Source organism: Hetaerina americana, unplaced genomic scaffold, assembly GCF_022747635.1.
Source record: "Hetaerina americana unplaced genomic scaffold, ioHetAmer1.1.p SCAF_4, whole genome shotgun sequence".
Lineage (NCBI taxonomy): Eukaryota > Metazoa > Arthropoda > Insecta > Odonata > Calopterygidae > Hetaerina > Hetaerina americana.
The window spans coordinates 31,483,804-31,555,892 of NW_027286985.1; positions in this window are offsets into that span (position 1 = coordinate 31,483,804).

Sequence of the window (72,089 nt, forward strand, 5' to 3'; positions counted from 1 at the left end):
TTTTTTCCGTTAAAGACATCATCTTGGGCCTATCCTCTATGTTATCTACTAGTGCTAAGCGGGTTAATCAGGGAAGTAGATGTTAGCTGAATTTCACGGTTTCATATATGTAAGTAATGACACTCTTAAACGAGTACTTTCGCCACTGACTTGAATTCATGGTTATATTTTTTTTCTCAATCGATGGCCACTTTCAATGCGTACTTTGAAAATTCAAATAAACTGCGGGAAAAGGTGTGAAATTAACTTTTATCGGACTTATCCGTTGATGCGTATTTCAATGAAACCATTTCAAAGTTTTAAAATCATTTGCCACGACCGGGATTCGAATTGGGATTCCTTTAAATTCGGCCGAGTGCTTTGGCCAGTTAAGCTGCCGAGGCATCTTCTTTCACTCCGAAATTTTTGGGAGCTTTAAAGTAACAAGCTGTTATGACGGAATACCGTACATTAAATGTCACAGGCGTTTGTAGTCGCGCACGTTGCGTCACAGTCTACGAGTTTAAAGCCAAACTTTAAACTTTAGGTTGTTTAACTTTTCACAAATTCAAAGAAACTGCGGTATATGCCATGACGGTAACTTTTAACGGAGCTATCCACAAATGCGCATTACAATGCAACCATTTCGCAGGGTGAAAAGTATTTGGGATTACGGAGATCTGGGTTCGAATCCAGTCAAGTGTGAAAGGTTTTCACTCTCTGAAATAGTTGCAATGTAGTTAGCTGTGAAATGCATCAGTAAAGCAAAGCCATGCTTTTTCAGCAGAGGGACCAATAATTTAATTACTTTCATGTTCATTTTATCTTCGAAAATTGTTGTTTTTTTATATTCATTCATATATCCTATTTGTCTATAACAGAAAGAATTATTTCATTGACTGTGACAAGTCCAGACTTAACTTTCAAAATTTACTACGGTCTGAAGGTTGTTTTTCAGTTATCTACCCTTAGTGAATATCTCCTCTTTTGTCTCATGTCTCTTCTAAAGCCAAATATTTCTTCTCTTTGGTATTTTTCTACCTATCAACTAGTTCTGTTAATTAATCATGCTTTCATTTTTGTTTGATGTGCAGCGTTATCCCTTATCTTTCAAATGCTGTCACATTAGATGGCGTTTTCTCCTTGTTACTGATGGAATCGACTTCTCCCCTTTGAACGACATATTGGAATTATTTCAATTGCACAAATGTTACAGCACAATATGTTCAAGGAAAATTCTAAGAAATACATTGTGTGCAGTCACGCGACCTTAAGTAAATTATGAATAAATTAGGCTTAAGGAATTCATTTCAAATGCTTTATTTAAATAATTTCACTATCTCTAGATTAAAACCCATATCCTTAAATTTTTCGGACGGCAATGTTAATTAAAGTGTGTAACTGGTTGATAACAAGACTGAGTGGTGGAGATCCTGACTTCAATCATAATAATGTAAAATAATTTTCAAGGCATACTCGTCTTTCAATGCATTGTTCTAGAGATCTGTACGTTTATCTACTCTGTTCTAATAACTCTAGTACCCTTGTCTTTCAGAAACCTAACCTAATCCGGTACACGTACTTTCCATGCGATGCATCGCTAAAGAATCTCTCTTTGCGAATTCTCTTCTGCAAATGGTATGGTACACGTATATCGTAGTACGAGTAGTAATTTGGTTTACTTGCCTTCTATTACATCTTCACCACTTTCCATGAACTTATTATTAAATTTCATCTGGTATTCCTTCGGCAAGCGTTTCTTATATTTTCTATTCTTGAATATTTCTACATGCTGGACTTCAGTATACCTGTCATTAGATTTAAACATGTGGAAAATAATGGATTAAAATATTCTACTTCTTATCATTAGAATTAGTACATCCCATTACCATACTCATAGCATTATCTTAGCCAATAAAGTCTATATTTACCACACATCTAAGGAAATTGTAGGAAACTCTTGGGAAATTTAATAACCCTAAGGGAATGGGGAGTTGCCGTAGCCGAGAGGAGGAAGACCTCTGCCCCCACCTTCGAGTTATTGGCGGCCTATCGGTTGGCGGCAGCCACTCGCCAAGACACCGGCACCTTCATAAGTTTGCGTAGTATTTTTAGGCCATCCCACCCCAAGGATAGACCTCCTACGCTCTCCAAATACCGCTGCTTATTACCCGCGACTGCCCATTCGTCGAGTACATTCGTTCGTTTTGAAGCTAACATCTTAATCTATTAATTGACACACGATCCGAAACTGGGTGGACGCACTCGACGACTTTAAGCTCAGAAACGAGGGAAGACGGATAGCGGCAGAGTATTTCGAGTGGAAATTGATACCAAAGATGTGAAGAGAAACTTATTTCCTCGCATGCTGCAAGTCAACTCAGCAGTTGTTCACATTATCACTAGTACGATCAATTTCTTTTCTCATGGTACCGGTTTCTAACCACTTTGAGTTCTACATACAATTGACGAAGTTATGATTCGAAGTACACTTAAAAACATTTGGATGCTAACTTACATAAGTGGGAGCATTGACGTTTTAAGTTCCAAATGTATTTTAATGCGCTGTCCAAGAAGCCTATACATTTCATTGTAGTTCGTTCTTTTCTGTGGAGCATGGGAACATCGTTGTGTAATAAATGGGATTTTTTTTGTTTGACTAAGGCAGATTATTGATTAGATGTAGGGTCTCTACAGTCTTTGGAGATTATTACTTGCAATCGCCATGGTTTGAAGCGCCGCTAAAGCCTTTCTTACCGTAAAATAATTCCATATCCAGATCCTCAGATATTGTATCCCCCTTCGTGCTATTCGATGTGGCAATTAACTCATATTATGCCAATTTTTTCCATTGCTCGAATCCAAGGAGTTTGAAATTGCCATTAACCTAATTCGAGATACATTTTTGTTTTTCAATGTGAGAAAATAAACAAAGAGCATCGTAAAATACAATAATCTGTCTGTGACGCATTAAATGAGGATTTACGATCCATTCAAAGGTTTCCGAGTATGGATTTTCATGAATTTTTGCTTATCTATTCATATTGATAATAATTTTGAATTGACGAAATTATATGTTATTTAACATTAAAAAAATGAGTCTTCATTACTGATTAATAGGCGTAACTCACGACTGCTTCATTCGAAGTTACTTCGGTATAAGCTTGCTATTGATGTTAAAATATATTTCACTTCCCTCAAAATTATAGATTTGATGATCTCCGCGACTGAATGTTTTCAAAAAGGAAGATTAATGGTGTCCAATTCCATTCAAGCATAGGTCATTGTTAACGACGAAGTTTTTTGGGATCGGAGCAAGGTTATTGATTTTTTCATAGTTGCTCCACACCAAACTAAAGAGGGAACACTACTCAGACTAAAGGATATAAATATATTAAATCAAAGTTTAATATTACCATTAAAGCTCCAGTTTGAATAATATATCAATTTTAATGATAATTAGGGCACCTCAGCGCGACATTTTATTTTAATTATTAGACTCCCCGTTAAGCCGCATGAAACACAAAAATTAGTTTGGCACTAAAGATAAAACTATCGAGACACGTTTGAGACTGATTGGCATGCGCGTGATTTGTTTCCTTAAGACACAAAAGGTAGAGTAACAAACTCCCAAGAACTTCATAGAATACGCAAGTAACTGTGGGGGGGGGGGCGCCTTTGGGTTGAGACACTGAGATCTGTGTCATCTCTCCGAGTTATATTAAGATGACTTGTCTATTTTTTATCCGAGGAGGATTCCAGCAATGCGCCATGGATGCGAACAAGGGAAGGCGCAAGGCATTTGTCCTCCCTTCTCCTCGGCCTTTTGTCTTTTCTCGTCGCCGCTCCACGCCCGAGAACATCAGTCGCGACTGTCTCCGCTCGCAATCACGTAGAGATGCAAGGAACAATGGTCATTTGGGGCAGGGACGTTGAGAGTGCGGGCGAGGGGTGGAAATGGGTTATGATTCGAGGCATGAAGAATGAGCAGTGGCCAAATTGAGCGATGGAAGAAGAATAAGAGGGAACCATAAATAAAAATAGCCAAGTTCTCGAGAAAAAGGGCGGGTGGATGGGAGGGGGGAGAGAGAGAGTGAGAGAGAGAGGAAAGTGGTTGGGGGGAGGGGTGGAGTGGGAGTGGACTCGAAAGGGGACGTGGAACCATGGACAAGAAAGTGGGAGGGGGGAGGAAGAGGGAAAGGGGACTTCGAACAGGAGGAGGGAGAGCGAGAGTCAAGAGCTGGAAAGGTCGGGCCGGCTGAGTTGAAAATGGCCGCCCCGCGTGCACGTAAACAGATAAGGATCGAATCACATGCCGAATCAGTTTCGATCGACTGAAAATTATCATCGGTCGCAAAGCGCGGGTTCAACTAGTATTACTTTAATTGCTTTCGCTCTCTATCTCTCTCTCTTTCTGGGTGGTTGGAGGGGTATTGTTCCAGATGAAAAGGAAGGAAAAAAAGAAGACCTCTGGTAACCTCTGGCCCCTTTGACAAACGGCAAACGGTCTGCCTCTTTCTTGCGATACTTTCGCCTTGCTCGTGCCCAAACAGTTTAGTGAAGGTTTGGCGTGGCAGCGCCAATGTCGCCACTTGAGGATTCTGAATCATCGCTGGTTCTATGGTAATGACGTTTTTCCTGCTACGTGAGGGCGGTCGTGAAAGCTTATGAGGGGGCGTGGCCGGCTCTTATTTGGCCTTCGTATGTGAAGCCAAATGGCTTACTAGGCGATAATGTGTGTTTTTCTTCTCATTCGTGTGGAACATTTACGATCGTGTTAACGCTAATTCAAAACACTTCACTGTGCCAAACTCAGTTGTACCTTGAACAAAATGGCCTACAAAAATCAGGTGCAGAGGTTTACTTAGTGAACACATGTATACTTTGAAAAAACACCAATTTTTTTCTTTTTCCCTCCAGGTATTTAATTATTTTTGAAACTGCGATTTTAATTATATACGTTTATGAAGCTGGTAAACTACTATGAGAGATACATGTACCATAATCGAATGGCCATTTGGCTGTGAATGAAAATTGTATATTTTCCCCTATCGTTACTTTAGTTTTCTTTTTTTAAAATTAAATTTTGAATAAATGACTAGTGAAATTTAGCCAGAATGAACAAAACTTCTATCCTAATCCAATTATTTTATTTCAAAGAGAATTATTTTTAAAATACGTAATTTTCATGTCAAAGTCGAAGAACATGAGCAGAAAAGACGCTAGATTTTCATATTCATGTATGAAAAGATATTTATATCAATTATGTCACTAAGGAAAAGTAATTAATCTGATATTGAGGTAAATATGCATTAACATGAAAACATTCACCTCTTAAAAATTGGACCAATTGAAATGCCTATCCTTTCTGCGTACTCACTACGTTGTTTTCTACTAGAAGAATGATTAGACTCCACAGGTCGTTGACTCAGACTGAAGGCTGATTGAAAGTACACCTGTAAAACACGAATTATATTTCCACTCTTCTTGGTGGATTGCCGGAAATTACGCAACTCCGGGGGAGCTTTCATTTGGCTCTGGTCAAAAAGTCAAATACCTCTATTGGCAAGGGAGAGAAAAGGTGCTCACTTACAACGTTCGCCATCTACGAGAGAGTAATAAAAATAAAAATCACAAACCAATGTATACAAAAAGAATCAACGCAAGGATTGAAGAGTGTAATCAAATACTTGTAAAATAGCGTAGAAATTTGGATTTAAATCATTATGAATTAAAATCCTGAATAGTCATTGCTGAAGGCTAGAATACTCAGAAATTTGGAGGAGAATAAGAGTGGTAATCTAGCATATACACGTGTGTGTGTGTGTGTATATATATATATATATATATATATATATATATATATATATATATATGTGTATATATATATATATGTGTATATATATATGTGTATATATATATATATGTGTATATATATATGTATATGTATATATATGTATATATATATATATATATATATATGTGTATATATATATATATATATATATATATATATGAAAAATATCCTTATACTATAGCCTCTTGTATAATATTTAAACTCAGATTCGAGGTTATAGAAATTCCACTTAATTCTGTTCATATGTTTTCAAATACGAATATTAATTCGAATGAAGTCGTGTCAGGAAACATCGGTCGTCACGCACTCGGATGTGACATTTTTTTCCGATTTCCGAGACGCTTTTAACTCCATAACAATCGGTAGACTGTACTCGCCCCCCCTCCCTTCTATCCTTTTCACGAGCCCTTGTCTCGCCGATGATCATTTCGTTCTGGTGCAGTTTTCATTCCTCTCCCTATCTTACCGCTTCACGGAACTCATTCTGTTTTCCCCATAGAAGCCCATTCGGACCCGATGGCCTCGACCATCCACGGCGTCTTCGAGAGGCAAAGGAAAATGCAACAGCCCATGCCGATTCAATCGCGTCGGCGGCAGATCGTAAATGGAGGAACGATTTGGTTCTTAGAGCGAGCAATACCTTTCGAACGACTTGGGTGAGGCAAGTGTACGTGTCCCTTCTCCCTTCCACCCTACCATATAGCTTTCCAAAAGATGTTCTGAGCGCGGTGGTGGCCTTCGGCATTGCGCCTCTCACTCCTCCCCAGCCTTTGCCACCCCGCCACCCCCTCACATGACACCGCAACCCCCGGTGGGCCAGACACTGGGAAAAATCCTCTGAGGTGAGGTTGAGAGAGGCCCTGGCGTGCTCGCGGTGCAAACCTCCCACGCCCTTCCCCATCCCTCATTCTCCTTCCGGCTTTATCTCTCTCTCTCACTCTCTAGTCCCTCTCCCCCGCTCCACTCACAGATCCCTCCCCTTCCTCGCCCCTCGTGCAACATCAACCCCCTCGTGCTCTCTCCCTCTCGCTCGGGACGCGTGTCTGTCGATCGTTAGTTCCGCCACCGCGGGGGTAAATAGGGCGGCGGGGGCGGCGAGGGGTGAGATGGTTGGGATGAGGGGAGGGGAGTGGGGGCGAGATCGGGATTATGGGGGCGTCGGGAAAAAAAAGAAGCAGGTGCACATTTGAATCTATATTTCATCATGCAATCCCCCCGCCGACTGTCGCGGAGCGAGGGAACAAAGCGTGTGGTGCGAAACTGCACAGCTATCTCTCTCTTTTCGCGGACAACACGCCCACCCTCCCTCCCCCTCCCGAATAAACATATAATGCCACAAAAAAGCAGTGCGGTGGCGAATCGATGGGAATCTTTTAGCATCGGGAGTTTCCGTTCTCCGTTCCATTCATCAGGCTTAACTCTATCCAGATTGGCGTGGTGGGATGTTTGCTATACGCCAGTGCGAAAGGTCGCCGGTTCGAGTCGGCAATCTCACTCGCCGCTCGGCTTGGGGAAAATTGCGGCAGCGTGATTACGATGCGTGGTGGCCTCGACTGTTGGCGGACCATGGAACCAATTTTATGTGAAAGCTGTGGGAATTCCGCGTAATCCTTTGTGCGGGAAATTTTTGTGAGGATGCGTGTGGGTGATTGACGGCGTGAGGATCGCCCTCCCTTCAAAAGAACCAGGTCGTTACTCTAGAGTTCAATGAGATATTGTGCATCGAAAGCGCAGTAGGTTTCTCAAATATTGGAGGAACCAAAATATCTAGGATTTCCATCCTGTTCACGGGCGATTTAATATTTCATTAATCTTAAATCAGTAATGAATCAATCAATTAAGTAGCTCTGCTCTCTACACAAATTACTGCTAATATAACGAGTCTTGCATTTATTAATTTTTGTTTTAGAGTTTACTCCAATGCCATTGTATGCAAGCATTATTTTATTGTACTCCAATTTCATGCCAAATGATTTTCAATTGCTCGAGAATATTTGCGTGCTTTGAATGTTTTCGAAAGTATGTTTTTCCATTATGTACATAAGGAAATGTTTAGGTAATATGTATCTTTAAACGGAATGCGAAAGTGTGGCTATGAAGCCATTTTGTGCGGAAAAGTCAGAGATATTTGCAACTGAACTTTAAGTCGTATCCCCAAGGCCAAAAAATTTTCCCGATACATTACTGTTGCGCATTTTTGATCACTCCCATATTTGAGAAGGTATTGTTGTATGGAAATGTTCTTCTTCAGCATTGCCAGTCATCATCATTACTAATATTGGCACGACCCCGCTTTTCGCCCAATTCTTCCTTCGGCCAATTCTCTTCTAGGTAATGCATTCTCATTGGGCCTAGAATAATTTGTTTCATCCATTTAGTATTCCTTTCACTTTTGCCTGGAATGTTTACTTTCAGAAACCGTCTTGTTTTCAAGATTTCCATTAGACTTCCTTCTCCTCCAATAATTTGCAAAACCTCTTCGTTAGTTGTTTAATCTCCTCCTATTTAGTCTTCAACATTTTTTATTCTTCTAAACCACCAAATTTCATATTGTCGCTTGTTTTAGATTATCATAGATTGTTTCAACATGAGTTTTAGTGAATCTTAAACGCAATAAAGTATTTTTCGTATGATGTGCATCGCACCGGAAGAGTACAGTACGAGATGACTTGGGCAGTAGGAGTATCTCGACAACCCAAATATCACTTCTTGACTACGATTCGTTGCCTCCCCAGGGAAGAATCCCCATTTTCAATTCGGGCAATTTACGAGTGCATTCCTTATACCAGATTATAATTGTTGGTTTCCCACATAGTCGCAGAAAACGGTGGAATAGCGGTGCGAGATCCGGTTAATAAGAAGAGAATGGTTTGGGAGTGTGGAATTGGGAGAGCGGTTGCGGTCTGCACGTCTCCGTTTTTGGCTTGTGCAACAAAAACTCCCGCGGAATTTTATTTCCCCCGCTCACCTGGAAACGCCGACCCCTTTCACCCCCAAGAACTGTCATCTTTGATGCCGGAGCTATCATGTTAAGGCGCGCGAGCGGTAGTTGGCATGCAAATCCGTTTGTTTTGTGGAGGAGATGGGGCGTAGAGGAAAGCAGGGAGGGTCGGAAGAGGGTGAGGCGTGCCACGCGGGAGGAGGGAGCGGAAGGTCAGGGAGGAGAGAAGTGGGAAGGCGATGGAGGTAGTGGTGGTGGATCAGCGGTCCTGGGTGTCTGTAGGTGGCGGATGGGAAGGAGGGAAGAATTTCGAATGTTGGCAGTGCTGTGGTCGTTAGGGGGGAGGGAGTGGAGAGATAAAGAGAGGGAAGAGGGTGGGGAGAGAAAGAAAGAGAGGGAGAGAGCGGGTACCGCCTCTCAAAAAGACCTAGAGGCGGAGGAGCTGCGTGCTTCCAACGGCCAAGTTATTCCCCCCGGACGCCGTAAAAAAAAGGGGGAAAAATTTCCGTATGCCCTGGAGACATTTGCCAGTCGCGCCCCTTCTCGGTTGGCATTTGAGAGAAGGAGGGAGGAAATAGAGAGAGTACGGTGGAGGGCGGGAGGGAAGGAGGAGGTAAGGAAATCGCTCTGCCCCCTTATCCCTCTTTTTGTCTCTCTTGCACACCTTGCTGTACGCACTCATACCTAAAGAGCGCTGGGCTAAAGGTTTATACTCACATGCGAGGCTGTTTCCAGTTAAAAAGTTAGTCAATCATGTTAACTGAACTATAAAATTAAAATTTAACAATAACCTATGGATAGAAAATAATTTAACCAGGAGATATCGGAAGCAACTTTATTTTTCCAGTTTCAAAGTAGGGACTCCGCCGACAGAAAACTAGTTATTACATCTTAAATATATCATGTACTTAATCATCTACTTTTTTCTCTGATTATTTCGCTAACTTTATTATTAATATTAGGCAACTATACATACTACGTTTCGGTAAATCCAAGTTTTTGCTTAATGATGTCAATGGAGAATGGAATATTATGTTATGTAAATTGTTTCAGTGGAAACCTCAAAAGTCATTGAGCTAATTATTTTACCACAAAATTACCGCCCTAATCCCTGTCTATGTGGTTCTTAAGGTTATTTAATGAAGTGACGGGGGTGTTTATGCAGTCGTTAAATTTATTTATACCATTTAAGCTATGGTCGTTTCCATTTTATTCATCGTTAGGTCATTATTAGTTTCTGAGATCTTGAACATAATTCTCATTATGTAATAATTAAAAATATCCTGGCAAAATAGCTCTGATCTCTACTTTCTCTTCATCACAACAAGGGAATGAATCGTATCTTTCAGGACAAAATTTAAATTTTGGGTCTCAATGATCGGTCCTCGTGCCGTTTGCGTTGGTTTTCGGCATGAAAAGAAATGTTTGTAAATTCTCTGATCATGATAACTCCAATGATTCTTAGTTTTATAATCAGAGGATCTTTTTATTATCATTTCTACAGTTTTGCCTGACAGCCGTTTTCATGACATCGCAATGGCAGATTTTTATTGAGTAATTATGGCTAACTTTGCAAAGAGGCAGATCTGATTTAAATACTTGCAATGATAATTTGTGCCACGGAATCTTTTTTTCTTGTCATTGTATGCTTTGAAGACTTTATATTCTTTAAAGGAGGGTTAATCAGTCTTAAAATAAATTCCGAGAAACTGCGGGAGATGCCGCGACAGTTACTTCCAACGGATTCATCCGCTAAATTTGCATTACAATGCCACAGTTTCAGAGAGTAAAATTCATTTACCATGACCATGATCCTGATCAAGGTGATTCATTTTTACACTCTGGAATTGTGGAATAGTTTTAAAAGAATTCAATTCTTTGTTTACCAACATCAATAATTTATATCATTAATGAAGTTACTAAGAATTTATCTTGTCACTTATAACAAAAATTATTTAGTAATTTGCATCTTATACAAATTCATTAATTTTCTCTCAATTAATTGAGCATTTCATATTTATTCCTTGTCGTATACTTTCCTGGTCACGTCTGTTCAACTTTTCTCTTCCCTAAGGCACATAATGAGGCTTAAATTAGGGAAGAAATGAAAATATAGCATGGGATAGCAAAGAATGGCAAAATTTGTCTTCCTCAGTGTCTTTCAGGGAAAGAGATGCTTTTAAAAATAGAAGAAAAAGAGAAAAAGAGCGCAGAAGGATTTATATATTCCATATTAGTCGATTTTCTGCATTTTTGTGCCATTTAATTGCAGGATTAAATAATGAGACAAACTATGTGTCATGGGAACTTTTCATAGTGTTTTCAGCTTTTGGTTGTCTTGCATGCTAACTTTCTATGTTGAATATTCGATTTAAACAATGCCCAAGGAAAAATGACCTGGATTATGCAGTACCCGTTATTTTCTCCATAATTTTCTCTAATGGTAGATGCAAATGGATTGACATAAGGATTTTGATACATTTACGTATATGGAAGAGCCTTCTGATAAATTAGTGGAAACTTTCCTTTTGCAGAAGATATCATTGTAACCATCCATCATTAACAGGCGTTAATGGAGGAGTGTTACCATTGAATTATAATGATGTAACGTTGAAAAAAATATTGATAAATCGAAAGTTATTTAATCTTAATGTGATTTCCATTACCAAAGTTTAGCGTTGATCTTAATTAAGGATAGAATTGACTTAATATGATTGTTAAATCGTCGGTTATATCCTTGTTTTTTTAAATGCATTAATCAATAGAAATTTCCTATAACATTAATATTGTAAAGGCTTTCAAGCAAGAGACTGAGGGGGTACTCAGTTCTACAAAGTTCACGTAAAATCAATCAATTCCAAAATCTTTGCCAGCCTATGTTGCTTACTCTGCATTACTGTCCAAGAGTTAGGAAACAACTCTATTTTCCTCGTTATAAAATAGGGCTCACATGGATTGGATCAAGTAAAATCACCATCTGGAACATTAATGGCCGCTAGAATTTAAAGGCACACGAATAAAGGACTAATGGGAGAAACCGATGCAGTGAGAGAGTCATTTTTCTAAAACTGGGTAAGTTTTGTCACCAGAGTATATTTTTAAAATGTTTTTGTTCTTATATTTTTGATATCTTTCCTCCGCATGTCTCCATATAATGATTTCAAGAACTTGTCACGCGATCAGTTGGGATGAGGTGTTCCGAGTTCCGTGACTGCCTGTGACAACGGAGGAAGGAAACCTGAAGAGCTGTGAAAATCTCGTCTCGAGTTCATCTGCACCTTAGCTCTAGAAAGAAAAATTCCACATATTTTTTGCAATAAAATCACAATATTAGTTGACTAATTAATTACCATATTTCCACGTAAAGAGGCTATCGACATATATTTGACAAAATTCATCAAGTTGCTCTAAGCTTGTGTACTGGTGTAGGCATACAACATTTTTGTACTTTTACTATTCATTAAAACCTTACAAATTTTCTCTTTAAGCAGAAACGTATTACATTGCTAAAGGGAAATTCTGCTCAAAACAATAGGATTGCATTGACTTGAAGGCTGTATGTCTAGGAGTTTGTGAAATACTGTGACGAACTGTTACACCGGGAATAGCCAGGGTCGATTGTTCACATTTATCGTTAATCTTTGATTCCCATGCCTAACATTATGGCTGCTAATCTACCTGTGAAGGGATTTCAAAACCATCCACAACTTGAGGTTTAGTATTGCTCTGAAACATCAGGTTTCTTGCCTCCCTAACTTCCCTGAATATCAGGTAAGATAGGCCATCGCCTCTATATCGGCTACGGGCGAAGGGTTGACTGACTGGGCGAAATGATGAGAAAAACGCCTTTCGCCTACACATGGAATTATCGACGATTAATCTTTCCCTAAATTTCCCCTCTTTGTGCAGCCCCACAACCTGAACATTTCTCGTGGCAATCACACACGTCCAACTTTGCAATTTTTAAGGACGGTTTTAGCTCATCACTTTTACCTTCAATGCTTCCTATTTACTCTCTTGAATATGGCTGCCACCTAGGTATTCGCGAAGAATGATATGCTAAGCCATAGGGATCGCGTGAGAAGGCCAAGGGTATAGAAGAAAATATTCACAAAAAAAAGGCTCATTTGCGGCAAGCTTAATGGCTTACAATACCAATAATATTGTTGAAGAACATGTTTTCCCAGCAGTGCACTAAAGGCAAACGGGGGGTGGGCGGTCGTCACGTGCGGCGTCCAGACATAAATGACCGTCGCGTGGGTTGCTTGCCTGTCAGTCGACGACCAAACAATTTCATTACGATGAGGAACCCCAAGACGTTGACCGATATCAAAAAGCTTTCACAGGTAGCTAGGGGTGGGGGAGTGGACTCTAGATATTATCCAGGGGCGCCGATGAATTTGAGGACAAAACGTGCGTGAAATGAGCGTGACGTGAGAGAAGAGTCTCTACCTGTAAGCCCTCTCTTTACTTTTTTCCCTCTGCCTTCCATTCCTCTTTTACTTCTTTAATCCACTCCTTCCCTCCATCTCAATTTCACCGGAGTCGGCGAGGCACTTCCTCTCTCGTCTCTCGCCGCCAAAGGTCCAAAATGGGGACAGGGGACAGATGGCCCCCATCCCGCACACGTCCCTATGCTCCCTCTCCCCCCCCCCCCCAACCCTCCCCGACCTCCTGCCCAGAGCACCGAGGACTCGTACATTTCCATCTCATCGTCTAGATCCACGTCGTTCATCCGCTCTCCCACTCCTCCTCCCCCGCCCCCTTGCTCACGTGAACGCCATTCGCAAGATGGGGTTCGTAGAAGAGAGATAGAGAGAGAAAGAGAATGGAGACGGGAAAACAACTGAGAGCGTGCAATTTAAAGGTGGGACGAGACGCGTTATATCTCCGCTTCTTAATGATTTCCCTCACGAGATCGCAGGAACAATCATCTCTTTTCGGGGAACCCGCAGCGAGTCCATCGAAGGGATGCTTTAATTTTACTCCGCTGGATATTTGATTTGATGAAAACTGGATTGGGTTACCTTCATCGAGCGATTATTTTTGAGCAGAGAAAGTCGAAATGATCAACTTTTTTATTCTCCCATCTTTTTTTATGAGTTAATTATGGAAATTTCAGGACATTCCAATTCTGTGTATTATGAATGATGCGAAAATAGTATTATAAATCGATTTTATGTGTAAAAAAGTATCTGTGAGGGGTTCTTTTGTGGGAATGTGGCCATCGAGCGTGCTATAGATGTATTTACAACGAAAACTTTATGAGAGTTGATATATTTTTATTTACTCCTGTAACCAAAAAATAGGGGAATTGTTTTGTTGAATGTAAAGGAGATTACTATACTAATTTATGAAATGAGATTATAGGTGTATTACTCGTTCGAAGTCACATTTAGGCACCACATGTGACAACAATCTTTTAGCGAATTCTTAGGGGATAAAAGAAAGTAGTTTGAAGCACGAGTTCAGCATTTGTTCTTGGGTGACACACTGTTCTTGTACACTAAATGAAACTATTTTAAATATTCTATTGGCTGTTAGGTATATATGTCGTGTGAACTTGCGTAGTGGGACCATTTGTCTTGTATTTATGAAGAGTGCTGGCATATTTTAAGCTCAGTCACAAATGTCTATCGACTCCAGGTTCTGCGAAAAATCTTTTGCGACCTTAAAACTTGTGCCTCATGCTCCTTAGAGAAGTAATTGACAAGGATATGCTTCGGAAAATTGACATCAATCGAGATCTTGATCTCTCCTCACATCATTTACCTAATTTATTAATTTTCTTATTTATAACGAACAAATTTAGGAGTTAGGTAAGTAAGAAATTAGGCTCACTGACACTTGAAATATATTTCATGACTAGGAATTTACGAATGATACTGCTTCCATTGAAAGGCACAGGTCATATGGTCTGATGATCTGTCAAAATTAGTCTCTTCGATATTATTGGAGAGACCAGCTGATTGCACCAGAGATAAACGAATCGAGGTGAGTGGGTATCCACTCGTGCAAACATGCGGGCCTCACTAAAACAACGGAGAACAGATATCAAGAGACCCTCGTAGTATTATTAATATACCCTAATTACGAGAAAAGAGATAACAATAATTTTCTAGGACACAGGAGTCTACAACTTTGCATCTAAAAAAAAAAGATCATTGGAAATAAATATATTAATCAATCTTTTAATGCACTGTGTAAAAGTCTAGTTTCATCTCCTCGGAACAATAAAAGAATATAGAATAGGATTTGAAAGACAGAGGTGTAAGTTGTTAGCAGGAAAAATTTCTACTTTACTTTTAATTAGTGACTACTTCTTAATAAGTGTGAAAACGTAATATTAAATATTTCCATTTATACCGTTTAGAATTCAACGGTTTCTACGGTTAAGAATTCAACGATCTCTGGGGTTAACTACAGCAAGGCAGTGAATTAACAAGTGGAAGAGAGTAGTGGTGCTATGACATCATGAATAAAATTGAATGGCAAAAAGAATCAGGTTAGTGCGGTGGTTAATCAATTGGTTTCTCACACAGAGGACCCGGGTTCGTATCCCGGCGCGGCAGGATTTTAAGTGGTTTCCCGACCCTTACTTAAAGTCATATTTGGGGAGCCCTTCGAGAGCACCATCCGTCAGATGGGACTTTAAATTGTGTCCGCCTACTAGGCATGTTTGGTTTGAAATACACCTTCTCTCCACCCTTCTCCTATTCCTAAAAATTCGACCTCTAGCAAATTTCCCATTTATCTGTCGGTCACCTCACCTTATCAATTATACTTTACTTCTTGAATGAAAAGTTTCAGTTCCGTTTCTCACAGCTAAAAGTCAATTTATAAATTCTCAAAAAACTTGAAGAAATGTCAACGTAGTTAATAGTAACGTAGTAAAGTTGGTATCAAACTTTCAAAAATCACAGCATATCGTGAATTATCGTCAAATGATGTGCTAAAGCATAATTTTTGTCATTACAATACTCTATATGAGCTATGTAAACCTCCCGTGGTAATTAACCCGGAGGTTGGTTTGACAGATGAGCATACAGTTTTACAGGAAGATCTGATACCGGAAATATCATGTACATAGGTCGAAGGATGCTAAGATACATAACCCTGAATCAAATCCGTGCCCTTCGGTAGCAGCCGAGCGCTCTACCCACTGAATTACAACGCCCCAAGCTGTGCAGCAAAAGAGTATGTAAATTGAGTTGTATTTTTGACGAACTGGCTTCTTTTGCACGCAATTATTTGTTTTGTATCGACAGATTTAAGCTAAATACGGAATTTTAACAGTCGATGGTCCAAGAGCAAATTATTATATGGTCAAAAAACCAAATATATGAGTAATTTTTAGAAGCCTTATTGGGCGTAGTTAGTAAAGAATGAAATTGTATTTGGCATGAAGGTTTTGTTTGCTAAAGAAGGGAAGTTGGTCAGAATCACCATGGATTTTGCCCAAGGTTGATGTGTTATCGCCCTAGCAATCAATACTAATGGTTTCATCGAAACGAATTTTCACCCTAATCAAGTTTTTCACGAATAAGGAAAATTGTTTGGAGCGTCAAACTCTTGCATTTAAATCTTAAATGCATTTACTATGCAGTGCAATAGATTTTGCTGCACCTAAGGTTGAAGGAGTGTGTCCACGACTTGAAATACTGAGATGGGAAATCTTCTATTTTGTTTAAAGGAAAAATTTTGTACTTATTTTCAAATTCAAGTCTCAGAATTTTATGAAAATGCAATCCAAAAATCTTTAGTATTGAATAGTTTTAGATTAAGCCATAATCAGAATTTTAATTTTAACACGCGCCGACGTGTTATATACTGTACGCCGTCCATTTTGTGATCCTACATTGGGTTATCCACTCGAAGTTCGTACGTTAGGGTGTAGTACTGTTAGAGCACGATTTTAGCCAGGTGAGTTGGCGTCTTGGTTGATGCCTAAGTACTAAACTCCCACCTTACCATCGAATTGTTTTGGAGGTGCATGTTTTGCTAAATTAGAAGTAGTTTGGCGCCCTCTTAGTCCGTTGCCCCGGGCTGTCGCCCGCTCTACTTGCCGCGTCGTCGTTGATAGCGTATAACTAGCGTGCACCAGGGAAGTTTGTAGTGATGATGGGTGGAACAGAGTTTGGAACTCAGACTTTAATGATGCGGAAATCGCGCAGAAGAAACAAATAGCCAGATTAATATTTTGGTGAAAGTGACATAATGCGAATTTTGCGGGGGAAGCGGCCTAATCTAGATCTACGACTCTGAACAAGTGTCTTAGAAATAGTTTTTAGCATTACTTAGTGGGAATACTTTACATCTATTTTGCAGGATAAAAGAGAAAACCCTGGTTGCACGAATCCCAATAAGAACAAGGCTTTGTCTTTACCATTATCGGCAATTAACCATTGTGAGAATATATACCAGCGTTTTCCCTCCTTCTCTGCTGGAATAATTGAAGTGCTCTTTCAAAATAATATCATATCATCAATTGCATCTCTTGTGATGGCGTGTAAAATATGTTACCTCATTTAGTCAAGGTATTTTATCTACTTAAAGGTAGATTTTGGACGGTGTTAAACAATTATTTACTTGTAAGTATCGTAAGAACTTCCTTTGCAATTCTCCAATATTATTTGTTTTTTATTTCTTCTTCGTAACTTTTGCATGCATTCATGGTGTCTAAAATATGCTGTCTACTCCCTTCTTTTCTCTCCTTTGCTTTCCCAACATTCTCCCTTCTGTCACGGCCTTCAATACATCATTGTCTTTAAATATTCCCTCCATCCACCTTCTCTGCCTTCTTCGGATTTCCCCCCGTAACTTCCTCTCTTGGTCCATCTTATTTAAAACCTTAGAATTTGTCTTTTTCTCTATTCACTGCGACTACCACACTATTTAAATTAAAAATAAATAATGTCTTCTTATTGTGAAATGATTGAATGCATATTACACCTCATAAGGTTCTGTTTCTCAGAGTAGCAAGTATCTATACCCATTCCCATCACAACAATCGCCTGGAAACGAACAGCGTTCCATTGACAATTAATTTTGCCACACATATTTCTGGGATAAATTTTGGAGAGTTTGATTTCAAAATATATTTTTTACATTTATGGATCCGTTTTAGTGGACTAGCAAATTGACTTGTGGCTCTGAGAAACAAACTCCCGGGCAATACATAATATGTTCTACTCTATTCCAAGATATACTATTACTTATTACGACCATTACTTGATAGCATCGATTTAATCTGCATCGTTAATTTACGCATGCTTGCATCGACTCTTAACAAAAAAATCAACTAGTTTAAAAACAAGGGGGAGAATGATGACTACTCGATATTAACTACATAATCGAGGAGAGTTAAGGCAATTGTAAAGGATGTGATCCTCAAGCATTTTGAGCTGTCAGCAAGAAATAAGTTAATAAGACGGCGATAAACGGTTTTCCGTCTAGGGATGGGCGAGACGGCTCTAAAAACGAAACGTTAAAATGTAAGTTGTCGATTTTCACTCGCTCTGATTACATTACCTAACTTATACCGGTATTATTTTTGCATCCAGAGAGGAAAGAAAAGGAAAAAAAAATAATTTTAGCCCCGGCACTCGTAGCAGGTGAATATTTTTCTCCCCTCGAAAGTTTGGTAAGGCCTGGGAGCTGTTACGGGTTTGTGCCCGGGGCACTGAAATGCCTCGGGGCGCCGCCCCGGCGAATATGGGCGTCAAGAACAATGTGTGGGAAGTGGCGGCGTGGGAGGGAACCTTCCCTCTCGAAGCTCACTTGTTCTGTCTGACCTGGCTCACTGCGAACTCGCATTCTTGGATAAGTGTCGGACTTTACCACGTCCATAAGAAATGCATACGCCGCCCGTGCCTTAGAGCTTTGTCGGGAAATGTTTGCAGGAGTCAAGGTGATGCATAGATAATGGCGCCCGTGGCTAATTGCTACCTCTGATGTTCGTCTTTTGGAAATTTTATACGCCCTTTAAATGAGCCGAAAAAAACCGCCGACGCAAGTGGTTGTCCTGTAAGTCTTTCTTTCTGATTCATAAATACTCGCGAAGGGAACATGCTATGCTAAAATATTCTGTGAAGTCTCTACTTATCGATACCCAAAGATATACTTTAACTATCGGGTTTAATAATCCAATCAAATTATTACAAATGCACACCGAGTCATAATGAAAAAAGGAACGTTACTGTTGATTTGAATAAAATATGCTACCAGCACGGCCTTTTATGAGATTTATAATACCTCTTGATTCCTATTTTCCTTCGTTAAACAGACATTATTTTCCCTCTGATGTCAATTGAAGATTCATTGGTCTTTCGAATGCTAATGATAACTGAAATTTAACCCAAAATGAAGTGAATAAGTTAAATTCAAAGCCGACTATTCTCTGTTTTTAATGCATGATTGTAATGCATTATTAGCAGGCATTCGTAGGCTCCAGGTTGCCTTCGATGATTCCCTTGAGTTTTGACCCCAGACAGAAACTTGCATTTTTTAGTCTAGAAGTTAGAGCATACTTTTCTATGAAGCCTTACTTATAAAGCAATATTTTATGGAATTTTGTGATAAAAGATGTCGCTAAAATACCTGTGACTTTCTGCCTTAATGCTTAAAAGTGTATCAACACATTAATCCCTTGGAAAAATTCACTGAACGAGGTGCGATAATTAAATCAAACAAATACTGTAAGGGAATGCAATGCATTTTATTCATGGCAAAATTCATCTTCTGTGCGCGCGATTTTTGGAGCAAATCGTTTTCCTTCTGTTCCCGGCTCTAGAGTACTCCGGGCAGAGCTCTGCGTACGCGCCTGCCTGAAGGAGCCGGTCTGTAACGATCGGCGAATCGTCACTATGTCCAGGTTTTCCGCAATGCTGTCCCGAAGACTTCAGCTTTCTTTTCTCTCCTCCTCTATCTTCGTGCTTAGAAGACAACTCCGGATTAGTATCTCTTCTTCGGCGATCCATACGACGAGGAGCATCAAATCCTTCATAATCCTTTGGATTCCTGCCGTCATATATGTGATGATAGTTATTGCGCCACCACTTATTCTTTCGATCATAACCTGTCACATCGGTGGCAATAGGTATTAAAATTAGTCGTAGTGCTAAATGCAGTCCATATCTGCTTATAAGATCAATTAACGTTCGCGGAAATAGTTTTTGTATATTTAAAATGGTGGCAATAAGAAATTTCAGTGGCAATTCAAAGAGAAGAGAGGCGACTGGTGGAAGTTCGTCCTTCCTGAGAATGTATTTAGTTTGTGATGCACAATTTATAGGGCTGAGTAGGACGTTGCAATTTCCGTTAATAATTCAATTCAAATCTTGTAATTCGCTCTTCTTATGTAGCACAATAAATGATAACATAACCTAAGCAGATTAAAAGTCAATATTTTTTACTGCACTTACGTATTTTTGAAATAAATTGATAATATTATTTGTGATTGAGATATTTCACAATTTAATTCCTTAGATTCCCTTCTTTCTAATTATGCTTTAATTTGAAATCTTACTACGTAACTCAAATTAGCTGTGAATTGTTTAGGGTTAATATAACGGGTAAGGTTGGTTTATGATGGATTTAGGGGCAAAGAATTCATTGATAGACTCCTAATCTCCACCTTAAAGGCTTTAAATATCTTCCATTTGCATTGCCCTGGTTTCTTCATTCCGCCCAGCCTACCTTGTATTCTTTTCCTGTCTCTCCTTCGTTTAACTATGAACATTACTACAAAAGTATGAAGGTGTTACTACGGTATTTGAGAATAAAACTTTTCAATTTTTTGAGCATTATTTTTATAAATACTATGTTAAGTACAATCTGTTTAACGCTTTACTTTATCTTAATTAGGAATAGACTATGTTTTAAAGGTTATCTTTTGCAAAATTATTTCACGCTGAGAGCCGTTCGGCCGAGTCTTTTACTGGAAATAAAGGTGCACGAGGTGATTTTGAACTTAGAAGTCGTAAGCGGTGTGATGTCTTTCATGGGCATCAACTCGATAATCATACCCAAAAAATGCGACTGAATGAGAGGGTTGATAAGTGAAGAGGATTCTGGAATAGTGTAGGCACTCGTCTTATTTTCACAGAAAATAGGTCACCGGTTGGACGTCAGAGGTTTAAAAAAAAACCATTAATTTTACTTTCCATCAATTCAATAGATAGCGGCGAGTCGCCACCACATTCAATTTTTTGATTTCGCGCAGGAATATAAAATTTTTTCCGAGATTAAATATTTCCGGCAGTTTGCCAATTCTATTCGATTTCCCCAGGATTTGCATCAATTACGGTGTCTGGAATAGAAAACAGCAAGTAAGCTTAGCTAATATTACCATCATTTTGGACGATCATTAAAAATGGGAAAGGTATGTGAGACAATTCCGACACATTTTGCTGGAGCTTGCGGGATTTACTTTGCTCATATCCATTCGGTTTAATCCCTCGATAATTCAATTTAGTATTGAGAGACGTCCCAGACTGAACCTTATTACACGTCTACATGTCGCACGGCCGTTTACTATAAGGGAAACCATGTTTGTTGTTAAAAATTAAAAATTTCCGAAGCCTTTTCCATCCAAAATAAAAGATTCGGATGCTTATCTGGTTTTTTTCCTCAGAGTAGAGGGCGCTTGCTTTTAAAGAAGATAAATCGATAAATATTGTTTGTTTCGGTAGCTCTGAGTTATTATCAATGCAATTTTTACTCTATAAATAGAACTTTGCACCCACAATGTTACGAAATGCAAACTGAGGTTTCCTAAATAATAGATGTGATAACAAATTGAATTAATTGGATTTTTAAATGTTACTTATTACCAAGTAGCGCTGGAATTTTGGGTACCCGGCGACTATGAAAATTCCTTTCTATATATAGTCCATGAATGATGACCATAATCAGTGAACACGGCGTCTACTACTGAGATGGGATGTGCAGTCAACACTAAATTAAATTGGTTAATGTGCAGTCATCATGCAGCAGTAAGAATTGTAATAGAGGTCGTCATGGACTCAAAAGGATGACGTAATTTGTTACGCTTAGGAAGTGTGTGTGTAATTGGGAACAAGATGGCGTGATGGAGGCAGTCACCGGGAGGAAAAGTGAATGGAAGGAGCTACTGAGGGAACTAATGGGATATTGTGGATGTAGCAAATAAGAAGAGGCTTCATAGATGAGGTTTGTGTAAACATAGAAGTCTTAGGCTGCACTAGAATTAAGTGAAGAGCCTCTTAGAACCAATGTTATATTGTCTACGTGTGACGATGGTGCATAACTGTGCGAGATTGAAGAAATATGAAAATAAAAATAAAACGGTTGACAGAATTGGCTGTGTGTATGTCGGCACGTAATGTGGAGCCTACCCTTTAACGTCCCATCCATCAGACTTCACTTGGAATTTCCTCCATCACGAAGCCTTCGATTCTTCCTCCCGGTCGGTTTCGGTACGAGCGCGATGGATATTGGGAAATTTCGGGTATGGGTTTCTAAGGTTAAGGTCATGGTTGAACGATGTAAGTTTATTATTAGCAGTAATCAACTGGACAGAGTAGGTTTTTAATGGAGCGAGTGACTAAGTACGTCCACTATGCTAAACTCTGCCTAGCTCTACGCGAAACATCCTTAAACCCCGCATTACGTTACACTGCTTTCAAGTGCTGCATGCTTTCTAGCTCCCTCCATGCCATCTAAAATAGCTAGGCTCGGAATCACTCACAGAGGGAAGGTTAAATTACAGAGTAATTCTCTTGCATAAATTGGAAGGATGTCGCTTTAGCAATGATATTGAAAATGTATTATTTGCCCCATCTTACTACTGTAAGATTATGTCAATAAAATTAGAGATATCAAGTGTAAAACAGATAGATTTAGGGCGCTGTTTCTTCCATAAACGATAAGGGGTCAGAATAATGCCGTCCAACTGCGGTAGGGAGAGAATGAATATTCGGGTCAATATTAGTCCGGTGTTATTTCACCACCTGCCACACACCATAGCGGTGGCTTGCAAGGTACTTAAGAATACTAAAATGCTAAAAATGTCTATTCTTTACCTTTCTCTCTATCTCAGCATATGACGAATATTTTATTAACTATAACCGTTAATAATAAAAATATCAAAATTATAGCCAGAATCTTTTCAGATGGGCAACCTATAACTTCTTTACCTTTACGTTAATAATTTAAAAAATTGATTGACAGCTTTATATAAAATGAGGTTTAAAAAGGGCGATTAAAGAAGAAAATCATTTGTCATATTAAATGATGACACACGCTGTATTGTAGGGAATACGAATTAGCTGTTTCTAGACACATTGAAAACTGTCGCTCGGAAAAGAAAATTAAAAATTTCGGATTTTATAACTCTCCATACGCTCGTGTCGATGTCCATTTATCTCTTCTGTTTCACTTTTCTACTTGGTGTCTTTATCCTTTGAAAATATTCATGTTCGTGGATGACAAGTGATTCTCCAAGGATGGGGGAGCAGGCATATAAAAAAGCAGGATTCACCTAAATGTATAAAATTCCAATGAAATGATTTTTAAGGGATTTTGTGACCCGGAGATATAAACGTTTTAATTTCATAGAGCCAATTCGCGGAAAAGACAAACTCCGACTGCTAATTAAGTGACGGAGATACAAGATAACAGTAGCATCATGGATCGGAAGTTTTAATTTCGGTCCCGAGGGAGGGGACCAAATCAGCCCCGGGCTGCACAAAATCCGGTCGCGGCGGGCGTGACCGGCCCATGGGACGAAGTTTGGGAAACCCTGATATAATCTCGGGGAGATAAATAGCCCGAATCGCCATTTTGTTCCCTCGGAGACCACACTCCGAGCGTACCATCTAACCATGTAAGGGGTCTACCGCACATGAATAAAATAAAAAATAAAGGTAAACGTGGCTGAAATATTTTAGGATGTTATCTGACCAGGAGATGAAATTGCAAACACCACCTCTTCATCACCGCATTTACCTCTCTGTTGGTTGTGTTTTCCAAATGGAATGGGAAGGTCTTTTCACCTCATTTGGCATTTTGGTTTTCTGAACGCACCACAAAAGCAGCAAGCAAAAAACCTAGTGAGGGAGGCAGCCTTCCAACCCTAACTTTTTGGGTCGAACGTCATTTGCCACATCGTCTCCTGTTCCGGTGCCCCTGCCCTATCGGGAATCGAATTGCTTTTGTTTATTACCTTCACTCTAGAATTTTGAATGTGGGCACGATGCTTCGGAGACATAGCACTATAAACCGATTCTGTTTGGGTCATGCGAGGGTTATCCAATAAATACGCGAACTGAGGCCATAAAAACTGTATTTTGCAAAATTTAGTCAATGTCGATTTTGTCCCCTTCAAAGTACTCTCCGTCCGTTGCTATTAACTAATTCCATATTCTTTTCCACTGTTTAAAGCACCCTTGGAAGTCCTCGACAGTTAGGCTTTTTAGTTTTCTCGTCCTTTCTTGCTTTATTGTGTCCACATCTTCCCAGTGATATCCCCTCATCACATTTTTGCATTTTGGGAATACGAAAAAGTCGCAGGGGGCGAGATCTGGCGAATGAGGAGGATGATCAAGGATGGCGATTGAATTTTTTGCTAGAAACTGGCGAACAATCAATGCTGAGTGTGCAGGTGCATTTTCATAGTGAAGGATCCATCCATAATGTTCGGTTTAAATAGTGTTCACTCTTGATTTTCCTAAATTCAGTCCATCACCTATCATGCGGACTGTTTTTAGACGAACGGTAAGAAAAAGGGAACGCACACGATCAATGTTGTCGTCAACACAGGTGGCTGAAGGTCGTCCCGGCCTTGCATCATCTGTGGCGTCTTGTCGGCCTTCTATTAAACACTTAAGTCACTTGAAAACGGATGTTTTCTTCAGAGCATTATCACTGTAAACAGCTGTCAACATTTCAGTTATTTCTTGATAACTTTGACCACACTTCAACAAAAAAGTTGATGTTGATTCGTTGCTCCGTGATTTCGTCCATTTCCATTTTCGACCAACAGTATAAACAAAGACAACAGGAACTAACATAACTGGCACCATAGGCACAGCTGGACAATCCGCCAAGCACAGATGGCTAATTGGGTCTCAGGCAACTGGCGCCGCTAGTGGGCGGGGCTATAGTCCGCGTCATGGCCGCCAGGTCGCACCAGTTCGCGCATTTATTGCAAATACCACGTATTTTATTACAAACTTGAAGTTATGATTCGTCTCTTTACTCATATTATGTTTAGGGATAAATAACCGTGCATAAAATCACACATGACTGCGGAATCATTGGCTAAACCAACCGCAGTAACGGTAGCGTAGCCAGGGCGATAGGTTTGGGAGGGAAATTCAAGCTTATGCAATGGAAAACACTGGTATCTTTATTGACTGTGCACCATCACTCTATCCCGTAAAAAAAACTCCTTGCTGGTACCGTATAGTCATTCATTAAAATAATTATTCAGTTTTTAAGGAGTGGTTCCGTAGAATGTCAATAGCCTAAGAGAAATAATGCTAGTTGAAATGAAAAAGCAACTACTTACAAGAACGGCCTACGATGTAGCCAGTTAATCGGTCTGACTAGGCTAAGATAGTTCAAAGCTGTTCTCAGGGTTATTCTTGGGGTCGGACTTCGGAAGTTGGCGGGGGGGGGGGGGCAACTGCCCGTGCAACTGCTCCTCCTCGTCCCCCCTCCCAAACAACGCAACCCAACGGTATTCGCCACGAAGGTTGGTTTGGTAGGTAGGCATAGTGCTCTTCTAATACTAAGCCCAACAGTGTGTGTGTGTTACCATATTCATGATAGGGGATCCAGTTCCTTCTCTTGTGTCACCCATGGTTTTTCCAGGGAAATCTGGTATCCTAAATGTCGCCTAGCATGGGTTAAGGCTGAGGGTAGGGGTGAGAGGCTTAAGTGAAACCATCATCCACTCATCATTATATTTTAGTTTTTGTTGTATTTTAAGCAAAATCTTTGTACGAGGACATTTCAACACACCCAGCAAAGTTAATGAAAGGTTGTTGGTGTTGATTGGCACAACGTGATTGTCATTCCAGAAAGAAATCTCATGTTTTATAAAGGGTTCAAAAATAATAACCATCCATGATCTTTGTATGTTGTAGACGACAGAACTTCATTTAGTAAACATATAAACATTTCCCATTGCTGATTCAAATCAATTCTTGAAAAATATTTCTTCAATACTCGGATCTGTTGTCATTTCGAGTATTTCGCTGGTGGTGCTAATTTCGTTATGACTAAGAATACTATGATGATTGAGGAAAAAGTAGACATGTATGGATGGCTATCCAACAAAATAAATATTCTTTCATAAAAACAATTACATATGATTTCAGCAAAAGGAAATGCAGAGTATGTCATAAAAACTATAAAATATGATTACTTTTAGTAAGTGATTCAAGTGTCTAAGACAAACTCGATGAAAAATTTTCCTATCGTGTGATGATTTTTGTATTTTACACGTGGCGTCAACTCGTAAGAAAATGAGTGTTGCTGGATACTGCATTTTTAAAACTATTTTGAGTAATTGCGAGTTCTTAATTTTAAAAGAAAAAATGCGTTAAAAAGCTTGCGTAAATGCCAGGAAAGTTTGCTTCTCTCGGAGGCAGTTTGATATGCTCAACCTTCTCAGGGCGTATTTATCCATGGAAAATCATAATTTTAGTTTCTTTAATGGCGAAACTGAAAACTTGTGTGGCGAGAAGCATAGGTAAGTGGGAACCTAATTCTTTTAATGTTAGAGGAGCTCATCCTGGGATACCTTATCGGACGCATGAAACACTATTTTTTAGCTAATTGTTGTCATGTTCACGCATTGTATAATTATGAATTTAACCGTTAGAGGCAAATTTCTTAAAATGAAGTAATTAATTTCTTGTCCTCTTCCAATTTATGTATTGAGAATTGTACTAGTTAAAATACTGAGTAATAAAAAGAAAACAATTCAGGCAAAATATATTTTTAGGGAGGAACAATAAAAATTATTTAGAATGACGCGTTCAAAAGTGTGTAAGTCGAGCTGTGAAAATTATAAAAGAAATCAAAGGCGTAGATAAATAAATGTTTTACAAGTCAATTTTCTAATGTCAGTTTCCAGCTTAAAGTCACAGGAAACTATTGAAAAGAAAGGAAATTTAACCTCAATTCGTTATCGCATTAGTTTAAAGCAACTCATCAAATGTGAATATTATCTCCTGCATTACGAAAGCTTTGCAGCTCCATGTAGATTGTAAAACCTTTTTGTTTTTAGAATTTACAATGAATTAAATGATACAATGAATGCAAAAAGGAATAAGTATGTATATATTTATTATACTTGAATTTTATTTACTTACGCTGGCCGTTGTCATGGACATTTGTTGGTTATTGATTCCGGCGCGTTGATTCTTGGAGATTTTGTAAATATCTTTTAACATACCAATCACGCTTCCTTTCTGCACCAATAATGAGACAGAGTTGAGAGAACTTGTATTGGGATCATATCTTCCAAGGCTCAGCAAGAGTGTTGAGTGACGATACATTTTCGACGGCCATGATCCAGTGAAACCTTGCGGCTTGAATCCTCGCCACGCGTGCTTCGCCACGACTGGACATTTGCCTGAAGTCGCTCAAAGTAAGCCATATCTATTTTGTACCACTGCCTTACTACTAAAGATTCGTATGAAAAGTTTACTCGAAAGATCTTTTCTGATCATATTCGTATTTTTCATGTCCCGAGCCAATGAGTTGCTGGAAATGCGTTGAATTCATAATTAGCTCGATGTTCTCATTAACACATTGCGACCTGCTTCGTGCATCTATAATCTATTTTATATGTCCTCCGGGGTTTGCCGGTTGATTGTTCGTCAAAACCTTTGGAATGTTTTGGCTCAACTTTATATGACAGCTTAAACTATATATTGTGAATTACTCTTTGGTGACAAAAATTGTATTTTCTAGCATGACAAATATCATCGTTACATAAAAATCTCACGTTACTTATCAAAATCACGTTAAAAGTACGTTACTTATCACAATCTTACTCTTCTGTTTATATTTCTGCAAATGATGGGTTTAGTATTTCCGTTCTAAATAACAATTTAAATACTTTGTGGTGATGAAAAACCTTGAAACGTTATTTTTAGTACTCCAATGGAATATCTCACGGTTATTGCTAACGTTTCCTCCCATGGACTGAAACCTTGACGCGGTGTAAGGGCTTGCGCGTTCCGATTACCCTTAGAGCTGTACTGGCTGGAGCAATGGTAATTGCTCTTGGTAGGGTCATCCATACCAGATAGGTCGGAGATTAGGAGCCAGACGGAAGGTAGTCCACGCAGCGTCTGCTGCTCAGTGAGGCGGCTGCAAAGGCGTCTGACCCCAGTGGGGCGGCCATGGAGTAATGATGTTACGTTAAAAATGCTATTGATGAAGGCAACGAAAAATCACCGCAATTTTTAATCCCATTATTTTTATGATAGACTCTATGGACGGGACTCAGCTCAATCGGTCGTGTGTTGTGCCTGGCAGCGGGAGAGGCATGGCTTCCGCTGTCGTCAACTCACGAAAGCCATGTAAAGCAAAATCGAAAGCAGCAGAACAGAAGACCCAGAAGAAGAAGACCGAATTAGTCAGAATAGGAACTTGGAATGTTAGGAAAATGTTGAGGACGGTTAATTTAGAGAATGTAAAACATAGGATAGGAAGAGGAAACAGATATTTTAGGTCTATGTTAAGTGAGATGGAAGAATAGCGGGGATTACTGGAGTGATAGTTAAACAGAAATACAGGGGTCAAGGGCTAGCAAGAGATTGCCATAATATTGAATGAAAAGATTGAAAGAAGCGTCGTCAACATAGAGCAATTAACGGATAAAATATTACTAGTAGAGATGAAAGCAAAACCGACGAGCTTGGTCATTTTTCAGGTATACATGCCACCAAGCAATCATAAGGAGGAAGATTTTGATAGGGTGTATGATCAGTTAGAGAACATAATTGAGAGTGTTAATACAGGGAAACGTCTGATAGTGATGGGGGATTGGAATGCGACAATAGGTGAAGGAAGAGATGGTGATGAGGTGGGGAATACGGTTTAGGCACGAGGGAAGAGAGATATTGAATTCAGCAGGAGACAGAGGCTAGTCATCACCAACACTTGGTTTGGACACCAAAAAAGACGTAGTTATACATGAAAAATGCCAGGTGACTCAGAAATAAATCAGTTACATTATGTTCTGGTTAGGCTTATGTTTAGGAACAGTGAAATCAATTCGCATAGCTTCCCGGGAGTGGATGCGGACTCATTTCACCACAATTTATTTGTTATGAAGTGTAGCGTTCGTTTTAAAAGGATAAGGCAGGGGCGGCCGGTTAGGAAATGGAATGTAGAAGCATTAAATGGATTGACAAGGAAGGTGTATCAGCAGGCTGTAGAGAAAATCATGGATGATGGTAAAGAGTTGAGTACTATCGAGGAAAAATAGAATGTATCAGGAAAGGGATATCGAAAGCCACAAAAGAAACTATAAGAACCGTTAATGGGAAAAGGACAAGGAAACCATGGATCACGGATGAGATGATTAGAAAGATAGGCGAGAGAAGAAAATGGAAGAATGTAAACACAGAGTTGGGCAGAAAGAAGTACAAAGTGTTAAAGAATAAATGAATACGAGTAACAAATAAAGCAAAAGACGCATGTTGGAAGATGCATTGCGGGGATGTGGAAAATTTGCAAAGGAAGGGTGAAATTGGTGCCCTTTACAAAAAGGTTAAAAGGCTATCGCGAAGTAAGAAGGGAAGATCTGTATTAACAGTTCGAGATAAGTCGGGTAAGATAATAGTTGAAACAGAAAAGATCTAAGAAATATGGAAGGAATATATAGAAGAACTGTATGGTAAAGACTTAGATCCACAAGCTTAGACATGACATTAGAAAGAGAACATGACGTAGATGGAGATAGGTTAGGTCCAAACATACTCGACGATGAGATTGAAAGGGCATTAAGGGAGATGAAATCAAACAAGGCGTGGGTGAAGATAACATTCCTGCGGAACTACTAAGAGGTTTAGGAAAATGTGGAAGGAGTCTATATGGACTAATTCGTACGGAATGGAAGGAGGAAGGAAGTTGACATAGATGAAGAGGAGCCTGTCGTAGAGTAGGATATTGGGTTGTGTTTTGTTAGGAGAAACAAAATATTTATTTGGTATTTGTGTCCGTCGAAAACCTACCTTAACCGGTAGATTACCTACTAATAATTACTGACGTTACTGCTAACCCTTTGTTAATTGGTGTGATACGTAAGAACTGGGGGTAAACTGCCGAATTCTTAGATGCCACATTTGTTCATGCAGCTCCTTTCTTCACTAAGGTTCTTTGAAACAGCGCGAACAGTCTTCTTCGGTTTAACTTTGTGGCAAAGTTTTTGAAGTAAGATGCCTCTTAAATTCTAGACTGGTAGATTCGAGCCATAGATAACTTAGCTATCTTGCTTAGCGTAACAGAAAATATCATGTAAATTTTTCCAGAATTCGAATAACTTGTGTAATCAGACATCCGTGCCTTAGGTGGAGCTCGAGCCTGAGACTTATGGATTGGAATGGGGTGGCGTTTAATTTCCGGCCAGTTTAATTAGTAACCGGATGATAAGCAATGGTATTTGCGAATATTTTATGATGCATCGATAGAATATTTAGAAGTTAATTTGTTTTCTATGATCGAGGATCGATATGTTTTATACAGCACATGAATCTGCTCACCATTCCAGAGTAGAATTATAGCTCAAACTTCTATTACTGCTCAAAGAGTGCTTACTTTGATATAATACAGGCCTGTAATTCCTGTTAATCAGTTCACTGAAATATTACTCTGATCTAACATGTCTCTGAACCTACTGGTCGACATAATGTAGATATACAAAGGAAAATATTTGGAGCTGGTATGTATAGAGGAATGTTTTACCTGGTGATTCTCTATTGTCACCAAATTTATTGGAAGAATTCGTAACATTCGACGAAGTGAAATTGAAATGCCACTTTTCATTCCGCGAATAAGAACATTAATAACTATTTGCGATTAAGGGGCACCATTTATTTCTCATTCAGAAATAATTTATTACAACTTTCTTTCTGCGTTCAAGTTTTAAAACCATCAGGAGATGTGGCGTCAATTGATAATTAGTCAACAAAGAAAAATATGGAATGATGGAATGGTCATTAGTAATAATGCCATAGTGATACTGAAGTTACCGAGTTCATAAAAGTAACTGAATGAAATGGAACGTAGATAAGAATAAAAAGGCAGAACGAAAAATAAATTCTCCTGAAAAATGTTGCAAAAGAGAAGCTTATCTGCTTTCTCACGGTTAAGGAAAGAATATGTTTGATTACAAACATGATTACGATCATTCAATGGCTGCATAGAATTTTTAGAGGGAATGGCGATCCGATGGCTCGTCACTTTGTGCCAAATTAGAAGGTTATTAGAAATGTTTGCAGGTTACGTCAAGGTCACTGTTAAATTCCAGCGAAAAATATAGTATATAATTTCTATCATGGACAACAGAATAATGTGGAAAAAATAGATACTTTAAAATTGTTACACTTATGCTCCTTTGCTTCAATGCTACTTTCCTCATTCCTGAATTCCTTTCTCGTGGCGCGGATAATATGCAAAGAAGAAAAGTGGGCCGCATGCCTTCAGGGCATTGAGGAATTGGGGAAGAAGGAGGTACTGAGCGATTAGATCCAGTGTTTTATGAGCGAATTAAGAGAAGTATGAGACATTTGAGATGAAAAGAATGAAAGGAAGAATAAAAGGGGAGAGTGGAGTGACGATACAGCAGGTGAGGAAATCGTACATGAATCTCTCTCATGATACGTGCATACGCCGTTCTCGAACACCTGATCGACGTCTTGTTTTTTGAGCCTCAACATGTTCTGCATTGCGACGTTTATTTGGAGAGGAATGAATAATCCGGGCATATACAACGTGCAGCCCAGTTATTTGGTTGTGGTACTGTCTCCGAAAGGAGTCGGTCCCGACGAGGGTGTTGTGTCGAGATTCGGAAGAGATTGGAGCGGGAGACTCCTCGTTCCCCTCTGGGTTTAGACGTCGAGGGGAGATAGAGGAGGACACTGCAGAATGGAAAGGGGGATGAGATCAACCCGGTCTCACCAGACCGGGTGTTCTGGAGGTTGGCGTGGACATGCACTGGCGACACATGACACTAGAGGAGCGGGGTTCGTTTGGGACGCGGGAGGGGGGGGAAGGGAGACAGGAGATCGGCGTGAAGGGGCGGCGACGGCGGAAGGCTTTTGGAGGGGAGGAGGAAGTTCTGAAGGGAGGGATGTGGAGGAGGTGTAGTCGGGAGTGGGAATATAGGGAAAAAATGCGGTAGCGGGACGAGAGATCTCATCGTACATATTTCGCGCTAATTTTCAAGTGCGAAGCGCGAGACACCCGCCATGTGTGTCGTCCAAAAATACTTCTTCCGCGAAAGCGAATTACTCGTGGGATATTTTTTAAGGAAGACCGGGGAGATCGTTGTGAATAGTATCCCCAAAGGGATTGCGGGAGGATGGGGGCGTGGGGGCGCGGAGGAGTTGCAAAAGAGGTCGGAGGATGGGGAGAAAGGGAGAGGCGGTCGGCCGGCGAGTGGGATCGAGGGAGGCGAAGGGAATCTCGAGTAACCACCAGGAATATTTACTCATTGTCAATCCCCGTAGCCTTTGCTCGCTTTACCACCGCGAAGGGATATTTATTTTTTCATCTGCTTCGGCTCCTTTCTTGGGATCCTCAGGGGTGCTTTGAAACGTCGTTCGTCAGCTGTCATATCTTTACGAGTGAATGAATGCTCTCTCTCTTTTTGCCTCTTAAATCAAACCCTCAAAATTCTGGACGTCTTTCAGTCAAGAGTCTCTCACTCAGATGAAATGAAGCAGAAATATAGTAATCCTTTCATGCGGAAGTGGAAATCATGGCAGTCTCATTCGATTCGCTGTAATCTTTGCTGAACGGGCTGACGATGGTTCAGGCCGTATCTCTTCACTCCTAATACTTTATCACTCAACCTTTTCTCCATTGTTTCCTCTCTCCCCGTCTCTCACCGCACGCCCCGCTTTAGTTTTGGACTCGAGCTACCCTAAGTAGGTAGTCATGCTACAAATCGGTCCCATGAGTATGACAAAAGCAATTAGGAAGATGGCCAAACCGGGACCACTTAGCGTTCACCTTAAAGGTCAACGTATTCAGGTTAAAGTAGCATTGTGGCCCCATAGCTGAGTATAATGAGTGGCTTCGGGATAGAAAGTGATTGCTATAATTTAACGTTAAATGTACTTATATATATTATAGTCCAAAGTTGACAGTCATTTCTATTACGGAGTGAGTTCATGTGCTATGAAACCAAGTTCCTGATGTTTTTTATAAAATTATCCATACTAGAGTCAGCGTTAAACGCAGGTTTGACAAAATAAATTGGTTAACGCATTCGGTTGAAGATTATTCTAAATATTATTTTTATTTAAATTGATTGCCACGAAAGAGGATGTAATTTTTCCCAGCTACTTCAGTCCTCTTTAATACAGTATTTATAATCCACTAAACTCCCACTCCTCCAAATCACTGTTGATACATTTTAATTCTTAGAAAGCAAATACAATATCCATGGCACAGCAAAAACCTTTCACGCTAGCAATGATTCATAGGAATCGCGATGCATTATTTCTACAATATAATTCAGTAAGGCATTGAAAATATAAGCTTCAACACCTTTAGTAATATTACGGCCGAAATTGTTGGCATTCCTCTGTTTATTACTGATGCCAGTCATCATCACTAATATCTACTCATATCAACATCTGACATCAATCGCGTCGTGTTCCACGAGTGCGAATTTATTAAGTTGTCGTAGCTCTCGGTATGGGTAATGTAACACTTGATATTTTAACGTGTGGCTGTCATAATCAAGTATAGATGTCATTAATATTACGATGGAAATTTTCATTGTGCTTATCTACAAATGAAAACCATAATCACGCGTGTGTTTTACCTGTTTGATAGGATTGAACCTTTTTTTCATGAGCAGATGGACAAACAGCTGTGCGCATGAATGAATTCCTCCCATTAATTGCAATAGGACCTCAACTGAGAAAACCACACGAAATGCCATAAGCCTACAAAAATATAGTGAAAAATGAAGTCAAAGGAACTTTAAGGAAATAAAACTAGGGATATTGGTTGATAGAATTGATACCATAACGACGGAGTGGCTTTTTCTACTCATTCAGTACGTATGTAACTGCGTACAGGTATTTAATCAACGCATTATCAAATTATTTTGACCGTCATTTTCTTCGGAGTAGCCGTTGAGTTTACTTGTGAAAACGAGAAAGTTTATGTTCTAATAGTAGTTCTAATAATTACTGGCTAATAATGGCTATCCATTATTTTCACTTAGAAAGTATTCACATAACTTAATTATAGTATTGGTGACTCTTATGAGAGTCGAGCATCAATGTAGCGTATTAGAGCAAAATTTAATATTTTACATCCAAAATTATCCATATTACTATGTAATCAAATGGACTGGTTCTGATACAGTTTTGATTACCTCCATTTATATGCTTCACACTCCGTTGTCGAAGTTTTAGTCAGTTCTTAAGTTGGGCCAAAATATCGATTGGCGCGTATTTTGTGTAACTTAACGCGTCACAGTTTCCGCTCTCTATTATTGAGGATTCAAATTTAGACTTATGTGTTGACATTGCTTGTGGAGGTTTCTAAACATAGAGCTCAAGTTTTGGGCCTTCCAGTAAAAGTGACTGTCTGGCTACAGCCGAGAGAAAATATAAATTTACTCGGCCGAGTAGAAATTATACTTCAGTTTCAACTCTCTCTGGCGTATAGATTTGTGGTGATCCCTTAACTCGGAGCTTTGCTCAATTGATTTTCTCTTGCTTTGCTGAAATACAGTTATTTCTCTCAGTAGAAGTACACTTCCCCTGCTATTTTCGACAATGACTCCTTTTTATTTTCTTGAATGTTGCCCATGCTCTTCTCACGCTCTTTAACTGTTATCCAGCTTTTCTGTTCGATTCATTAAGAATATTTTTCAGACTGGGTAAAAGCGGCGCAGTGGTGATTAAAAGTTTTCATCATCGCCGCTTTCGGTCCAGGATATCATTTCCCTTATATCTCCCCTCTTTCTTGCTGTCGTTCTTGCCTCCGAAATTCCAATATCATTTTTAAAAGATACGTGCCTGCACAGATGCGTATGTGTGTGTGTGTGTATGTTTGATTGCAATTATGAGTGTATGTGGGTGTAGACACTTGGGAAAACTTGGACAAAGGAGGGTGTAGACCACACAGTGAAGTTGAGTGTAAGTACTTGCATACATATGCATACATATGTGTTTACGTGTGTGTATATATATATATATTTATTTATTTATTTATTTGTATGTATGTAAAGTTTATATATATATATATATATATATATATATATATATATATATATATGTATAATTTTTATAGGATCCTTTCCTCAGTATCTGATTCCACTTAGAATTTGCTTCCTAATATGTAATTTAAAAACACTTATTTCAAAATTTTATAAATTATAAATTTTTGTAAACTCTTAAAGGCCGTGTTTATTTAAGTACGAATTAGCTTCCTATCATTTTCCATTACCCACAGTAGGTATTAGATTATAGCAGTTTTTCATTAACTTTGTAGTATATACCGCCAAGGTTAATTTATATAAATAGAATGTGAACTATAAATTCCCGTTTAACTTTTATTGAGAGTAAAGATAAGTCACTAAAATTCGTGCACTCTGGTATATGAGCACCACTAACTTCCATTCTGGTTGCCATTATTTCAACACATGCAAAAATTCTACCAGTCTTTAAAGCTCTACAAGTGCGCTTGCAATTAAACATAAAAAAGTGCAAAGATTTAAAGGAATTTTTCTCTTCGCCTTTGGGCATGCGACCCTTTGATGATCACACCTCAGTTGTCAAATGAATTCTCCTTCATTTACTCTTCATATTTCACGGCAGCCAGAGATATTGCTCGACGATTCGGAATGGCTCTTTTTTTTCTGTTTGGGGTTTCCCTTGCATTGTTTTCGCACTTCAAATATTTTTTACTTATTTTACGAGGGATGCACCGGCGGCCACAAGCGCCCGTTTTTATTTTCAATGCTCATCTTGCGCCCCATCAATTTGTACTTATAGACATCCCTCCTTGTTTATGTATGTTTTTTTTTATACCGCCGCCTTTTCTTCTCTCTTACCAACTCCTCCCCTCCCAAGCACCCAACGCTTCCCCCCACTACACTTATCCTCCATTCAGTCCACTCCCATCACACAACCTCCTCCCCTACCTCTACTTCCTTCTTTCCTTTTTTTACGGGGCTTTGTTTTACGACAGCTTGCGCCGCGAAGTGATCTGGAGCAGCATCGGGGCTCTTCTCAAAGAGCGCTTTAAACTGTTGCTCGATCGATCTGTGATAACCTATTTTTTTTTCGTTTTTTTCGAGCCCCCTTCCACAGACTTCTGCTTTTAACGTACGTCTGCACTCTCAAACCAATCACCACGTTCTCGAGGGCTGCAAAGATATAGTAGGCGAGGGAGAAAAAGAAAACATTTTTAAACCATCCTCTCTTAACACACTTGTCTTCCAAGTATCGATCCAAGCGTGACTGTTTGAAAAGCGCGGCTATTATTCATGATTTCACCGCGAGCACTTTTTTAAGTTTTCCAGGATGAAAGCCACGCGTAAATTCGAATATTTACTGCACGACCTCTTAGCGGTTTGCATTCCATCGCGAACGCGCATGTATTCCCTTTAGTCAGGGCCTTGCGAGCTTGTCAAATTTTGGCGCCTGACTTAATTTGCACTAACTGGTCTGTAAACCCGTGCTACATGTCACACCTTCCATCGTGCATGGGCGCTATGAAACCGTCTGATATTTAAATGCATTTACTGATCATCAACGTGTCATTCATAGGAAATTAAAATAATTGGTCGACTCCATAATACTTATTCCTGTGCTTGATTCGCTGGATGTCGCCCTCGTTGGCTAACTCATAGGCTAAAGGCTTCGGTCTTAAATTTTGCTAGATAAATTATTAAGCTGCGCTGTGATGAGTTTCATTAAACTGCTTTTCATTGGAAAAAATAACTCCAGAGAATTGAGTACCTCGAAGAGCGAATTACTCGTACATAGCAAGAAACGGAACAATCAACCGTACATCCACCGTTAATGCAAAGTATAAGAGTTTCGAAAACATCGCCAAGAATTATGGAGCTTAAAAATGCATTCATTAAAAATTATCCGGTTTGAACGAAGCCAAGAGGAATGAGGAAGAATTCTATGAAAGGTAGTTTTTATGAAGGCTCAATAATTTGAGCATTTTTTGTGTATTACTCTCTTTAGGATGTTTATATTGCAAAACACATTTTTACAGATTTGTATACAACTTCGCCGACGAGGCATAAACAATACTCGGTTTACAATTTAAAAGTAGCATTTATAATTTCTCACCACCACTGGAACTCGAACCAGGGGCCTCGGGTATGAAAAGCTAGTGCACCTACCCCAACACCATTCGATTGGATATCACAAGAATGATATGAATGATCTCATCAAGTCTGCGAATGATAGATTAGGTTTAGATGCATGTGCCTATCAAAGATTATATTTTATCCTCGCTGTCTCGGGGAATAGCAACATTCTACAAACATAATATTCGATTAGCAGGCTGAGAGATGACATCTGAAGTTTGAGAACAATCAAATCTTTGAAAGTTGGCTCTTTTGTGTATTTTTTCCATTGCCCTAGATGATGATCTGTTTGAATTTGAGAAAAGTAGGAGCACTCGAGAAGCTATTTTGGCCCTAAGGCTACTTAGAAAAGAGAGAAGAAATGGATCAGCAGAGAAAAAACAAGGAGAAACATATAAACAGCTCTCATGGATTTAAAAAAGAATGCGAGAATGTTTACGGGAGCGGAATTCTTCCAGTTCTGAATGGCTTTGGAGAGTATTATCATGTGAGAAAAGTGACCCGCAACAACTGGTACAAACCAGATGATTGTAATTAAATCTGAATCATCATCGTGAAGATTCAATAATAATAAGGTAATAATAAAAACGCGCCTACCTATTGTTTACGCCGTCTTTGTGGATAAAGCAAGAAATGAGATCGAAGGAATAGATGAAGGAATTCTGACTATTTTCCTAGGAAAAATTTTCGGTTGAATATTTTTCCATGAAATAGCTACAGAAGTATGGGAAGATAGGATAGACAGCATTTTGAAACTATAATGATAAAATACGAAGTGAAAATGGAAACAAACGAAAACCAATTCGGTGGTAGACGATGGAAATGCACATTTAATATAAAAATTCAAGTGCAATGAAAAAATGGCTATGAAAAACTACAGGAGAAAGAGTAATGCTATTGTTATTATTCTGTTAGGCTGATATACCTATGGAATAGGAAAGCATTATGAGAGTAAGCCAGGAAAATAAGATACATATGGTTCGTGAAGAAGGCTACCCTAAGCAGTCAGTAGCACGGGTGAATAAGATAACATTATCTTAAGGTATATCTAAGATTTATCTATCTTTCCTGTAGTTGTGAGATATGGACGATTAGATGAACAAAGGAGGTTGGAAGTAAAGAAAATCTGACCATAACGAATACTTAAACAAGAGTGAACCATATATACTAAGAATGATGTTTTAGCTTTTTGATGATTTAGGTAGAAGAGAAAGTGAACAGAAAAACGTCAGGTGGGATCCGAGTGAGTTACATGATCCAATCACGACGAGAATCCAAGCGAAGGAAAACAAGAACAACGTGAAGAGGTTATCCGATAGAATTAGGTGGAGAGCTGCGTCAAACCAATCCTAGAATTGATGTCCATTGATTATCGGAGTCATATAACGGTCGAAACAGAAATAAAGATAGTGGCGTGAGAGCATGCATTTATTTTTGGGGTCACTTACTATTCATTATATTCACTTTCTGGTTTGCACAGTCTCCCGTGCAATGGCCGACTGTTGTTGAAAGAAAGCCCTCATGACTTGAACATTTTACCCGCAAATCTCTCAACATACATGTATACTAATATGGCAAAGGTAACTATAAAAAAAATAAACATGATATTTTCAGGCGTCAGCTTGCAGTACTTCATTTTATGACCGAAATAAATTGAGCACAGTCCACGGGATTTGTTTATTTTATGACACACGTGTCGAATTGAACAAAAGTAGCTTTGAAAAGGCCTTCTTACTCGCTTGAAAATTACTCACTTATGTCTCACCTCAAAAACGAGTTTTGTGAAAGTCGTAACCTGAGCCGGAAAATTAATGCGTTTTGAACTTACGCAAATTTCAGTCATGAAGATTGCACTGAAATTTGTGCAGATTGGGCAGATTCTTTAAGTCAATCCCTCCGCAAATTTTGTGGTAGTGCTTTTTAACTGTAATATTTATGGATTAATAACATTGAATGTAAAGCTCTCCAAAAAGTTGTTAAAGCAACCATTTTTATTGGCATTTACAAGTTGTATGCTCTGAAAAGCTTTTACCATATCATTTGTGTCATTGAGGGGTGAGATTAGCAGTTCGCATAGGGATGCGAGCATTAGCCTTTGAAGTTGTAAGATATTAATTTATTAGCAGTTTTAACCTTCGAACTTTATTGCTTCTTGAGCCTAGAATTGTATATGTTCAAATTTTTTGCATGGGTACGCTTATTTTCATAATTTTTATAGAGATAAATGGGATAAATATTTTACTGGAATTATCAATTTTTATTCTTGCCTAATCTTAAAATAATTTTCTCCAAGTGATGACCAACCGCATAGTCTTTTATACAAAATGGTGGATTAATTAAGGGTTTCATCGTTATATAATATAGTTGATCAAGAGATTATACTGCCCAGTATTCCACTAGCTCAAGAATTCAACCGTTACACAATTTAATGCCCGATTAACTTAAGTCAGCTCAACGTCTTTGTTTATAGGGCATGTATCGCACTGAATTAGACAAAAAGATCAATTGCTCTTATCACACGAAATATTCGTCACGTTTTATGTTGCTTATAAGTAGGTTAAAATTAAATATTTAGAATTGATCTACTACCAGAAATTTGCACAGAAAAAGGAATGAAAATCCAAGGAACTAAAAATAAATGCTGCTTTAGGGAAATTCGGAGAATTTGATCGTTAAATCGGTTTCAGTGTCCTCAGTCGTGACTACATTAGGGCCGTCAACTTTCATCCTAATCATTGCCAACATTCATTCCATCCAACCAATTGTAAGGTCGGCGTGTTCAACGTACGGTACTTCTAACCTTCAATTAAAAGTCATCTCTCTCTTGAAAGCTGACCGCTTTCTGCAAATTACGTTATTATAAGTACGTTGTTGAATATGATGGAGTTATATGCATATATCTAGTCTTAGATTAAGTACAAAAAGCCTTTTTACGGTATTTATATATACGCCTCTGTGTAAACAACTCGTTTAGGAGCGGCAAACAAGCACTTTTCGATTCATGTGCAGTTGGCCTACGTTAGACGCCATCAGCGAATTTATCCGATAATCTGGTCAAAGTCTAACAATATGTTTAATTTGACCCTTTGATTATTACGCGATCGCATTGATGCAGTCTAAATGGGAGTAATTAGAGATGAATGGAATCCCTAATGAGCTTTATAGAAGCGAGATCACTCCAGAAATATGCGTTCCAAATATGACCTACACCAAGCATTCAAGACTTAGTATTATGGATTTCCAATCATGTAAATGATACTTGCTCTTTCATAAAAATTAAGAAATTGACGGCTAATGATCAGTGACTACGCTCGGCAAGTATGAGTCGCTGTAATGGTTTCATATGCTTAAGGATGTCCATGGTCAATCGCGGTTAGTTGCAGTGAATGCTGTTTATACAGTCTGAGGGCAGTCGATAATAAAATATATAATTACTGAATTGTTTCTAGCTGGTAGATGGGGCTTAACAACTAAGGGAAGCAATTATGATTTAATGTAAATGTAATTCAATAAGTATAAACCTAATCGAATAAGCGCCATTATGCAGGGAAGAGTAAAGGTTACAAAAACAGGAATGAAAAAGCTACGATAACCACATTAAAAGTGCTATCCATAAATTTCCTTAGTTCATATCACTGTTTATCTTGAATGTAACGTGACGTCAGTGGCACGGTTTTGAAGTTGGAAACTTTGACCTACCCTGTGGACGTATTAGCATTTTATTGCTCTTTTGTGCAAGGTGAAGTGGAGGATTTTTTTAAACTGTAATATGCGAACTTGTGCATTTTAATACATTGATATTATGACTCCACATAATTTCTCTTTCTAGGGCCATATCTCGTTAATAAATAATGTACTTTACCGTCTTTCATTGAGTACAATCATTAATAAAATTTTGGCTATGTGTTTCTCATGAGTCGGAAATAGAAGCGCCAGAGGCCATTTTTTACGTATTCGCTTTACTGATCTTCTCATAACATCTTACACACTTTGTTTAGAATGGAGGAGGCGAATCTCCTACCCAGAAAACACAGAATATGCTTAGAGAAGACAAATAAAGTCTTCATGTGGAAGAGTGAGGTTTAAGTTTGTGTGGACAACGAATCAAGTAAGTTTGGTCTTGAAACGTGCGTATAAACGCATTTAAACACACCGAAAAATTCATTACTTTGCAATTTGAATAGCGTAGTTACGAACGAAGTCTATTTTTAAGCCATCGTGGTGAGATCGTGGATTTCACTGGTGAAGTGGTAACAAGAATAGTGGTGAAGATGTTCGTTATCTTTTATTAGAATAATATAAGGATGTAGCATTTATAATCCTTGATATTTAGAATGGAATTTCAAATAGAAATTTATTTTTAATCACCATCCAGTGATTTTAGTGGTAAAGATACGGTAAAGAGTTCTGAGATATGGCCTAGAAAATTTCAAATTTACAAAATATGATAAAATTATGCATTTATAATTTAGGGGATTGAAAAAGGCAATAAATATGTATCGATATCAAAGATCAAAATTCCTTATTAAAGTGGTAACATATAAACGCCTACTATAACAGTTATTGCATTGAAATTGTGAAAACGATACTAATATTATTTGCGTTCATCTTTTTATTTTACAAGTAAAATAGCAATTCGATTATCATCAATTATCTACAACGATTTTGTCTATACAGTACGTTTAAAAATTCGAATATTATACTGGAAAGAGAGAAATAGAAAGTTTAACGCAGGCCATACATACTTTCAATTGAAAAGGCTGGGCATCTTAGAATGGAGTATGAAGGAAGAGAGCGGGAAAGAAAAACTGCAGCACAAGAGTGACTAAATTGATCGAATTGAAGAGCTTTGGGTTTTTCCCTTAGGAATTTGTCATCAAGGATACTGCATTTCCTGGAAAAATGTTTGAACCATCTATGGCACGCGAGTAGTATCTGGAGAAATATTATCTGAATCAACCTGCGTAGTGAAGAGGATTCGATTGTTGATGAAGGTCTCGTGTCAGAACATTTCTTAAGTATAGTAGGACGTAAATAAAATTATTTAAACCCTTGAGAAATTATATTTATCCAGCAAAATTTGATGATATTTAAGGTGAACTGCAACTACATCTTATGTTTTATTTGGACATAAAGCAAAGAAGCACTCTGATTTTCATATGGAGGTTAGTCTTTGATTTAAGTCTATATTTACTGACAGTATTCAGCATTCTAATGTAATTCTGTCTAGTTCGATTGCCTTTCGGAAATAGTCTACTGACAACCTAGGTTGAGAAGGGTGTAGCGGCGGACGCCATGATGGCCTTGGGGCTAGAATGGCGGTAGAGCCATTCCCTAGCGTCGAGCCGTCCCCATTCTAAGGAATTATTTATGCCTGAGCCGTGGAGTTCGAAAGGGGAATTTTCTCTTTGTCTCAAGAATCCAATAGTTTATTGAGGATTACTTCAAACCTGACCTTAATTAATAATCTCATCTTATGCGATAATATCTTTTATATCTCGTGTAAATCTTTAACCGATATCTAAAAAAGCATCAATTCAAATTTCAATTGATAAACAATGAAAATTGGTAAAAAAATATCAAGCTTAGAATTTATGAGTTTGATGAAAAAGTTTGATACGAAATAAGCCATTAAATATTTTAATAATACCAAGATAAAATGCGAGCCGGAAGGTATATTACCAACTCTTGGCTACAAAGCGTTGATTAATAATTAAGGTGATACACCTAAAAGCCCTTACCCAAAATCCTTACCAATTCCCCGGGTATTTACGCTCAGAACCTTTTGACTTAGACAGTTCTATAAACTTGGTATGGGCGTTATTTTTCAGCAGTTGATTTCACATTCCAGAGGCGTTTGAGAGACTCGGGGGTAGTTTTCCGAAGTGTCGGAGTCAGGATGTCTTCTGGGTGCAGGTTAGAGTAAGAGCTTTTCGAACAAGCAAGGAGACTCCACATTGTGTTAGTGATAGGTAGTGATAGATATAACAAGTATCCTGAAAAGTCTTCCCGAGGGCATGTGGCAGGTAATCGAGCATTTGGCATATTTTTTTAGCATTAGAATTCGATATCACTTTATTTTTGCGAAGTTCAAATTGTGGTAAGCGGTTATTTATAATCTACTGGTCGCAAACCGTGCGAGGTAAAAATGATTTTTAATTATTTTGGTTTGAAAATCAATTTACCCTAAGTATATGTTATATATCTCCAGAGATATAAGTTAGGATAAATTTGTTTGGAATGTGTTTAGAAAAGGGTTTGTGAGTTCTGAATTATTCTCTTTTTGTAAACGTCAAAATCATGCGCTTTGCTTTATCGGGTATTTAAAACCTATATCCTTGCATGTTTTCACTGAGTCTCACTCACTCACTCACTTCTAATAACAATTAGGTGATTATTTCTGTCCGTTTACAGAAATGTTTTCTCTTTACCTTTATTGGTACAGAAATTAGATCATCCTTCGCGCGATCCCAAATGCTTGTCGCAACTTAAACCTGAGGTCTGACCAATGCGAAGTGATACCCTCTCCTTCAGTTTTTTCATTCGAATATTTACTTTGTCACAATTCTTTTGGTGAGGCCAAATTTCGTAAGTGCAACGCATTTTCGCAAGCTTTTTCGGCCTGTTTCTCCCCCATGGTCCGATGTGAAGGTGACTCCCGAATAGTTTACTCTGTCCACTATGCTTTAGTTTACCTCCAAGCTTAAATGTAAGGTTCAACTGATTTCTTTTCTCATAATCCTTGAATCCATAAACGCAGCGTTTGTTTGGAGTAGCAATTCATGCCCATCTGCATTAGAACGTAAAGAGTACTTTTTACCCAAAGGTTTAGAGAGTTCCGCGAATGACAGGCGGCTGGTAAACAGTCCCTCCGGTTTGATTTCCTCGACCTGATTAGCCGAACCATTCTCTTCAGACTAGTGCCCTTCCCCCAGCTCCTTTCTCTCGCAGTGTCCGTCACCGTTTATTCTCTTCATTTCAAGCTGACGAAATATAGTCTAGCGCTGAATGAAATTGACAGCATGAACATGTGCCAGTCGTGTATTTTGCTCTATAATTGCCGTTTGCTCTTTCTCTCGCCGTGGTTTCCAAGGCTTGAAAATAGCGTGCTAACGGCTCACTAAATCACTTTAATCAACCCAAAGGTTGGTTTACTCCGGGAGGGTATATCACCTCGTACGTTCCATTGCTATCGGTAGCAATTAGTACCGGCCGTGGATTGTTATCATCTGACAACTCCCCTCACAACGGTCTCTCTCGGGAGTCAGCGCTGGGCAATGGGAAGGAAGGCGGGAGTCGTCGGGGGATAGCGGCAAGGTGCATGCGAGGAGAAGGTCGCCGGGTGCAAGTGGACGGGTTGATGTAGGGATCAGAATGGGAATCCGGATGAATGGCGGGGAGGGGATATTGCCCTCTCTCCTCGTGAGAGGATGAAAGGGGGACTGGGATTAAAGGCCGTGCGGAAGGTTGAAAGACAAAGGGTGGAAAATATGGAAGGGTAGAGGAAGGGAGTCGGAGAGGGAGAAAATCTTGGGGTTTTGTCTCTGGCCCGTGTGCAGCATTGCTCCCTCCTCTCACTCATCCTCCCCCCTCCCCCCCCATTGCCGTTCTCACTGCCCCGATGGTTCCACATTTGGCGCCCCGCACTTCCCAGTCAGCGGGGATCTTTAGGTTGAGGAGGGAACGAGGTTGCCGAGGAGAGGCGCGGGTGGGAGGAGGCGGAGGGGTTTTGTGGATTTTGCTTGGGAGAGTGGGGGATGTTCCGCGGTCGGGTGTCGCGGTCTCGCCAAGGAGAAGACACATCGGAGGGGAGTTCGGAAGGGGGAAACGGGTGCGGGTGAGAAGGGGAGGGCGTAAATAATGGAGGGGGAGGGGTACTCCTTCTGACGCAAACAACGCGGCTTCTCGCAGCCCCCCCGCTCACCCTCCTTTTCTTTCTCACTCTCGTCTTTCCCTTTCCTTTATCTACCTCTTCTCCCCTTCCCACTCTCCCCTTAAGCTCATCCTTCGTCACACGCACACATGCGCTCCCTCACCCTCCTCTCACGCACACACACACAAATAACCCACCCACCCACCTACCCGTTTCTCGTTCCTAATATCGCCGCTGTTGCGACTTTGTTGATGGATTCATCGTTCTTTTTTTCTCCCTTTTTACTTCTTTTTTTTATCCCGCCGACGTTATTTGTGGTTCGAGAGAGTGGGCTTGTGCGAGGCGGAGAAATGTTTGGTCGAATTTAGAATGCATTCAACCGTTATCGCTGCGTTACCTTTTTGTCTTTCTTCTTTTGTGTTTCAGCCTCTCGCTTGTCGATGGCGCTGTTTTAATCGATTTCAGCGTTTTTGAATCCAAGCATGCCATTTTTGTATAAACTTATGATTTCACTCATACTGTAAGTTTATATCATATATATCCACCGCCACACGCCCTTGCGGCGTCTTGCGGGGTATTATGTAGATAAGTAACTAAAGTAAAAACATGGTGTAGGATCTCGTTGGTTTTAAATTATTTATTATTTTGGTGCTCAGTTATTTTAGATCATGGGAGGTTGGAGGGAATAGTTTGGCTTTTGAGTGAAAGTCATGTATTTTCAGATTTATGGATAAATAGACAAATGTATTTATGGTTAGTCCGCGACATATTGTCTCGGACCTCTCAGCACGTAAATAATAATGAAAACGTACCGTTCCGAGGAAAATTCATCTAGAATGTCCTGAGTCGCTCTGTAAAGAATGAAGTTGTTCCACTTGATTCGGATCATAATGTATCACACGCTGCAAGCAAATTGATCGCTGACAGTTGTGGTGAGGCGAATGCAGTTTGGCTACCAGCATTCCTCATACACACGCTCGGCGCCTTTCTGCGGTTCCCCGACTACAGACTTGGCAACGGCGTGGGTAAACGAGAGTTGTCCCATTGACGGAAGTATCCCCATCCCTTCTGTTCCCTTCACCCAAGCGTGAGATTGATGCCGACACGGATAAAATGGTAATTTGACAATTACCACTTGTCCCGTGAAATTTCGCTGTCATTAATTGAACTCAAGAATAAATGTAAATGAGAGGGGCATTAAAAGAAGTAATTGCAATTGGTCTTTTATGAGATTTTAAGTGGACTGGTAGTATTGTTCATATGGGTACTTAGGTTTTCTGTTTGGGTAAATAATGCATGCCAAGAGAATTTAAAATATTTCTCACCAGGGAGTCAGGTATTTTTAAATGAGAGAAGGTGGTTGAGATTTTCATAAAATGTTTTCTTGTATTAACGGCTTGAGTTTATCAACCTCTGAGAATTTCAGTGCATTCTGGGCCCATAATTAATTTGCAGTTGACGGAAACCGGCGGGCATCTTGAAATACTCTACGCCAGAATAACACAACGCCCTCCTAAAATCCATCGGAAATTATAACTTTCATGGCATTGAAATATTTTTGATGCAATATAAAACAATAATGCTGGGGAAGTGATTATCCTTCATAAATTGCATTGCAGCTGCGACCAAACCGCATTACATCTTGTATGACAGGGGTTTTTGTTTATTTAGTCTCATGCTATTAATGGGTTATAGTTAAAAGTTGCAAAAAATTAGTTAAAAATATTTAAAATTAATTTGAACCAAAAACAACGGTTTAATTCGACAAATACTTGAAAATTAATTAAATGGTATGATCTTCAATGAAATGATGTACATTTCGTGAACTGAAAATCCGTAAACGTTATATATTTTGAAATAAAATAAAGATGATTGAGTTAGCTTAATGAAGTGGTGCCATTATATGAAGTAGTTCTGATCACGAGTACTAGCAATAAGGCAAATATGTATACATACGAACTACTCAAGACATTACCAAGAATAGCCCTCTTCATAACTAGCTAATTGATTTTATATAGTTTCAAATTAAATTTATATATAATTTTTTAAGGTAGCGCAGTGGAAATTCTGTAAAACCGAGTGTATAATTCAATCACTTTTCACCTGTTTATCCTAAGTAACACATTTTGCACAAAAAATATCAAATTTTCCATTTTGAATATACGCCGTATCAATTTGCATTATCATTAAAATTTAGATCTTGTAGAACTTCAACTGCGTCTTGAACAGAAATCGGTATTTAAGCCTTAACATTTTCCCCTTTAGAGAATTTTAGATTCGCAGTGTTGGCGTTTCTCGATTCCACAGATTTGATTAAACCAAGCCGTGAAAAATATTTGAACAGCAATACGTAGCTCGAACCCCGTCAACAAGGAGTTTGCCAACGAGTTCACTATCCATCTTGCCATCAAACTGGTAATTCATTTCAGTCGCTACCACATTCCCTCCTTCCCAATTTCCATGATGGAGAGGCGTGGGGAGAGATGGGTGGAGGAAGAGAAAGTACACGGGCGAGAGAGAGAAAGGATGGGGTAAGAAAAAGGGATAAATGCAGATAAACGTGGGAAAGGAAACATTGGCTTAGAGGGAGTAAATCGGCGGCCGCTTTAGAAGGGGCGATGCATGAGAGTAGAGGGGCTCCAGTTGGTGAAAAAAATATCTAAAAGGCTTCGAAACTTCTATGGGAGTTTGCTAATAAAATTATCGAGGGTTTAGAGGAAAACGTAGCAGGATGGAAGAGAATGTAACTGGCGGCCAAAAGTAGCGGCTCAATGTGTGTTTATTACAACAGAAGCTGGGATCGGTAGAGTCGGATTTTCACATTCTTAAGGTCACTTGGGTTGCTTAGGTGTCATAACTTGATCCACTACCTTATTCTATATTTCACTAGCGGCTGGGACAATATTCAGTCTTAAAAGTGCCAAGAAATGTTCTGGATATGGTTTGAAAGCTTTAATCAAGGCTTACCATGTCCTTGTGAATTTTCCGTATAATTATTCCTCTGCAACTACCGTATTAGAGTGTTATGTATATATTTACTTCCAGGTAATCTATCTCTTTTAGATCTATTCGCATTTCAAAAAAGATATTCAGGATGCTCTTTGAGTAATTTAAATTCTAGGAATAGCCTACATTTTGATTGATTATTCATTGGAAAGTAGATTATTTATATCCAATGATGACAATGAGTAGATTCATTTATTTTGGTAATTTCAAAATAAAGCAGATATCTCCTAACCCAAGATTTACTAAAATTAGGGTCATCGTGACTAATTTAAAGAACTGTCGAAACGTCGGGCACTACCACGAGAGTTTAAAGGGGTGCGGTTGGTCTCATTTCAAATTTCTTTAAAATAATCTTGAAAATTAAATTTAGAGCCTTAAGGATAGTATCATCAATGATCCAATAAACCTAAATGTATATTATTTTCGAGTTTACTCGCTGTAAAAATAAAATACAATTAGTGATGTCTGTATTTGCATTATGCTTTACAATACTTTCATTTTATAGATGGTGAAATAACAGGCACCATTTAACTTGACATATCGGTCTTGCACTTTCTTTAATTGTGAGCAGATCAAAAACGCCCAGTTTTAGATTGCCATTTTAGTAAATTACAAAATTATTTCTCTTTTGATGCCGTCGATCACACTGCCTAACTATCGCATATTTCTGTTGCCTCTCTCTAATTCAGTAAAGTTTCATATATGCTCCTCTGCTCCTGAGAATTGTATTATTCCTCGTTTTGAGAACCTTTTGGCCTCCTTCACTCATTTTTGGCTTACTCCTTCCGCTTAAGCTATTTACTCTACCCCTATATCTTTTTGATGGTTCAACAATTAGTAATTTCAATTCTAAGTATATATAAATGTACACAAAGATGTAGATAACATGTACATATCCTTTGCCCTTACGTTAATGATTATTAATTCATCAATGTGCAAATTCATCAGAATTAGAAGACCTTGAGATCTTGGATCTTATTTGATTGAAACTCTTCTTGTACTTATTTTCACTGCAACTCGCACTAGGGTTTCAGTTGGTGAAATTGTTTTCGAACCTTTTTCGTCGAATGACTAATGCAGGTATCATTTCTCATGAATCGGTACAAATTCAGCGAGACGAGTAAGTACAAATTTAGGTAAGTTAAGACCCAATAGGACTTAACACTCCTTCTCTGTGGTGCACAAATGGGAAATTTGGAGTCTACCCATTCACTCAACTGACTGCAGTATCTAATAGGCAGGTCAGACGTGGTGAACTTCTAATTAAACAAGGGCCCCGTACAATCCCATGCATAGAAAGATCCATTGACACGATACGGTAAAAATACTGGAAATATTTGCACGAGTTGAAATAAAAGCCGATAGTGAATTTATAATCAGATTTTCAGATTAACTAGCAAAACTTTCGCATCTCTCTCTCGCGTATGCATTAAATCAGTAATGAGAGATCGAGAATTGTGTTAGGTAATTTAAAAAAATATTGAGATCTCCACAAAAAGTTATTTCTAGATATGCAGATCATCTAAAATCACTAATAGGGAGGAAGATCAGAATTTATTTGGTTATTTCGTAGATTTCCTGAATATGATTGACCGAGTAAATTGGTAGAATTAATTAATGTATCTTAGATAATTGTAGGTGTTAGTTAGAGGAGTAAGACAGGGATATCTATTATCACCCGTGCTTTTAACGTATATGTGTAGGAAATGGTAAAGCAGGCATGAGATGATCTGGAGATAGGAATGAAAGTCGGTGGAGTATTAATAAAATCAAGCTTGTCAATGATTGGGCTTTAGCTTACTAACGAAGGCATGGGATGACTATCTATGCAAACAAAAATTTGATGACGGTTTTGAGAAAGAGGATGGCTGAGTAAAAGTTTAAAATAAGTAGGCAAAAACTAGATCAGCTAGAGAAGTCTTGGCAGGGTTTTAGACCAAGATGGTCAAATTACGGGGGAAGAAGAAGAATTGTGGTGGGCAAAGAAACTCTAACAAGGAAGAGGGAAATGATAATATAGCCATTGAGTAAGGGTGTTAAGAAAGTGCTTGTTAAAGCTTTGATATAGAGCGTGTTTTTGTACGGCGCAGAAACGTGGTCATTGAAGCAAGATGATTGGCGTATATTGTAACCTTTTGAAATTTAGTTTGAAGAAGGATGGAACAGGTGAAATTGAAAGAAAGGAAAACAAACGGGGAGGGGCTAGATGTGGTGGAGAAGGAGAGGGGATCGTTGGAAGAAATCCAAAGAAGGCGGGAAAGATGGATGCTGAGCCTTTCGATTGGCAATGTGATGTCAAAAACTGTGTTAGAGAGAAGGTCAGGCAAGCAAGGAAGGGGTAGGAATGGAAAGGAATGTTGAACAGAATGAATAAAGTAAGAAAGTACGCGGAAAAGAGAAAGGATAGATTTTAATATCGAATGTCTGGTTGAGTTTTGTTTGGAAAGAAAAAAAAGTGAATCGTTGTATCGCTGTATAGTCCGTGTCCATCCAGAACCTGACTTAAACATTAGAATAATCATAATAATAATTGAATATCCACCGTTTCTTGTTTAAACGGTAGCATCAATTAAAAGTGGAGTGCTTACTGTAGGTCATATGAGGATCACGTGATACTACATTTCTCAATCTTTCACGATCCTTACTCATCTGGAGAAAGTCTTCGAAAACCTTGTTAGAATGGTAAAATTCCATAATGGCTTTGGAAAGTTTATGTTCAACACTATTTACTTTTAACTATTTCACGCACGAAACTGGATTGACATCAGATCAATAAATCAGGCTTTAAGTTCTTTGGAAAGAATCCAAGAGGGCAAATTACTCTTTCCAACGTTGCGTCTATTCCTTGATTCATTGGGCACGATGGGCATTGGAAAAGTCTCTGCCTGAAAAACGTTAGATTGTCTTGCCTAAGTCACCAAGCGTTTTATACTGAGTTTTTTATCCTTGCATTCATCATTGCTCATGGTTATGGGCTATTTCAAAAATAAACCGGAGATATGGTCGGAAATTACCAACCTACCCTTGTACAGTAAAATTCAAAGCTAATCATCTTGACCACTTAAGTTATAAACTATATTTTTTCTCGATATTAATGATAAAAAATTATCCTACTAAATGCTACGACTCTAGCAATTAATTATTTCCCGGTTACAATATACAAGGAGATTGCAGATTTTTGCCCCAGTCCGGTGAATCGCAAAAAATTCTTGGAATACACTGCTCCAATTAGTGTTATATTCCGTTTGAAATCAGAGTGTATTTTCAAATACCCGGTTTCTCTTGGCTCATTTTCACCCCTTTTCCTGATCTCACAAAAGTTTTTCGCCGACGTTTACGGTTTTGGAAGCGATCTCAAGAGCTCTTTCCACAATATGGTAGTCAACTGCCATATTCTAATGACTACCTTACAAACTCATTTCAATAATTAGGCCACGGATTTTCAGGATGACATATAAAAATATTTTGGGAAATGAGTGGGTTGCGGATAACCCTGAAGAGGTCGGGTAATATAGGATTTCCCATGCAGAGAGGGGTAATCATGAGGAATTTGCGTGGGAGGAGCGGCGCTCCATCCACTCCCGTCGCTATCACCGACTCCAACTTCGTGATGATAGTCCTCGCCGAGTCCCTCGTTCCGCGGGTTCGACTGGAAAACGTTGGCAAGGCCATGAGAGAGAACAGGGGGGGGGGGGCGTGGGAGGAGTTTTGGGAAGGGGGAGAGGCAAAGCATTAAGGAAAGTAGAACGGTGAGATTATGGCGGGAGGAAGTGCGAGGCGACCCCTCTCCCGAGCGCGCGTGGGTGAGAAGTGAGAATGGTTGACGCGTTACGTGTCTCTCTCTTCCTTTCAGTCTCTCTTTCCCTCTCCTCCCTTCTATTCCGAAACCCTCCGGGAAAACAGGAGTGGGAAGGGGAAGCGGAAGGAGTAGTGGGGGTGGTTGGAACCACAGGAGGGCGCACTTCGACAAGGGAGCCAAGAATAGCGAACTCGACGGAGAATAGTTGGGCTGTTGAGCACTGGTGGAAAGGAGGAGGGATTGCGAGGAGATGAAGATGGGAGAAAGTAAGGGAAAATGAGAGGAAAGCGGCAGAGAGGGATGGAGTCCAAAGGAAATATGCGCAATCCGATGGTAAGGAAGGGGAAAATTAAAGGGTTGTGATTTTTAGCGGGAGGGGGACTCACAGTAAACTTGAATGCGTTCTCATGATGACGAGAGTAAAAATAAAAAAAAATTGGCTGAATAATGTAAACATAGAGACGAAGGGGGAGGAGATATAAAGATACTCAGATGAGTGGATGACGATTGGGCTGTGTGGAATTGAGACAGTCCATTTCTCCGCGAAATCATTTTATAGATTTTGAAATACCAAGAGAGTAATGAGAATAAAGAAAGCCGGAGGACGGGAAGGCAATAATTTTAGTTGCTTTCTTTGAATAAAACATTATAATTCTACCGCAAGTCTCCAGGCACCGAAAAAAATTTGACGCATGTGCTCACCTGTTATTCTAATTAAAGATAAAATTTGTCAGGGCTGAAATTAATTTAATACCGTTCCTTCCACCGCACTCTATGTCGTGTGGATTCAATATCTTTCCTACAGTAGATTAGCAGTAAACATTTCAACGAAAGGATGTATTAAAAAAATACGATTGATAATATTTAATGCGAGATGTTCTTTCGTCAAAAAGAAAAGGGAAAGATAAAAGAGAAATATTAATGCCTACTAAACCAACTATGGACCGAGTGGGAAAGAAGTATAAATATATTTAAAACTTAAGCATAAATGGCACAGAAAAGCGGTGCGCGTGATGGGGATATGGAGGGGGAGAAAGAGAATGGAAGTGGATGGCAGGAAAACAAAGGGCTGCCGATGGAGAAAGTGAAGGGCGAGCAGTGCGGTGAAAGACGAGTCGGGAAAAATAGAACGCGCGTTCGCCGCTCCCGCCACCCCCAAATACCCCCTTCTCCGCTCTTCCCATCCTCACTTCCTCCCCGTCTTCTCCACCCCCCCACCCCCAACTTCCCGCTCCACCCACTCACCATTCAAGCGCTCCTTCCCGTCTATCTTCTTTCCTGCCGCCCGTATTGTGCCCCAACCGCGGTCACCACCTCACCAGTGAAATAGTAAACTCATTTCGAGCTCCCTTCCCATTTACGTTTAAGTATAGCGTCTATCAGTTTCACAGGTGTTGGCCTAAGATTGATTTATACTGATAACGATACGAAAAATGATTCCAAAATTTTCTTTGAGCATAATGATGCACTATAATATGCATTCACCTTGAATGTAACGAAATCTGCATTAAAAATTCACAATTTTCGTCCAATAAATTACTAGAGTGTACTACTTTTGATACTTCCACGGACGAGGTCGTAATGCATCGTAAAAGTAATTTAGACAGTAATATTGGGTTAAAATTGATTATCAAAACTTAAAGGGCTATCAGAATCTAATGTCTCCAGGTTAGCTGGCGAACGCTCTATTCAGTCTAGCCGGAAAATCGTTTCGTTGTTTTGTACATGATCTATCATTGATGAAGAATTACTATATATACTGTGCCAATCGTTTTAGACAAATTGAGGAGGAGGTTTAGACATGATAGGTGACGTGAAGTCGAACTAGTGAAAGTCGGAGGAGTGACGCAATATTTTGGTAGATTTTATTCGTAGATTGAAATACGAAGGTTCTCTGAGACACGGTGGTATGAAATCTATACCAGTGGCCACAGAGGTTATCTTGATATGTCTAAATTATTTTCTGTAACCGGTAAACAAATTTACCCAAATAATAAAATTTTGCCATGCAAAAAGACGACTTACTCTTTTTCTTTAATTTTGCTTCGTGTTATAAGTCCCATATCCGACAAAGCACAATTACCCGTGCTTGAGGAATTATCTGCTCTTTTTTTAAGCGGGACATGATGTCCTACCTCCTTCCGGCATCTTATAATTTTCCTGCAGTTACTCGCAATGACATTAACATCCTAGGATGGATCTCGCTGTTTTCATTATTTTTATGACAAAGTTGCAATGTGAATTACAATACATGTTAAATACATTATGACAAAAGTTCGAGAATATGAATTCTGAGTTAATAAAACCTCTATTTTGATTAAAGGTAGTACACGAACATATACAAGGTGCGGAATCATAACTTCCTTTTTTAAAGGGGTTTTTATTTTGAAAAAAAAGGAAGTTATGTTGCCACACCCTGTGTTACCCTGTATATCAAGTTTCTTTTCCGGTATTGAAAGTAAGGCTACATATATGTGCCTACCGCACGCCTAAAACGGCCCAACAGATTTCCTACTTTCTTTTCGTCTAATATAAAAAAATGTGTCGACCCATTTTGAGAATTCACTGATAAGCTTCCCTAATAAGTTTGTCTATATTGTTTGCAAAATTTCTTAGACTACGAGAAAAAAAACAGTTAAAAGGGGTTTAGTGTCAACTAAGAAGGTCCGCTATTGAGCGCTATAATTACTTTAAAACGGTTTGAACAGGAGAACGATTGGGAAAATGTTTAACTCTTCCCGAAGAGGGCATAAAGATAGGCGTGGGATGGCTCGTTCAAAAATTAGAACACTCCGCTTCCGCAGTAAAAATCCTTGCGTATATCCTTTTATGTACATATAAATTAATGTCGTAACCCGTCAAAGTAAATAGTTTAACGTAGTTTACGTATTTTTTTTGACTGATTACCGATCATTGCACGTTTAAAATGAAACACATATTCGGATGAAAAAAATATTTAGCGACATAAAAAGTCGTTGTTATCAAAATGTTTGTCATAGTACACATATTCGTAAACGTTCGCGCGTACGCTTGCATGCAGAACTTACTGATTTTTCTCTTTCTTCCGATATTACTATCTGGATCAGCCATTGATTCAGGATCATTCAAGAAAAATATACTTTATTGATGAATTGAACGCACATCCGATTGTTCATTGAATTTGTTCGAAATAGCATATTTTTTTAATACTCAAGTTTATCAGTAGAAGGTATTTCTTCATCCATCCATTTCGCCACGTTCATCCTCATCACTCCTCTTTTTTACCCGATTCACCACCCACTATATTCCATCCCCGTCACAAAAATCTAAAAATTAGGAGAAATGCTAAGACCTGAAAATAAGAGACTAATAATGTATACGTTCATTTGATCCTATCCTATGATCAGTCTTATACTCGCAATAAAAGTAGATATGTAGCAAATTAACGAATAAGCATGAATGTCATGTCAAAAAACTTGACTGAAACTTTTGTGTTAAGATCTCACCATTCCACGGCTCACCGAACGAGAGCTCTATCCTCCAACTCAAAATCTTACGTCGCCCCCAAATAGCTCACCTTCCTTGACGGCACCAATTACCTCAGCTGTCGGTCGCCTCCCCCGAAAGCTAATTCGCCCACAGACAGAAAAATACGTTGGTAGTTGTAGATTTCATTTTTATGCCATCCACAGATTAGAGTTACATCCCACCATCTAACCTAAGTAACTAAGCAATTATTTTCTTAAAACTTATACCCACTCATGCTTAAGCATTGAATACCGAGCTTGGTGAAAGTTTTATGAGAGCGGTATCGAACATTTTTTTCTCCAGAAATACCGAAATGGAATGCCAAAAAAAATCCCAGGAATCCAAATAACTAATCACAGGACGGACAAAACATCCATTGGATTCTAAAATCCGAAACTAGGCTTTCCAGGCCTTCACGCCACCTAACCCGACTTCCGTGGCCGGCAAATCTCTTTGGTTTCATGGAGTCGGAGATAATTTTTTTTTAACTAATCCGCCGTGAGGACCGACGCCAACCGCGACTGTCACCACGGCAACCTAAGTTCGGGTCTGCTTCAAAGGGTGGTCTCCTCCCTCAGCGCACATCTCAGCCACGACCGAATGGCGGGCGGAACGGGAAGAGGGGCGGCTGTGTGTTTGTGTGTGAAAGTGTCCGCGCGTGTGTGTGTGTGTGTGCGCGCGCGGCGTGGTTCGCGCCAACAACCGAAGCGCATCATCATCCCTCCGGCGCGCGCGCTGCCGTTGCGACGGACGGCACTGCACTAAGCAGTGAGCGGATCGGGAGATAGGCGGCGGTGCTTCTTTGCCGCGGATTCGAGGAGGACCTGGGAGAGGGAGTGGGGGAGAGCGGGAGGGATGATGCGGAGGGATGCAGCGGGTGTGGCGGGGCAAGGGAGGGGGATAGGCGGGAAGGAGCCAGCGGAGGAGGAGGAGGGGGGAAGAGGGGGGGGGGGCAATCCAGGGAGGTGGAAAAGGTGAGGGTCGGAGGGAAGGAGAGGCATTAAATAGTGCGTCCGTGTGCCATCTATCGGCCCATCTCTGGAACCAGATCTCTACCCTCTCCCCGCACCTCCCTCCTCGCCCCCTTCGTATCCCACCCCACACCGCCCGCACTATCCTCACGCCCTTCCGCCAAAAACTTCCCTACCCCCCCCTCACCCACCACTACTCCCTCCCAACCTTTTTGAACTCCTCTTCCCGACCCCCTCTTCCTTCTCCCCGCCCCTTGTAAACCACCCCTCTTCTCCCCTCCTCATCTTCAGTGACGCCTCATCATTTTCCGCTATTTTAGAGCTACTGCTGGAATTCCTCCCCGTGACGTCACGCCAACAGCCGGAAACGAACACCTGCGCATTGCGACACTCTCTCCTCTCTCTCTCTCTCTCTCCTCTCATCGCTGCGCCCTTCATCCCTCTCTCTGGCCCTTCTATTTATCCCCCTCGCTTTGCCTTTACGTGCATGCTTCCTTCCTCTCTCCATCTCTCCCTATTTTTATTTCTCTTTCCATACGCTAGCGCCGCAATGCCAGCCTCCTCCCCAACTTTCTCTCCTTTTTATCTCTATCTCTCTTCTCCCTCCGCACTCTCTCTCAAACTCCGGCTGGAAAAGAGGTGTGTTTGTTAAGCAGTGGTGGTGTTGGTGTTGGTGGTGGTGGCGGCAGCGACCGTGGTGGCCGTCCGTTGCGCCGGTGGGCGTCGCGTCCCCCACCCCTCTCCCCCTCGCTCTCATTCACTTGCTCACAGTCACTCGATATAGGGAAGGGAGTCATAATAAAGAAAAAAAAAATAAAGCGAAAATTTTCTTTTGTACTGGGGCAAGGTCCCTTAAAAGCAAAGCATATCATTATCGTCTCGCCTTTGAGATGGCAAGATCCATCTTGTGGCGGCGCGCCCAGTTGAGTTAATTGCAGTCCGTCTGATATATAATAATATTTGAAATAGTATTTTTTGGCACTTTCTATACACAAACCGTTAAATATGCGCAAATGATTTTAGCAACTCTTCAATGAAAATCGTAACAGAATTATTAATTGAAGGATACGCTGCATTTTCATTTCTATCAGTGCAAAGAACTTGATCCGTTCCCAGGGTTTCCCTTTTGGATTTTTCGCGTGGAAGACGCGTTTTTGATAGCTAGTTGCAAGTTGCGTGAATGTACGCATTACTCTAAGGGAAGCTAAAACGTGGAAAATTTATTGTTTCTCCTCGTTGTGCACGCCTAATTTCTTGAGTACAATTTGCACCATTTAGAGGTCTGCATCCTCCACAAAAAGACACGTGGCGTAGGTCGTGCGGATGGCACCCTTTATCTGTTTTAATCTAGAGACCATTCGGGTATCAAGAACAAGGGCGCTCTCTACCTACGCCATACCTGAGAGTCCTACTTGACAGATAAAACCTTCTACTGCAGTGAGGAGCCGCATTACGCTCAGTTATTCGGGGTCCAATTATAAGTTTTTTTTCACCAGCAGTGTTATTTTCCCCTCCACCACCCTTATCTAGACCATGCATGACCTACCACAAATATCCGCTCCAGTGAGCATGTGAGGAAAGGTACAGGTCACCAGGCCAAACACACCATGATGCACCAAGATAGACGGAGATAAAACATGCCGAGGGAAAGCAGATCGAAGGGAGGAAGTGAAACGATTAATGCGGGGACAAATGGGAAGGAAATACGTATAAATATTCGTACGTGTAAAAACAAAACAAAAAAAACGTATGCTCCGCTTTTCTTCATACATGCCCACTCCATATTCCCCCTATCTGCCGTTTTTTTTATTGGCGGATTGTGCAGGGGTTGTGTAGAAGTGACCCGGAAGCGTTTTTTTTCTTCTTTTGAAGAGACGCGCGCCTGAGTTTCCCACTATTTCCCTCCCGTACCGTCGCTCCACATCCCCCTTTCACCCCCTCTCCCGTCTCCTCCTGTCTCTCCCATCCTCACACTACTCTTCTCCAGCCTGCCCACCATCTATGGAAAACCCTTCCTCCCCCTCTTCTCCTCTTTCTCTCTTCCTGTCTCCCTCTCTCCTCTTCCCGGTCGCCTCACGTGGCGCCGCTGGCGGGTCGGCGGTTGCTGCGGTGCCGCCTAACTGTGGCTCCCGTAAGCTCATCCTCCATCCGAATGAGCGGGGCTCCTCCCCCCCCCCCCTCTCTCTCTCCTACGCCTGCGACACCCGGGAAAACTAAAATCGTTTACGTCGGATGCTAACACTAGGATGCTAACACTAGGATGCTACAATTCTACGTGTGCGAGGGTGATTTCCGTCTGTCGTGTTTCAGGAATACCGGCGACTCAAAGAGTGTTTTCTATTTCCATGATGCTGCGGCCTCGTATTTCAGTGTTCCGTGGAGTCACTGTTCATTAAATTGGGGAAAAGAATTAGAGTGATAGTATTATGGGAAAATTACGTAATTCATCCAAACGTAAAATGAGTTTCTTCCATGCTTTCAGAGTTTTCGTTCGTGTCTCCATATTTATTTGGTCTCGTAATTCTTGGGACGTGGAAGATCTTTTTCATTTTATTTGTAGTTAATTAGTGGGAAGAGAATACAATTTTGAATTACAAATATACATTACTGCTATATTTAGGAATTTCTATACGTTGCATTTTGACCTCATTTTAAATCTTCTACGACTTATTTTTAAAACTGCACTTTCTTTCTCCACAACTATTGGCATGGGAGATATTTAAAGCCTTTACTGTAATTGTAAATTTTTTGGCCGGAATCGTTGTTTACAAGACGAGGATAATACCGTCGTTAACCTCACTAAAAAGTCTGTCGGAATAATTTTAGTAATGAAATTCTTTTCATGCATTGTATTTTATTTGTTATGCTTGTCTTTGTTTTAAAAATCTCTGAGAGAATCCGGAGCTCTGGGATGAACCGAATGCTCTCTTCAACCAGCATATCCTCTTTTTCGAATCTGTTTGGAATCCAAATAATGATGATCTCCGCGGACCAAAAACGAACGGAAAATTGGAGCCATTCATGACTTCTCCAAAATCAGGTGCTGGATACATACAAATTCATCCCTTAAGCCTTCCCGGTTTTGACACTCGTCCTCTTCACCTAGAGATGAAAGCACTTATTTTGTTCCGTCAATTCCATTGATTCGTCGTCTTTTCACTATGATAGAATTGCCTCTTTTGTAGCAAGGTACCCCAATGGATAAGGGTCCAGTTACTCTTCGCATTCTAATGTATTCCACAGTGAATTTGTTAAAATCACGCTGCACGTTTGCATAGCACTGCCGGTCAACAATCGGTTACATGCCATGCTATCGTAGAAAATAGTATTTCATCTTGCCATCACCATCACAGTGCAAACAGTTTTTTTTTTAATTTCCGCATGTCAATAGTTTGATTCTGATTTATTAATTTTTGTTCGATTTTTCATTATAACCTTTTTTTACGCTACCAAAATGAATCTAATTTTTATTATAATTAACATTTTATTTCATATCAACATAATATAATCATTCTCACTTGAGAGGGATATATTCATCCGTGACAGGCATATTGTTTAATACATCACAGATTAAACCATAATTATTGATTATGTATCCATGTACTTTGAAAAGACAGCTTCAGTTTATTTATTAAATGTCGCATGGAACAGTTGGTACCCTTGGCTTAAAACCTGGCTGAATTCCACCTTTCATTCTTCCTTTCAATTGTTTTTGGAAGCCTTTTTATTCATGTTTAATGAACCAGGCGTTTCGTATGGCCTTTATTTATTAAATTTTGAAAAAGATATTCTATTTAGACTTTTAAAGGTTATTGTGAAATCAACAAAAGAGACATGAGGTGGCATAATTAAACTCCCTTTGTTTGTCTGGCTTTTCCACCTTTTTGATGCAATAGACACCACTCCTTCCCTTAATTAATTACTCGATTACCTGACTACTCAATAGTACACTACTATTTATCCATTTCATTGATTCATTTTTGGAACAATTTTATCCTATTATAAACTGATTAATATAGGCTGATATCTGAATGATTACGGGATGATTGTCAGAATCATCCCTTATTGCATATAACACATTTTTTTAACATATTACATTATTGAGGCACGTGACCTTCTTCCAGTAGTAAATAATGCCTTTCAAGAGATGAACTCTCATCTTATTTGACAGATAGTTTAATAGAACCGCAACGTACTCATTCCTTTAATTATTTTGCTCATTAGCATTTTAACTTTCCCTTCGTGAAATGATGGTCAATCACGACTAGTTATGAGGTTGCCGAGTGGCGATAAATGGTAGCATTTCGAACCGCGATAATTATAATTGGCTGAAATAACCATGCCGACTCTTGTAAAAGTGCAACGCGATTAATAAAACTTCATTAGTATCACAAAATAATTATCACTGGCAATAAATAACTTTTATACAAATTCACATGCTTTTGTTTCTCTATTGGCCACAGTGTTGACGGCCACAATAAGGCAAACTAAGTGACAGCAAAATGATTTTATTATCCTATTTGGAAAGAAGCCCATAGTATCGTACGTATAATAATTCACTCATGATCAAATTGAATTTATGGTATCTTCCAACTCTTTCGATTATTTTTTCTTTCAATGAGATGTCCTTGCCAGGGTAATATTAGTGCACATTATATCTCCATGGTAGTAGGTGAGAATATTCCCTCGCGTCTCCATGTATTGAAGTTAGTATTTTCTCGTAATTTTTAGAGCACATTGAGTGGATTAACTTCCCTCTTCTCAAAAACCTCTCCTCCCAACCTTCCCTTCGTTTTCTTCTTTCGGTGTCCTCTCTCACAATATGAGTTCCATTTCACCCGAGCACCCTAGGGGTGGATCTGCGCCGATTCTATATGGTGTAATAAATGATTAAAAACCAATTGAATTATATATTTTAACATGCAAGAAAACTTCGTAAATAGCTGTCTCACATATTTGGATTAGGCATAGTAATTTCTAGAATCGTTCTCTGACATGTAAATAAGATATTCTTTATTTTGGTTTACCCCTGATTTTATGGAGAATGAATCAGTTATTAACGAGTGTCTTTGTTGGTATTTATTTCTTAATGTATATATATATATATATATATATATATATATATATATATATAACATTTGGACAGCAAATTGTTATATTGCTCTCGTGAGTGCTTACACATGTCTAGGGACATTTATTTTTCACATTTCAAACCACGAAATGAAGAATAAAATATTAGGGCAATGAATTTGAACGAGGGGTTAATGAACATGATGATAAATTACTGAAAAGGAGGCACGTTTTTAACTTAGCATTTTTTTGTCATCGGTTAGGCAGTATTGTATCAGTTAACAATAATAGAGTATTATTAATATTTTAAGGCATATTCTTCTATTTGTATGTTTTACGTCATCTGTGAGATGTTTGAAATTGATATGTTACAGTCACTCAAAATGCTACCAATCTTGTTCAAGCAGAAGCCAGGAAAGAGGCCATAATATTGATTTCCTTTTATCGAGCTGGTTATGAATTGACTGCAAATTTCTATTCAACGGTTACGGCTAAAGCTGATCAAGTATGCTTGTAAGAATGAATTTGGACAAAAATGAAATGCTAAAAGGGTCGTGCGAAAGAAAATCCATGGGAAAATTGACCGCGACCACAAATCGAATAGGCGTGTCTAGGCGCAGGATACCCACCGATTTCCCTTTCACAATTTTTATAAATTAATTTATCAGCGAACGCAAATTCATCACAATTTTTTCTCTCTCGAATAAAGATGAGTACTAGAAAACACCCATGATAAAAAACAATTACAAGATAAAGGGTGGGGATTATACGATGCAATTTCTCTCAAATGGCAATTTTGTTTTTAAATTTAGTAGATAAGATTACATTGTTCCTATTCAACTAGTTTTATCAAGTGAATAATATGATTCTAGTCAGTGGTTGACCCTGAGACATTATATCTATTTTTACTGGCACTATACAATAAACTTGTGTTCTATTTAAATAAATCTCAGAGGAGTCTGTGATACTGTTTTCAACACGTGAAGATACAACAGCGAAATTTATTTCCTGAAATAAGCTGTTGATCGACATTATTTATACCATTTTCTTTCAGCCCAAAGGGGAAGCCTATCAGGGTCATTCCATCACGCACGAATATTTAAATTTAAAAGTTGACACCAGACAGATCCTGGCGTTCCAGACGGTAAATGCGGAAGGAACTCGTTTTTCATTCTCAAAAAAAAAAATGAAATTATTTGATGCACACTAAAGGTGTGCGCTTTCTGACTGTTCGATACGATTCAAAATAAAAAGGCGAAGGGCGAAAGAGGGGAGGGCGGCGGCGAACTTTTCACTCACCTGGTGAACTCGTTCTGAGCGAAGGGAAGGGATCACGCGAGGCCCCGGCCGATCAGCCAGCCGACCACCCAGCCAGCTGTGAGTGGAATTTCCGATGTCAAATCAAATGAAATGGCAAGTTCTCCTCCACGCCTTCAATGTTTGACCGAGATGGTGGTTTCTCTGCTTTTGCTGCCGCTCCTCGAAAATGACTTTCGCATTTCGAATTCCGCTCCGCAGCGTTTGGGTATTTTGTTATACACGCGTAATGTTGTACAGAAATTGATAAATAATCCAGAATTGTGACAAAAATCTTTATAATTATGGAACATCAAAAACGCACCCACCTTGGCTTTAACTCTTGGGTAGGGAGACGCTTGGTGCAGTCTCTGAAGCTTCAAGACGATCATACAGGTATAAAGAGTTGAATGTATGAAGAGTTTATAACAATTTTGAAAAACAGTTCTCTTAAAAGGTGTATATGGCAGTGCTTATCTGCCTCGATTACATCGTTAGCATTACACTATAGTAATCTTTTTAGCAGTCATTACCAAGATTGACTCTCATGGCCGAGAGGAGTTTATGCAGAGTTATGATTCTCATTTTTGTATAAGACTAAGTACACATTTTCTAGATTGTTGAAGAGACCTACACTGCCCCATGCCACACTCTTTTGATTGCATATACTAAAATTTTAAATTGATAGATTTTATTTCGTTCTCTCGGGTTAACGGCACGATTGGAGTCATGCCTACGAGTTCCAATTGGGTATTAACCTGAATATACTGAATATTTACTGAGTATACTATCACTAGAGTCAAAGTGTAAAAAGTATCAATTCGGGAGGTAGTATACGCGTCGTTTACATTTACTTTTGGTTAACAGATGGTACAAACTCTGAACTATGAAGCCCAGTCCAGTGAAGAAGACAGATAATAATACACCAATTCTTGAAATGTACAGGTATACTTCAGTTTTTCTGTACACAATACATCGTTTGACTATGGAAGGCGTTCTTGCCGACTAGTACTGATGCATATTGTTATGGTTATATGGCAGTTTTACAAACAGAACGATTTCATTGATGATATTATACCTACTCAAGGTAGGTTTTTGACGGTCTCCAACGACTATTTGCATCTAAACATCACGAGAAATTCCTCTTTATTTGCCTTAAATTACCTCCGAACGTTTCCTACCTACATTCGGGTTCTCTAAAAGGCCAATTCTCTTCCTTCCCGAGCCCCGCTTACCCTTTCATCAAGGCCTTCAACATCCCACTACAATTCAGTAATTCCCTCTACAAACTCTTTCGCCTTTTACGGATTGCCTCTGGCAAATTCCTTTTTTTACCCACCGCACTTAAAATTTCGTCAATAGACTGCATTTCTATTCAACTTATCTCTTTCTCTTATCTCCTTCCCTCCCCACACCCATATCTCAAGAGCCTCTAATCTACGCTCATCCTCTGGCCCTACCCCCCCTGCATCAGGTTCCAATTCCAAGCAGCGCTACAATCCATATAAGTCTTTACTGATCTTTTCTTCACAAATTCACTTTATCTGCCATTAGTTTTCTTCTTCTTGTGTATGCATTCTTCACCAACACAATTCTTCTCACATGAGTAGTAGCTACAGGCTCACTAGTGAAAATTAAATATTTTCGAACATGAAAACTTGAATATTTACCTAATGATACATTAACATTGAAACGCGTTGCACGTAATAAATCGTCATGGAAGATTACATTTTTTATTATTTACGAGCGATTCGTCTCCAAACGTCCCCGCTTCTATGCTCCTTTTCCTCTAAAATACCGTCCAAATGCGTAATTTCTCCATAAGTTCTTGCCTTTCTCCAGCTAGTTTCTAGTCTCATATGTTCTAGCCTGTTTAAGTCTAAGTTTATGTTTAACTCACCTTTCCAGCTAGTCAAGACTCTCATTGCTTTCGTCACCTTGTGGTTGATCTTCATTCTACACCTCTTGCGTTGTTCTGGTGAAGACTGAAATAGTAACAGTAATCCCTCAGATGTCTGAATAAATATTGCTTGATTACTTGCATATATAGCTGTCTTCATCATGGCACCTTCTGTTTTAATTTCCATATGATGCCTCTCCTGGGCCTTTCTTCGAACATCCTTAGCATGCATGTTAAAAAATGCCAGCGATAACGGGAAACCGTATCTCAGTACTCCCCGCCGTTTGATTCATCTACAAGTTTAGAATAATTTGCCCATCCCTCCAATGTACTCATCCTCGTATATTACGCGATAATTCAAAAAAATTGGTCCACTCAAATCTGTGGAACGCCTTCCCAAAGTCGCTGAGCACACGAAAGACGTCCTGACTACATTCTAGATTCCTTTCTACAAATTTTCCCATCAGTGTTCTCAATCAAAGCAAAGGCGTCAAGTTTTTCACTCCTCTTTTAAAGCTAGACTGATTTTTGCCCAGGTAATTATTTTCCCTTGTATGCACCATACCATTAATGATTCTCAGAAGTATCCTTACCTAATGCATGTAAAAGTAGGTATGTTCATATAGTCTTTACACGCAGCCGTTTTATTATTTTGCGTGATATGGATCAAAATGGATCAAATGTAACCTTCCAGAAAAATTCCTTTCTCGTAAATGTCTCTTCCTCTCTGATACCAGTTCAATGAATTCCTTCCTTATGCACGTATTTTCCCCCAACTCTTTTGTTATTCTGCAAGGATATTATGTGATTGTATTACCTTGTTCAATTTCGTCTCCCTTAGAGCTTTTTATCCCACTCTGTTACTGTTAGCCCCGTGATATCCCCGTCTGCATCACATTTCTTTCTTATTTCTAAGCTGGGTGTTATAATCTCTTAACCACCAAGCTTTTCCATGTATTCCTTTCACCGTCCCCGAATCTCTTCTGACCCCCACTTGCTCAATGCTTACAAATATGATTATAAAATAAAAGACGAATTTCCCGCAATGTGAAAAATGCTTTCCTGCAGATAAAGTATTAGTTCTAGTGTCTCAGATGCTTGCTGAACAATATGGTCAGTATTTAATGAGTGGTAAATATTTGCAAGGACAACTTTACTTTCAAGGCTTCCTTCAGTAAAATTTGCCAATTGAGTTATTTTTATTTGAGTCATATTGGTCTATATTTTGAACAATATAAACCGTTGAGGAAAAGCTAGAAGGATAGTGCTCCTTTTGCCTGTTTGTGTGTTAATATGTATCGTCGCTAGTAGATACTTTTCATACTGGTTACCTACAATGATGGAATAGGCAAATAAGTATCTAACACCTGAATTAGATGTCAGCTAATCAATATGAGTAGAATGACAATTTGGAATGTATTTTGGCTCAATGGAAATAGATCTAATGGCTTTTTGACATAAATATTCATTAATTGATCATTGAAATAGCTATCCACTGATCATCACTGATAAGGGATCATTTCCTTTCCAAATATTTGTATTGCTCTTTGATATTTAATTCAGGTGCTTATCGGTGAAGTTTTGATGTCATTCCACGAAAAGCGAAGCATCAGAAGCTTATTATTTTAGAAGATTAATCGTAATGTCAGTCTCAACAATATTTACTGTTTCTCAAAAAAAATTCCGTAGAAAAGAAAGATTTTATGTCAAAATAATTGGCATAAAAATTAAGGTTGTAAGTCCGGGTTGCTCCCAAAAACCAGTGGCTGTTCCAGTCTTTATCAATATATCCCATAAAAAGCAGTTTATCAGTCCCTTATTCTTTTCTCATTTGGTTAAGTATGTTCAATCCAGGCTTACACAAGAACTAGTGAAATCAAAAAAGTTAGAATCTATATGTGTGCTAGGTTTTTACTAATGAGAGGTTAGGGTAAAGATATAGATGTTACGTAAATATACTCTTTTCTCGGATTTTTACACTTCACAAAAATATTCCTACTTAATAAAATTCATCCCTAGACATAATTCCTCAAATGCCTTACGTAAATGGGCAAAGGAGTAGGCGGTGAGAAGACTAAAAATTAGTATCTTATTATTATGTAAGCTTGAATTAGTGATTGCCTTGAACTATTTCTAGTTAATTGGAACGGTATCATGTGAGATCACAAATATTTAGAAGTAGATTAATGACGTAAGGTGAGAGCATAATACTAGGATTGAATATAACCTTTTAGTCACCTCTTGAGTTAGTCTGATTGACTGATTTTCTTCGCAGGACGCTCGCTTATGGCTTTAAACGACTTAGAGCGATTCTCGTTGCGTAGAGGAGGATGATTTCTAGACACCCTGCGAGTCCCACTCGAAAGAAACCGTTGCAAGGGAGGATGAACGTGGTGGAGAGAGTGCGGGTCGTCGTGCTATAGGGGCATAAGACTGAAGGCTCCTACACTAGCCAGACGGAACTGGAATTAATTTCTTGCCTGATAAATTATTACACGGAAGATAAATCGCAAATGGTTCCCTCGGATGGGCAGTGGTGCATCACGCGCACTACAAATCTCCCAACCGCTTTGTCTAAAACCCCCAGGAAGGAAACCCTTCAAACCCAGTCAGCCCCTTAACCAACCTTAAACCCCTTCCCACACCTCTCGCCATTTTCTCACTCCATGTAACCAACTCATCCCTACCCTTCCTGCACGTCCCCTCCCTTCCCATCCCAGTCCGGATACTATCCCCACTCGAGTGAGATCCGCCGGTCTTCCCACCACCATCCCCCCCTCTCCCTACTCTCCGAAACCCCTACTTATCCCAAAGGTTATTAACGTCGTGTATGACTTTGGCATTCCAGAACTTGGGGGCTAACCAGATAGTTGTTTGAATTTGGGTCCGGGAGGAAGGATCAGAGGAATTTGCCCCTCGGCTCTCTCGGCCGCTCTCTGCGGGGAGAGCGAAGCTCCGTGGAAAGGGGGGTGGTGGTGGGGAGAGGTGGTTGGGTGGGGGGAGGAGTTAGTTTACGTCCCTGGGGTGGGTGAGGGGGTGGGAGGAAAGGAGGTCGAGGAGGGGGGGAGAGAGGAGGGAGATTAGAGAAGGAGAGGGGGTAAGTGTGGTAGTCAGGCCCGAGATGGTGCCGCTTACCCTTTTGGCCCATCCCCGCGACCTCTTTCCATAATATCCAATCCCCCGGTCTCTCTCACCACACTCCCTCTTCTCTAGTTTTAAATCCCTCTCCCTTCCGCTCCTCGGCTCGCTTCCCTGTTGCCGAAGTCCCTCCCAGACGACCACCCCTTGCTCTCTCCCTTCCCCGCGAAAGTCGTTGTAGCCCTCCTCGGGAATCATCCCTTTCTCATCCTCCTCCCCGTCCATCCGCTCGCCCTCATCACCGCACACTACCGTGAGAGCACACACTTCCCACGCTCGGAATCGTGGCATCCCCGGGACGTGTGTATGTGAGTGTGTGTGTTTGAGAGAGAGAGCGAGAGAAATTTCGTCCCTCTTTCCCTTTCTCTCTCCTCCAAGCTGCCTCGCTTCTCTCCCACGGCTCCTCTCACTAACGCTCCTGCCAAACAATGACATTTAAATCATTTAAACTTCTCTCGGCTTCAGAGTAGATATTGGGACGTGGAATTGTATTGGTAGGAAACAAGTGTAAATAATCAATTGAGCAAATAAATAAATGCATTCTTGGCCAATTCCGTCTATGCTGCGTGAGCTAATTCCCTTCTCCCGTCTTTTTCTCTCTCTTGTGACGCCGTAGAGGGTAATGGAAGCTGAATTTTCGCTTGCGGTTTTGCAGGGGTTTCACGTAACACACTTGCCTACTTCCTTTCCTTCCTCGCCGTGAAATATTGTGTGGCGAATCACATTGGGAAAAAAATTCATTCATTAAAATGTGTTTTTTTTTGGAATAAGAGATATGCAAGAAATAATTTTTTTGATAGCGGTTTTTTTTAGTTCGGGAAGAGGAGGGGGGGGGAAATGGACGGTGGGGGACGATACCGCCCCAGTCCGTGGGAGAGTAATTGCCCGAAGGAAGCATTCCGTCTCCTACTAATTAAGGCACTTAGGTCCCCACGCTAGTGGAGACGGCGCGAAGCGGAATTTGTGAAGCCGCATCCGAAAAAATCTTTTACGTATTCGTCCGCGCAATCTCCCGGGAAAGGCAGTTACATCGCGCGATAAAGGAAATCTCGAACGTGTGACCCAATTTTTGTCCCTGACCTCTTTATTCGAACGTCGTCCCTCTCTTCCCCTTTGCGTGTGTTTTTGTTGTTGTGGCTGGAATAGCGTATGTGTGCTTGCACGCGCGATCATGCGGCTGCAAATCAGTGAGCAATTAAATTTTTCGCTTTGATCAACTTTCCTAATTTAACAATTATTCTTTTGCCCTCGGGGGTGAGGATCCCTTCTAAATGCTTGCGACATGACTGACTGTTTTAGGGTCTTGTGTAACGGAGGAGGGAGTGTAGAGGCAGGGAGGCAGGGGTTATGTTGATTCAACAGCTTCAATTAAGGGCTCAATCAATCATTTTCTCTCTCTCACTCTCCCCTTGCGACCATCAACCTTCTCAGCCGACTCGTATACCTTCGCTACATTTCCATTTCCCCTTAAAGCATTCCCCATTACATTATCCTCGTTCTCTTCCCTTCTTCTCTGAACTTTTCAGAGTTTTACGCTTTATTTTCCACCCTCTCATTTCTTCTCCCTATTTTCGTCCTCGAACATCCTTTCACCATTATTTTCCTTTGGGCTAGCGTTGACGACGTGCAATATTTTGCAAATCCATTTGATTCAATGACACTTCTGAAACAAACATATATATATATTTTTGTTTGCTTATTCAGGGAAGAGACCGGTATATTAGAGTTACGATAGTAAGCGAAATGATTTGTCTTCTCATGCGAGACTTCTTGTGCAGAAAATAATTCTCCGTATTAAGCCCTCTCACTTCAACTCTTTGGTATCTCTGTAGAATGCTATCTTTAGATGAATTTTTGACAAGCACGATCTTGATAAAACAACATTCACTGGTGGGAATTCTGTCAAAGTGCACATTAACTCACGAAACTAACAACTCACCATGAATATGATAAAATTTCTCAAAATGAGAGTTTATCGCAATTTAATTGTATTTTGAAAAATTTAAATGACCGTTTAATTAGTACTTAAACTTCCTTTTATATCATCGACCTTTTTGATAGATAGCACCTGAAGTGTGGAGTATATTGTCACCATTAGTCATCCAACCAATTACGAAATAAAACGTTGTGCATGCTGAATGCTAATATAATGGAAAAGCATCATGAGTATGATAACAGCTACTGTAGGTTTTTTTGAACAAAGGTTTTATATGATATTTTACAAATTTGTGTTTATTCTCTTTTCCTTTCAAAATTAATATTTTCTATACCATACATCTAAGGATTGCCTTTTTATGAGAGGTTCTATATTTTCCTTTAATGTTTGATGTTAGAGGCCCCCAGCATTACACTGATCCTCTCCTATATTTGTTATTAATTGTGTGATTCGGAATTAATTGGAATAATCCATAGTTTGGTTTGAATCTCTCGTATTTTTATCTGGGTACAATGCTCGAGTAATCCTTGATTTAAAGGAGGGTCAGTGGTAATTGCTCGGAGGTGAGGGAAAAAAGAATTAAGAAAATGAAGAAAACGGAAACTTGTTCGCACTTGCGCGATAGGATACAAACTCAGAATTGTATTTTATCTTAAGAGTTCATTTCCTTGTAAAGCTTTTCCACAATTCCTTTTACCTCTATATAGTTTCACGATCATCTAAAATTCGCCCTTCAATCTCAAATGAGGGTAATATGAAATTTATTACCTGCCTCTTTTAGTTTGTCGAAATTTCTCTTTAAGTACTAATTTTATATTCAAATTTGCATTTATATATCATTAATAAATATAGATAAGTGAAGAGAAAAACGTATCAATTAATTATATACATTTCTATTGATTGCCTTTATCAAATTACTCGATATATTTAAAATTTCGTCGACGTTTTAGCAGTTAACGACGCTTACATACACCAATTACAAAGCTCAGAAAGCATATATATATATATATATATATATATATATATATATATATATATATATATATATATATATATATATATATATATATATATATATTTGTTCTTTTACAATATGAATTATATAATGAAACATAATATATGGGATTTTAAATATATTTGTTCTCATTTAATTTGTGGAATGTGATGTGTGGATTTGTTAATGATTTGTGATGCAACACCTCCGTGTTATAACTAATTTATGCGTGAAACACTGTCTGTGAACCTGTTGTAGCCACGAGACTACAACCCTTTGTTTACGATGCATGTCGGGGATATAAGTACTTTCTTCCACTCATCATGTGAGTGACTTTAAAGATATCATATAGATTTAGAGGCATATGGCCGCAAATTTTAATGCATCTGCATTTTCTTTTCTCTACGGGACATGTAACAGCAACATCTAGAACCCTAGAGTGAAGTGGAGGAACACGTGATTTCCGTAACTCTCAGGTCATCCTCCTCCAATAGGGGTCTCCAGTGCTCTTAAAGAATATAATTATATCCATGTCGGACTAATATTTTCTAGTATTTTAACCTTTAAAACTTTCGAGTAGTTTAGGTTATCTTCAGAGAGTGGAATAAAATATATGATAATATACATTTTAAATTGAATCGATTTTACCGACAATGAGCACTGCAAGCGGTATGGAAGGAAATGGGAATCGAAGGAATATAGTGTAAACCACCACAGATTCCAACCCGATAGATGGTTTGATAGGTGACGGTCAATAGGAATAGGAAGGAATAGCCTATTTCTTAGCCCAACGGCGTGTATAATTGATAAATTCAGGTTGATAGGTTGATCAGGGTGATCAAGTTGATTCAATTGATAAGCCCGGTTCCTTTCCCTGTGCCTTCTATACGTACTTTCCCTGGTAGATCTGATACCTGAGAAGTCACACAGTGGGGCGAAGCTGAGTATATCCAGAGAGGAATTGTACCCAGCCCCATGAATTAGTCCAAACGCTCTACCTGCTGGACTACCACGTCACAGAGTGTAAAACTATTCCAATAATTAAATTAATTAGATGCGTCAAAATATATATAAAATAAAAACTTTGGAAACATTTCAAAGTTTAAAGCATGTTATTCAATTTCGCAATTACATATTTCCCCCAGCCTTTATTTTAATAAGAGTTTATTATTTTTTAAAATTCAATTGTCATGTGTGATCGGAATTATTGACAGTTATTATATGTGCTATTAATATC